The sequence below is a fragment of the Nicotiana sylvestris genome, chromosome 3, assembly GCF_000393655.2.
Source record: "Nicotiana sylvestris chromosome 3, ASM39365v2, whole genome shotgun sequence".
In the NCBI taxonomy this organism is placed as follows: Eukaryota; Viridiplantae; Streptophyta; class Magnoliopsida; order Solanales; family Solanaceae; genus Nicotiana; species Nicotiana sylvestris.
In genome coordinates, this window is record NC_091059.1 from 194,479,183 (window position 1) to 194,551,271 (window position 72,089).

A 72,089-nucleotide genomic window follows, 5' to 3' on the forward strand; every position below is an offset into this window, starting at 1 on the left:
ATAGTTTCATGTTAGCCTTTGGCATGGGGTAGTATTTTTATCTTACTTTAAAATGAGTCAATTAAGGTGTTGGATCATAATTTTATGAGTTTTAGAACCCAATTCTTGGCCCAATTCGGATTAGTCTATTAAGTCTAGGGACCCATCTAGACTCTTCTTTGGAATAATAAAACAAATAAAGAGGACCCTAAGGACTTAACACAAAAGACCTAGGGACTAATGGACAAAATACACAAAAATACACCTACACCTAGACTCTACCTATAAATAAGTGCTTAAAAAATCAAAAAGAAAAAAAAAACAAAAAGCTAAAAAAAGTTGCACAAGGAATGATTCCCCCGCTCTCCTCGGATCGTCTTCTCCAAACGACTCTAGCCCTACAAAAATGACCCCATCCCCCCGACATCGTCTTCTTCAACTCCCCTCCCCGTTGGCCTTCTCCGACACTAACATCCATGTGACCTTCATGACCTTCAACCAAGAGACGACCCCAGTCACATCTCTAACCAACGACCCCTATCGACCTTCCTTTTCAGAAGAAAATGAAGCAGCCTTCGATTGCTTCTTTCAGAACAAACAACATACTCGTTTCCTCCACCCAAAAGCAGCACGCTCGAACCCAACAACCTTACTTCAGTCGCGAAACCACTCGTCGGAACTCATACGGACATACCCAAAATCCAGCGCCCAGCCTTTCACCAGTCGTTGTCCGTCGCCAGTAACAGAAACATCACGCCAAATGACCACCCTCCATAGCCACCCATGAAATAGAACAACTAGTAAGTTTTATCAACTCAAGCTCGTTTCTCTTTTCGACGAGCTTCGAGTTCGTCGGAGGTCGTTGTCCGAGTTTCTGTTTCAGTCGTTCGTCGAGGTAATATCATTGGTTTCCGGTTCGAGTTCCGTCTGAAGGTCGTCGGATTTGAGTTCGCAACAGGTGGACGAAGGTTTTGGTATTTGTTTGTAATGCAATTTCGAGAGAGTTCATCATTGATGTCGTGAAAGTGAGGTTGTCGATTCAAGGTTTGTTGAAGTCGAGCGTTAGTTCGTGTTCCTGCCTCTTTGCTGCTAAATCTCGTTGAGATTTTAGGGTCGATACAGCTTACTTGTTGTTTCTACAATTGCTACTTAAGGAAAAGGTTCATCCTTCTACTCTCGTTTAAATTTTTGAGTTCTATATATATGAATATATCATTTGAAGCATAAAACTTGTGGAAATTATTCATTGTGATGTAGATTTTTGTCATTTGATCATCTTTTAGTTGGATTTATCGATTATTTTGATTCTATTGTAATGGTGTAGTTCCTGAATATGTGATCATGGTTAGTTGTTTTACTTGTAGTTAAAACTCGAAAATTGCTTGTTAGTTGGACAATGTGGGTTAATATTTTTAAGGCAAGAGTTTCTGGATCATGTACTGAGTAGCTATATTAGACATGCTTGGCTGCGTTTTGGTTTGAAGTTTTGGGCCGCAATAATTTATGCCAGACCCAATTTGATAAGAACAAAAAGCTGACCCATTTTCCTTAATTGTTCCATAATTCCTTGCCTTACAATACACCTCAAATATAGTTAGGAAATGATTCATAAAGTGCGTAGTTGCTTTAGGTGCGCTATTTAAAAATTACTTCCCTAAACTCGGGTGCGCATTTATGTGACCCGAATCCAAATCTCAACAATGTTATATGAAATGTGTTGCGAACTACGGGTGCATTTATGTGACGTGGTTCAAGACATATTTTAAATGACGTTGCAACCTTCCTAAAAATGAATAAAAGTGGTTATAAAGTTAAAATTGCACCATAGGCTAAAACATGAATTAAAATCAAGAAAATAGGCCAAATATAACAGTTGAGCGACCGTGCTAGAACCACGGAATTCGGGAATGCCTAACACCTTCCCGGGTTAACAGAATTCCTTACCCGGATTTCTGGTTCGCGGACTGTAATACAGAGTCAATCTTTCTTTGATTCGGAATTTGAACCGATGACTTGGGACACCATAAATTATTCCAAGTGGTGACTCTGAAATTTTAAATAAAAATAATCCCGTTTCGATTGTCACTTTAAGTTGGAAAAAACTCCCTTATACACTCCCTTTCGGGGGTAGAGTAAAAAGGAGGTGTGACAATTACTCACCTCGAACCGGCTAAATCTCTAGCTCGCAACGCCTTTGCCCTTGAATCGGCCTCCACTCGCGTTGAATCTATCCAAAATCAGAACGAGGACGTCAGAATATGCTAAGGGAGCGAAGCCCAAGCGAAAACAATTAAAAAGGCACAAATCCCGAAATTACCAAAACCCTACCCCGGGCCTACGTCTCGGAATTAAATAATTTTTACATTAATAAGTTCCTTATCTCCCCATGAGTTCATACATAACAAAAGTTCTCAAATCCGACTCCAAATGGTCCTTCAAATCCTCAATTAAAGGCCTAAGTTCCCAAGCCCTAGTTTCCCCAAATTTCACCCTTGATTTCCTTAATTTCTAGCTCTAATCCATGGAATAATCGCATAGGAATGAGTTTTAAGTCCAAATCCCTTACCTCAATGAAGTTCCCTTGAAATCTCTCTTTCAAATCGCCCAAAAAGCTCCAAAGTCGAAGTCAAAAATGGTGAAATAACTCAAATTCGCGAAGAAGGCAATTTATATGTTCTGCCCAGACCTATTCGCATCTGCGACACAATAGCCGCTTCTGCAGTACTGCATTTGTGGTTATTACTCCGCTTCTGCGTAAATCACTAAACCGGCCACATCCGCATCTGCAATCATCCTTCCGAATCTGCGATTCCGCAGATACGGTCCTCTTAGCCACTTCTGCAGTCACTAACAAAACCCCATAAACCGCTTCTGCAGCCACTGTTTCGCATATGCGGCGGCGCACCTGCGGTCCCCAATTCGCAGGTGTGAAAATACCAGAAGCAACAAATTCAACTGCTGCAACAAAAATCCAACTTCTCCGTTAGCCATCCGAAATCACCCCGAGGCCCCCGGGACCTCAACCAAAAGTACAAACATTACCCAATACTTTATTCAAACTTGTTCCAATCATCAAAGCACCTCAAATAATATCAAATCACCCAAAACACATCGGATTCAGTCCAAGCTTTTTAAAATCTTCTGAATTCCTCTTTTGATAAAAAAACCCAACCAAATCACGTCCGAATGACCTAAAATTTTGTAAACACATCCCAAATCACACAACAGAACTACTTCAACTCTCGAAATTCTATTCCGACCCCTATATCAAAATCTCGCATACCAACCGAAAATCGCCAAAATATCAACTTCGCCAAATCAAGCCTAAATCTACTACGAACCTCCAAAATTCCTTCCGATCACGCTCATAAGTCGCAAATCACCTCTCGAAGCTAACCAAATCATCGGAACTCACATCTGAACCCTCTAACACATAAGTCAACATCCGGTTGACTTTTCCAACTTAAGCTTTCTTAAAAGAGACTTAAGTGTCTCAAACCCTACCAAAATCATTCCGGATTCGATCCGACCAATCCAATACCACATAACACAGATAAACAAAGCATAAAGAAGCAGAAATGGGGAAAACGGAGCGGTAACTCATGAGACGACTGTCCAGATCGTCACAAAGGTTAAAAAAAACTCAAATCGATGGTGTTTATTGTATTTTGTGGCAAGAAGCCGGGATTATACGAATATTGGTCTGAGTGTATTAATATGATTGTTGGAGTCGAGGATAGCTGCATTCAAGCTTTCCAATGTTATGATAAAGCCTTAGAAGCCTTCAACAAATTTCAAACAATAAGTTGTTCTCAGGAAGAGTCATCTTCAACCTCGGCTGTTGAAGAAAGTATAGAAGTGGTAACAAGTGAAAATGCAACAAGTGCTATTTCATCTGTTATGTTAGCGGTAATATTTATTGGGATGAAGTTATCAGAAAATGTTGCAAACTGATTATGTCAATTTTATTTCTTATTTTCTCATATATTAGAGAAGTGTTTGCTATAAGTTTTGGTGTACAAGAGATGTAGACTTTATTTTGCATTTTGAATATCAAGTTTTGTATGAAGTTGACCATGATTATTTCAAGTTTACTTTGTTCATTATTTATAAAGTTTGAAGTTTGTGACTTCTTTAGCATTTCGGTCCAGTTTTAGGCAAATTATTCCAAGGAAAAAATCTATATTTTGTACTTAATATATTTGTATTTCGCGAGTGTTGTACATGCATTGTATTTCAAATAGGGTACAATGCAGTATTTCTTAACTTTTTATTCAATTAGCACTATTGTTTTATCGAATCTCCTATTTTATTATATATTGTAGTACTCATTTACTAATACGAAAATAACTATCCATCTAAGGTTAAAACTAGTTTCATTTGTCATAAGGTTAACTACAACATCTCATACCAACAAAATCTTCAAAAAAAAGATCACAAATAATACTAGTTTCTTTTGTCATAAATGTCAGATGGGACATTGGAAAGGTTCATATTAAATGATTCGAGAAGGAGAGAGGGGGAGGGGAGAAAAAGTAAAAGAACTTCACTATATTTATACATAAAAATGTGTATTGCTTTTGGCTCGATAATATTTGGAACTGATAGATAAAGGAAGCAAAAATATTTTTGAACATGTAGCAAAAAATAAAAATCAAAAGTAAAGGAAGAAGTGGGTAAAGAAATACAAAATAAGCATAATTTTCGTTGATTAATTGATAATTTAACAGATTCCAAATAATATTTAAAAGTGTCACGATCCAAAATTCAACTAGTCGTGATGGTACCTAACCCAACTTGCTAGGTAAGCCAATTACAATAAACTAATTCCAATGAAATTTAATCAGATAAATAAATAAAAAAATATCTGAATCTAATACATTTTCCAAGGACTAGTAGTACAAATCATGAGCTTCTAAGATTTGGAGTTTACAAAGCTAGTATGTAATAAATACGTCATCTGTTTGAAATGTACATAATAGATTTTTATAAATTTAAGGCTACCATGAACAAGAGGTAGCTACAATCGGAACGTAGCTACATCTTCAAACCCAGCTCCCGTCGATCACAACAACATCAACATCCAACATCTGCACGCAATGTGCAAAAATGTAGTATGAGTACAACCGACTCCACATACTCAATAAGTAACAAAACTTAACCTTAGGTTGAAAGTAGTGATGAGCTGGGGCATAGGTCGGAGTCCGATACCAATAACCAACAGTTCACAAAAACATAAGTTTCATAAATCGTTAAACAACAAAGTTTATGCAAAACAAGCAAAATTTCTTTAAAAACAAAAAGTCCTAGACCAAATAAAATAATAATGCATTTAGGCCCATTGAGAAATCCAAGTTTTAACAATATTCTTCACAAATATTATAGTTCCAAGTCTGGTTCGACATTGAGATCAAACAAGCTTGAATGTGATTGTGTAGTGTAAATTTGCTGCAATTAAAATCAAACAAACACTATAAGAAAAAATGATATGTTTAAATAATAAATCAAATGTAATTGCAAAATTATACCTCATTCCCACCTAGAGAACCATCATGCTCAATGTTTGTACCTTTGCATTTTGTACATTTTATATTAATTTGTATTTCGCAAGTGTTGTACATGCATTGTATTTCAAATAGGGTACAATGCAATATTTCTTAACTTTTTATTCAATTAGCACTACTATTTTATCGAATCTCCTGTTTTATTATATATTGTAGTACTCATTTACTAATACGAAAATAATTATTCATTTAAGGTTAAAATTAGTTTCATTTGTCATAAGGTTAACTACAACATCCTGTGCCAACAAAATCTTCAAAGGAAAGATCACAAATAATACTAGTTTCTTTGTGATAAATGTCATATGTGATATTGGAAAGGTTCCTATTAAATGATTCGAGAAGGAGAGACAAAGAGGGTGAAAAAGTAAAAGAACTTCACTATATTTATGCATAAAAATATGTGTATTGCTTTTGGCTCGATAATATTTGGAATTGATGAATAAAGGAAGCAAAAATATTTTTGAACATGTAGCAAAAAATAAAAATCAAAAGTAAAGGAGGCAGTGGGTAAAGAAATACGAAATAAGCATAATTTTCATTGATTAATTGATAATTTAATATATTCCAAATAATATTTGAAAGTGTCATGACCCAAAATCCAACTAGTCGTGATGACACCTAACCTTACCCGCTAGGTAAGCCAATTGACAATAAACTAATTCCAATGAAATTTAATCAGATAAATAAATAAAAAAATATCTGAATCTTATACATTTTTCAAGGACTAGTAGTACAAATCATGAGCTTCTAAGATTTGGAGTTTACAAAGCTAGTATGAAATAAATACGTCATTTGTTCGAAATGTACATAACATATTTTTGTAAATCTAAGGCTACCATGAACACGAGACAGCTACAACCGGAACACAGGTACATCTTCAAACCCAGCTCCCGTCGATCACAACAACATCAGCATCCAACATCTGCACGTAATGTGTAGAAGTGTAGTATGAGTACAACCAACCCCACGTACTTAATAAGTAACAAACTTAACCTTAGGTTGAAAGTTGTGACAAGCTGGGACATAGGTCGGAGTTCGATACCAATAACCAACAATTCACAACAATATAAATTTCATAAATTATTAAACAACAAAGTTTATGCAAAACAAGCAAAATTTCTTTAAAAATAATAAGTCCTGGACCAAATAAAACAATAATGCAATTAGGCCTATTGAGAACTCCAAGTTTCAACAATATTCTTCACAAATATTATAATTCCAAGTCTGGTTCGACATTGGGATCAAACAAGCTTGATTGCGATTGTGTAATATCAATTTGCTGCAATTAAAATCAAACAAACACTATAAGAAAAATGATATGTTTAAGTAATAAATTAAATGTAGTTGCAAAATTATACCTCATTCCCACCTAGAAAACCATCATGCTCAATGTTTGTACCTCTGCCTTGTTCATTACCCCTACCCTTGCATCCACCACTTTTACCACCACCTGTACTACCATGATTGCCACTATCACTGCCACCACCCCTGCCACCCCCTCCAACACCAATTCTTCCGCCATTACTAGCTCCAAATACACCACACGGCTGTGAACTTGTAAAGTAGTATTCAATTCTTCCTCTATATCGATTCAAGTGCGGCCTACCACGTGAACGAGTGTACTGGGGATCTCGTAGAGTTGTGCCTTCAGTTTCATCTGAGTCATCCTGTTCGGGGTTTGGCACGATCATTTCGTCGTTCCAATTTTGAAGATCATGCACCATCATCTTCAAATTATGCTTAACATATTGAACCTTCATGTTGGTGACCAGTGCTATATCATATTCCATGTCAAAATACTTCAACATGCTCCTGTATGTCTTGTACTTAGGAATCATGTTTGGTTAGCCGACTTGATGGAATCGATTCAAGTGTGTCCGAATAACATCGCTTCTCCACCTTGTCAGTATATACCTTTCATCAATTTTATCAATCTTCTTGTGTGACAAGATCTTGAGTATATGACAATAAAGTATCCCTCTAGACTCGAACCATTTGCATCTGCAACTAAAATAATCGCTGATAGGTGTATATTCAACAGTGTACTCTACTATATTTCCACCATTTTTTTACAACTGAATAATTACTAACGATGAATTTCTCAATACTAGGGAAAACTTGATGATCAACGAGGTTGCTGACTTCACAATAATACAATTTCCTTGGTTGTGTCTTGAAAAATTCATACACTGTACGCGTATAACACTTAATTACCTGCTCTTCCCACTTGAATAATGACCCACACACAGTTTGAAAGCCCTTTTGATCTATATCTTGCTTCCAACTCTTTATCATGCTTAGCTCTTATAACTAACTCATACTGGTGAACAAGCATTCTAAGAGTGCTTTAATGGGTAATATATCCATCAAAGAATGCATGCATCCCCTCGCTTCTTTGCGTAGACAGCATACCAACCCAAAAATACACATCAAGGTACACAGGAACCCAACTTTCCTTCTTAGAGTAAAGCTTGTTGAACCAATTCCTTGTATGCAAATTATACTTTGCAATATATTTTGTCCATTTTGTCTCAAAAACTTCAATAGTAATGCTATCAAGGACCATGGATTTAAATTCTCCACTTGCAGTTTTAGTAGGACGAACACTACTTAAGTAAATAGGCAACTTTAAAAATATATGTCAAATACAATACCTATGTATTGTATGTGGCATCACTTCAGCAATGGCTAGACGAACATTTCTCATGGCCTCATGCCTCATGCCAAGTTCTAAAAATCAATTTGTAATTGTCGATATCTTCATGAGACATGAGAGCACATCCAAGTAAGATAGACTGTCTATGGTGATTGATGCTAACAAATGTAGCACATGACATATTATATCGATTCACAAGGTACATCGTATCAAAGCATATCGCATCATGGAATCGCTCATACTCCGCCTTACAATGTACTATATTTCGCAGCCTACTAATATTATCAACGACTATTGAATAGAAAAACTCCCTATCCTTTACCTGCATTTCACGAAAAAAGTTGAGCAACGACTGTGCGTCCCCTTCTTGCATTTCAAAATTCCTACTCTTTAAAATAAAATTTCTACAATCTTTTGGAGTGCAACCCAAATTTTGCGGTCCACCACTTTGAACCTCAGCAAGTCTAATATTCTTGGAGGGCCTAATGCCAGATCGATCATGAGCTACAAGATCCCTCTTCAAAGAATCACAAACGGACCTATATCCAGCCACCAGGCGCGACATGGAAGGGAGCAAATCATGATTGTGATCGTGAACGACCTTAGAGACACGCCAACAACCATAATCATCCAAAACAACAGTGAGCCTAAATTTACAATTGTTACTCTTGGTGGTAAACTTAGTTTTGTGAATCCTAGCCATAGTACAACAGTAAGTTATGTACTTGGCAGTGTCACCATCCTTCTTGTTGGAATTTCTTTTGACGACGGAGAATTATTTCAATTGGGCATATTCTTTATAGAATGCAAACGAAGAAACTTTATCTCTATATCGCATTCTGGAGATTGGACCTACAACCATATCATCTTCAGTGAAATTATTCTCCATTTTTCGATCAACATCATATAACTCTAACTCATTTCTTAAAAACTGCTCATTCTCTTCATCAACTTCTCCATAATATTCTCCATCGGGTTCATCATCATCTAAGTGCACAACATTATTGAAATTGCCGTGAGAATCAACATCGACCCATTCGTATTCATTCAACAAACTGTCGTCTGATGCCATCCCTAAAGATCTGTACAACTCGTCCCTAACTCGATCAAACCTATTATCTTGGTTCATATTCATGGTTGTTGTATTTGTGTTATATTCATTCGCAGGGGCGGAGCTAGAGTGCCATTAGCGGGTTCGGCCAAACCCAGTAGCTTTGATTCAAATCCTGTAATTATCTTAAAAAATCCATTGAATATGTATAAATTATTAATTTAGAACCCAGTAACTTACAACGATTAGAATCCCGGACCCATAAGCTTAAATTTTTTGCTCCGCCTCTATTCATTTGGATTCATATTTTCTTGCACCGCCAAATTTCTTGGTTTGAATTCATTTTTAAATTAGAAAAGAAAAAAGGGAAGGATGCTAACTGTTAATGTGATCGTATACTTTTTTTTTAAATATAATAATTTACTATACAAATAAAATACAATGAATGTGAAGACTTTTTAGCTTTCTCCATATGTGAACATGGATGATTTTACGTTGCTCAATGTTTGGGAATAAGAAGAAGCTCTCCATATTTATGCCCCGTTTGGCCATATATTTTGGCAACGTTTTTTCAAATCTTTTTTGAAAATATTATTTGTTCATAGATTAATGATCTATTTTTGAAAAATTTCTGAAATTATTTTTCAAGTTCCCAAAATCTAGTTTAGGGTAGATTTTGGGTGAAACTTGTTCTCCCACTCATAAAACTTCAATTTTTTTTCAATAAAATACATGTCCAAACATAATTTCAACTTCCAAAAATTATTTTTCAAAATTACTTCAATTTTTTTTTTTTTAAGTTTCAACTAAATCTATATGCAAATGCTAGCTTAATATTCCGTTTTGGAGGGAAAATTGTAGGGCCAAATAGGAAAGAGGTCGTTGATGTAATTTCACTACTGTGGCCACAGTCGGGCCACATTAGTGTGGTCGTTTAGCAGCATCCTATACGTATAAAAGTGCGCGTATCTTGGCTTTTTCTACTCCAACAGTTTACTCCAACGCTCAGTCTTCATTTACTTTGATACTATTTCATAAACCCTCGCCGGACCTTAAACCCTCCGATTAACTTTGTCCTAAAATCATCTCTCTCTTGCCATGGCAGCGACTCCTACAATTGAGTATGTCAATCACATTGAGTCTTACGTTAGCTCTTCCAGCTCTCCGGCACAGCAGGTCCCTTTCTCCTTTCTTTCTTTCTCTCAACTTTCAATTCACGCAATAATAAGAAGTCATTGAATTCTTGTCTGCTCAATCATTTAATTGCGTTTTGTAGGCGGCAAGCATTGATGCAATTGCTCTTCTTCTGAAAAATGACCTGTTAACTTTAGAAGTCTTGGTGAGTTACTATTCAAGTTTTTTATTTCTTCTGCTATTTGTTAAACTTACTGTTTTGCCTTGCTAAAATTTGGTGGGTATGATACACATAGGTTAGAGAAATGGAGATGTATTTGACCACTACAGATAATATCATTCGTTCAAGAGGTATCTTTTTCTTTTTGTCTTGATAGTATTCATCTTTTGGTTATTGTTATCTTAAGTTTTACAATTGAAGTATTTGTTGAAGGGGAAAAAAAACAAGTGTCTCTTAGAAGTGCAAATGTTGGTACAGGGGTTGATTTGGCTATTTTAGGATTTTTGCTGGAATATCTGAAAAATTTATGAATTGAAATTTTTCTTTTGAGAAGGGGTGAATTATTCATTGACAAAGAATAGTTGTATTTTTATTATAAAAACCATTTTTTTTTTGGATGAGATAAATGATTTTATTAACATTTCAATCAATTTAGAGTTCGATATATCATTTAGTTGCTTTACAGTTCTTGCTGCCTTGTGCCATTGTTCTTTGAATGTGGGGCAGCACTGAGACACCAAAGAGGTAGAAGGGGGATTTCAGAGTGCATTGAGTTTGAACATTTTGATAGTACGACTAGTTGTTAATCTTTAGACATTATTCTGCATATTTTGATGTCGGTGTTTGGATAGGGATTCTTAAGAGTGCTGCATGTATAATATACTGCTTTTAATATGTAGAGAAAATTTTATTAGAAAGAGCAACTGAGGGAAGATGTACCATCCTCTTGCTCAGAAGAGTTTATATTGACCAGTGGAGATGAGATACCTGCAAAACCCCATAAACCATGCCGACCACTCCGTCAATACGAAAAAGAGTTGGGGGAACTGGTCCTGCGGCACTCATCTCGTGGAGGTGTTGGACCTTAGCATTTTTTTCCATATAATATTGCTGGTGTTATAACTCTTCTATAGAACTTATCTTTCACTTTGGTAGGATGATGACTAAAGCACCAAACAATAACTTTTTCACTTTGTTATAGTTTATAAAATCATTTTTCCATGTGATTGTTATTTGTCTTTATGGTTAGTACTCTTGAAGTCCTTTTCACTGTTTTTGAGCCGAGGGTCTATCGGAAACATCCTCTCTTCTTTCATAAGGTAGGGGTAAGATCTGCGTACACATTACCCTCCCCAGACCCCACGTGTGGGTTGCACTGGGTTTGTTGTTGTAGTTAGTACTCTTGAAATTCATATGTTTTTTTTCTTTCATTTGCGCCTTTTTCATTAAAGTCCGTTGCTTATTTGCAAAAGGAAAAAAAGGCCAGATTTGTCCCTATACTTTAATTAATTAGCCACATTTATCCCTAGTTATACTATCCGTCCAAATTCATCCCCACCATTAAGATCGTAGACAAAATTGTCCCTAACCTTAACAGAAGTCCATCATGGCATCGACACCCTTCTCTTAAACTGCCAACTAGGCAAATCTTGAACCCAATTTTAAAAGATCCGCTATGACCCTCCTATCCATGACTCGATTTAAATTGGATCTGAAAAAAAACTGATACTTGGGGTGGTTATGAAATGAAAATGGTTATGGAATCATATTAAACTGCCTTTATAACTGAATAGTGCCAATTTACCAGATAAAGGGTGCTAATTAACATTGTGGTGTTTACAAATTTTAAGTGCTTAATAGATGAATCGAGATCAATTCAAAATTACAGACCTTTAAGCCGCGTAATTATTTTTAATTTTGTGAAGAGTTGAAGATCAGAAAAATAAATAAATAACAACCACCACCCAATATAATCCCACAAGTGGGGTCTGGGGAGGGTAGGATGTACGCAACTTTACCCCTACCCTGGAAGGGTAGAAAGACTGTTTCCGATAGACCCTCGGCTAAAGAAGGTGAAAAAAGCCTGATAGCAAGTAATAGCAAGACAAATAACTAGAAAACTAAATCGAAGAAGTAACAGAGAATATGAAAGAGGTATCGATAACAAGTAATAGCAAGACAATATATTTTGAAAACTAAATCCAAGGCAGCAAACGAGAATATGAACAAAGTACTGCTAGCAAGCTACGGAATTACCGATGGCAAGTAATAACGGAACAAGACATGCGAATATAGCAAATTAAAGAAAAAAGGGTACCGTACTAGCACTAATACTATCGAACTAGAGAAGACAGAGGGAAACACACGACTATCTACTAACCTTCTATCCTAATCTTCAACCTCCACACCCTTCTATCTAGGGTCATGTCCTCGGTTAGCTCAAACTGCGCCATGTCCCGCATGATCACCTCTCCCCAAGACTTTTTTGGCCTACCTCTACCCCTCCTCTCACCTCCCAAGGCCAACCTCTCACATCTCCTGACTGAGGCATCTGTGCTTCTCCTCTTAACATGCCCGAACTATCTCAACCTCGCCTCACGCATCTTTGCCTCCATAGGGGCCACTCCCACCTTGTCCCAAATAACTTCATTCCTAATTCTATCCAACCTAGTATGCCCACACATCCATCTCAACGTCCTCATTTCCGCTACTTTCATCTGCCGGACATGGAAGTTTTTGACTGGCCAACACTCTGCCCCATACAACATAGTCGGTCTAACCACTACCTTGTAGAACCTACCCTTAAATCTCAACGGCACATTTTTATCACACAAGACACCGGAAGCGAGCCTCCACTTCATCCACCCTGCTCCGATACGGTGTGTGACATCCCCATCTATCTCCCCATCCTTCTGAATTATAGACCCCAGATACTTGAAACTCTCTCCTGGGAATGATTTGCGTATAGAGCTCACATCCCCGTCCGCCTCGTGGGTAACACCGCTGAACTTGCACTCCAAGTGTTCTGTCTTGGTCCTGCTCAACATGAAACCCTTAGACTCCAGAGTATGTCTCCAGACCTCTAGCCTTTCATTAACGCCACCTCGCGCCTCATCAATCAGGACTATGTCGTCCGCAAATAACAAGCACCAAGGCACCTCCCCTTGAATGTGTCGCGTCAAAGAATCCATCGCCAGAGAAAACAAAAACGGGCTAAGTGCTGATCCGTGATGCAACCCATCTCAACTGGAAAGTAGTCAGAGTCTCCTCCTGCTGTCCTAACCCGTGTCTTAGCTCCATTATACATGTCATGAATCACTCTAATATATGCTACAAACACTCCTCTAGCCTCCAAACATCTCCGTAAAATATCTTTCGGGACTTTGTCATAGGCTTTCTCCTGGTCAATGAACACCATATGCAAATCCTTCTTCACTGCCCTATACTGCTCCACCAATCTCCTCACAATGTGAATAGCCTCAGTAGTCGACCGTCCCGGCATGAAACCAAACTGGTCGGAAATGGACACCCTCCTGCTCAACCTCCCTTCAATCACCCCCTCCCACACTTTCATCGTGTGACTTAACAACTTGATACCCCTATAGTTGTTGCAGTTTTGGACATCCCCCTTTTCTTGTACAACGGGATCATCATACCCCGCCTCCAATCTTCGGGCATCTTCTTTGTCCTAAAAATGATGTTAAACAACCTAGCAAGCCATTCCAAGCCCTCCTTACCCACGCTCTTCTAGAATTCCACCGGGATCTCGTCCGGCCCAGTCACTCTACCCCTACTCATCCTACGTATAGCCCCTACAACCTCCCCCACTCGTATGCGTCTACAGTACCTAAAATCTCGCTCCCGTCTCTAACTCCCCCAGCACAATGCTCTTATCTCCCTCTTCATTCAATAGTTTATGGAAGTAAGACTACCATCTCTGCCTAATTTGTGCCCCCTCTAATAAAACTCTACCCTCCTCGTCTTTTATGCACCTCACTTGGTCCAGATCCTGGACCTTCCGCTCCCTCACCTTCGGCAGCCTGTACAACTTCTTGTTCCCGCCTTTATCCCCAATTTCTTCGTATAAACGACTAAATGCCGCGGTCTTAGCCGCAGCAACCGCCAACTTCACCTCCTTCCTAGCCTTCTTATACCCCTCCCTGTTAGCACTCTTCTGCCCCTCGTCTATACTCTCTACTAGCTTCAAATATGCTGCTTTCTTGGCTTCCACTTTCCCTTGAACCTCTTTGTTCCACCACCAGTCCCCTTTATGGCCACCAGAAAAACCCTTTGAGACTCCTAACACCTCTCTCGTCGCCTCTCTAATACAATTTGCTGTTATAGACCACATACAACTCGCGTCCCCGCTACTCCTCCAGGCCCCCATAACCAGCAACTTCTCCCCTAACTCCTGGGCCTTGTCCTTAGTCAATGCACCCCACCTGACCCACTAGGTATACCAGACATAGCCCTCTTCTTCCTCGTCCACCGTATCTCTAAGTCCGTAATCAAAAGCATATGCTGGGTCGTAAGATTCTCACTCGGGATGACCTTGCAATCCGTGCATAAACCTCTATCACATTTCCGGAGAAGTAGATAATCAATCTGGATCTTGGCCACCGTACTCCGAAAAGTTATCAGGTGCTCCGCCTTCTTTGGGTAACACGAGTTAGCGATCACCAACTCAAAAGCTTTAGCGTACTCCAACTAAGGTACCTTAATCTGGAAGTATCTCAGATCTGCAAACATGAACATAAAGAACTTGAAGATTTATATATCTAATGATGAAAAACCATATAAAAAGTTGTAGTCACCAACGCCTACCCCCCACACTTCCTTCACCTTCGTCAAAACAGGTGCTGCTTCACCAGTCCACCAAGTTCTTTTACCCAAGCCACCACAATTGCAGATAGATTTCCAATAGATGCCACTATGATTCACCATGAACAAACTTCTCGTTAACAAATTTGGCAACAACCAAATGAAAAGGGGTTAATTTATTTTTCTTTATCATTGTATCTACGGGTTTATGTCTGATTGGGTGGCAAATTTTTTAGAAATTTGGTTTTGTAAGTGTTATTTAAGTTATTCTGCTATTAATTTTGTTTATGGTGGGTTCTCGGGTGATGGGTATGGAGTCTCGTTCTATTGCAGATTGCATCACCATAAATTTCATTAAGATCTCTTCCCAAAGCCAGAAGGTCCCCCAATAAGATCTGTGGAAGGGTTCAAATAGGGTCATGGATAGTAGGGTCGGGCGGGTCTTTTAAAGTTAGGTTCAAAATTTGCCTAGTTGGCAGTTGAAGAGAAGGGTCCCGGTGCTACGGTGGACTTCTGTTAGGGGTAGGGACAATTTTGTCTACCATCTTAACGGTGGGGACGAATTTGTACGGATAGTAGAACAAGGGATAAACGTGACTAATTAACTAAAGTAGAGGTATAAATTTGGCCCTTTTCCCTTTGCAAAACTATGTTGAAAGCTCCAACAGGTCTAAACACTCTTTCTCCTTTTTGTCTTTGATAATATTAATATTTTCTCCCTATTTTATTTTACCCCTCTTTCTCTCCCTATGTTTTCTCTATGCTAGATAACCTGTTATCTTGCAGGTATCCTCTTACTTGGAGAACTATTGATGCGACTAATATCGAAGCCCTTGGGTGATACTGCAATAAGCAGCTTAGTGGAATTCTTCACAGAGAGGCTGGTGAGCAAACATTTTAGGATCAGGAATTTGTCATAGAAAGACAAGGTGCTTTGTGCACAGCTATTTTGCTTTTTGGAACTCAATGCGGTCAATTAAATTGTTTTTCTTCTGCATACTTTTACACCTCTACGATGTTTGTTTGAGTTACTTTTCATCTTTTCTGTTTTTGCCTAGTTAGTTGTGTTTGCCACTGTGTATTGTCTTTCTCAATGCATGCAAAATTTATGACTCCATTTTTCTCCAAATTATCCTTTAGTATTAAGTTCATGTGTTGCTTTGTAATTGACGGACACAACTCTCATAGGGAACATGCTTTCAATCATCTGTTGTAGATTTGACTAATTACTAGAAGATAAATCAGCTTGCTGCTCCCATGTAACAATCCTATCAGCTCTAAGTCTTCCTACTTTACTACCATAGAGATTCTTCAGCAGATTGGAAATTGCTTTTGTTTCCCAATGATGTTACAATCTCCTAACAATACTGCTAATACAACTTTCTCATTCCTCTTTAACTTACACCGGAAGCGTTAATACTCTCCTGAACATCAGTCTGTGTGCAACATATTAATTGCATAATTTAATGGATCCACATACTAAAAGTACTCCTACTTGCCCATTTGAAAGTGGATGCATTACTGAATTTTTTCTGATCCTTCTTGATGCTTGTCCTTATCGACTTGAACTTCCAGCAGAATATCTGCTTGTTTAATCCAGTCCAACATTTTGTAAAAATTTAACAGCTATATGCACCATGTAAGACCTCTGTTCTTTTAATTGGTTATCATCTAATGTTCTCTGACTAGATGATACTGTACTTGTATCAGGCAGACTGGAAAGCGTTGCATGGTGCCCTTGTTGGTTGTTTGGCTCTTCTAAGGAGGAAAAGTGATGCTGGCATGATCAATAAAAGTCAAGCAAAGGCCGTTGCGCAGTCTTATCTGCAAAACCTGCAGGTGCAGTTATTGGGACTGCAAGACAGGAAGGTAAAATGATTGTACACGGACAAATAAACTGTTGTTTCTGCGTCTGTTGATAGTATCTTCGTCCCTGCGGAGAAATCCGATAAAATTGGAATGACACAGATATTCTGTTGATAGTATCTTCAGCTAGTAGGTGAATTTACTGTCTTATTCTTGCAGCTTTGTCTTCAACTATTGGAATGCCTATTGGATTGTTATCCGGATGCCCTTTTGTCACTGGTAATAGCTTTTAATTCTTTTCAGTTAATTATGTTTCATCTATGTGATAATTTCAGCATGGTTTACTGTTTGATAGTATCTTCATTGATTTGTCCTGGGGCAAGCAACAAAACATTATAAGTAACTACTAGCTCTCGGTGTACCTCTTTTTTTGTTGTTTTTTTTAAAAACCGTGATGTCTGGGCCAGCTTGTGGTCAGCTCGTCTAATTCTACGAGGTACTTGCTACCTCTCACCAGCACAGCTGCACAGGTACCGGGTAATTCTGTCCATCAAGGCTTGGACGGCTGAGAAGAAATCACCTAGTGTTTTTGCATCCGCTAGGATTTAAACCCGAGACCTTTGGTTCTCATTTCTCAACCTACTTCATTAACCACTAGACCACACCCTTGGATGCTTGTTATTTTTTATTTGGATAAATCGAAAAAGTTCACTAATAACTAATCCAAGATGGTGTTATTTTTTCTTGTAACAATAACTAACACTCCCTCCGTTCCAGTTTATGTGAACCTATTTCCTTTTTGGTTCGTTCCAAAAAGAATGACTCATTTCTAAATTTGGAAACAATTTAGTTTAAACTTACAATTCTATCCTTAATAAGAACGTGTCACGGGCCGACCTTATTCCGGACGTAAGCGGTACCAAATTGCCCGTGCGGCGCCTGTAGTCACCCTGCACTAAAGGCAAGCCTTTGCTTTTCCCAGGTTTTCTAGCACGATCCTGTGCCTGTGGTGGAGCTTGCTTAAGAGGCTTACTCCAACTGTGCCGCCCGTATGATGTCTAGGCTCATAGCCTTGACTGGCTGTGGCGCTTCTCATCTGCTGGATCTTATCCTTGCGCACACCCGGGGTTGGCTAAGGACATTTACGTCCCTCGCCTAGCACTGAGCATTGCTTTTGCGTGCAGTGTAATCCTCAAGCTTGACACTCGCCTCGTGCATCCGCACTTGGCTTGTGCTTCGCCGAGTAGGGCAGCCTTTAGTCCTTAGCCTTTGTCATGTGCGTCTTTAGTGGCTTGCCTATCTTTGTCTTATGGCATCGCCAAACATAGCCCTCGCGACATACTTCCATCCCGCATAGTGCAGTGTCGCCCCACAACTGCACGCCTAGGCCAACGAACCCTTGCTCTCCTAGCTGATCCCAAGCTAAGCTCACAAGTCCACACATGAGGCCCCTCTGCCTGATGTTCCTTCACAATTCTTTGTCAGCGTAATGATGGAAGTCACTTAGTACTAGCAGAAAGCTGTGCCACACAGCTGGACGGGTCCACTGCCAGCAATACCCATCAATGGACATTTTTGTGTATAAATAGATATGCTTAGGCCTTGTTAGAAGGCAGATCTTACATACTTAGCTTATACTTACTTTTGTATATCAAGTAAATCCGAAAATTGGCCTTGTCCTCCAAACTCTTGTGTGTCTTTTGCTTCATTATCTTCCCAGCCTTGTGTATTGTGCGCTTGCCATTCCTTAAGCACGAATTTGTGCTTATTTCTTGGTTAGGACTGAAGCTAGGAGCAGCATAAAGGCAGTCTAGTTGTCCGCACATAGCTTACTGGAGTTAAGCCCGTGACAAATTTATAACCACACAAATACTCCGGGCCCCCCTTTTGACTTGTTTAGGACCACAAATTTCAAAAATCTTTATTTTTTCTTACACTCCGTGTCCAGTCAAACAAGTTCACATAAATTGGAACAGAGGGAGTAGCATGTTTGGCCAAGCTGGAAAAATCGGCTTATTTTGAGAAGTGCTTTTTTCAAAAGTGCTTTTCAAAAAGTACTTTTGGAGAAAAACAATTTGTGTTTGGCTAATCAATTTGAAAAGCACTTTTGAACAATAATTTGTATTTGGCCAAGCTTTTCAAAAAATGCTAAGTGTCAAATTACAAATAAGGACATGAAGAGATTTGCTTAAAAATTAATATTATATAAGTATATAAATAATTACAAATATTTATTATTAAAGATAATAATTAAGTTTTTTATTTTATTTAAGTAAAGTATAAAATAAAATTGAAAAGTACTTTATTCTTTCAAGATAATTTAAATATATCAAAAAATCATTCAATAAATATGAAAGTTCATCCCAAAAGTCATTTTATATTACTTAATAGTTTAATCTAAGTAAGGTTATTTTGGTATATATAATATTTTGCAAAGGGTATTTTTGGTAGGAAGAAAAGTCAAAAATGTTTCTGGAGAGAAGCTACTTTTTTCTGTTTCTTGAAAACTGCTTCTGCTTCTAGCCAAAAATACTTTTTTCCCAAAAAAAAAAAGGTTGGCCAAACACCTCAAATTGTGGAAAAAAACGCTTTTTTGAAAAAAAAAAGAATTACTTTTGGCATGGTGAGAAGCTTGGCCAAACAGGCTATAAGCCTCCTAGGAGCTGGACTAGCTATGTAGACAAGTTGGTGTTTCATCTTTACACCAAAATACTAAAGAAACAAAAGAAAATTTTGGCGTTCAATGTCTTATGCATCTTTGTTTCTAGCTCTAGCTACTTTAATTTTATGTCACCCTTATAAAGCTAGTTTCTTGAATTCTTGCAATTAGGCCGAGTGGCTTTATAATGGTATACTTTGCAAAGATTGCAATTCTTCACTTGAGAGACATGCAGCCATGTAGATATGTGGTGCCAATATGTTATACTCCCTCTGTCCCATTTTATGTGACACACTTGCCCTCTGAATCTTGTTCCTAAAAGAATGATATCTTTCTCTTTTTGAAACTATTTAATCTTAGCATTCCCATTTTACCCGTAATGTCATGACTTGTTGGGGCCCAATTCATATAAAAGTTCATTTTTTTATAAGGAGAGAAAATGAAAAGACACGTGTAACCCTCAGCACCACTCATCTAAAAGGATAATTTCGTACTTCGCATATATGGCTCACATATGAAAAGTCTTATTTAATTTCTTAAATTCGGTGCGCAGTTAAACTGAAACACCACCTTCACATGGAGTACCAGTGTCACACTATAACACTTACCAAATACCAATAAAAAAAATATGTTATACCCTTCTTATATAGAGGTCTCCGACACCCCATTTGTCATTATTTTGACTACAATATCTAGTTTCTTTTTCAGAAGCCTATTACTTCCTTTTCCTATGTATTTGGTTGCTTTTTAGTCCTCTACTTGTTTAATTTTAATCTTGGATTGTGGCTTCCTAGGGTGATGATCTTGTATATGGAATCTGTGAAGCTATTGATGGTGAAAAGGACCCACAATGCTTGATGCTCATATTTCGTGTAGTTGAAGTTCTGGCACAATTATTTCCCGAATCTTCTGGCCCATTGGCGAATTTTGCAGGGGATCTGTTCGATATTTTGGGATGTTACTTTCCTATCCATTTTACCCATGTGAGATCATTGAATTATACTGTATCTCTGCTCTTTACTTGTGTTTTTTTTCTTCTTCTGAATTTAGGAAATATGTATCTGACTATGCTGGTCGCTTCAAGATTCAATGAAGATATTTTTAATAGATTCCCTTGGAAAGCTCTAATCCTTGTTATGAATTGATAATTAAGTAAACATGTGATACTGCTATCTCGTCCGACATCAATGAGAAAATGATCTGCAACCATGAAGGGCTGAAGGCAACATTTGATATATCATCTCTAACTGAATTGCTATGAAAGAAACGGAAAGAGAAGCGATGGACTAGCTTTTAACCTCGCTATATATGTTGTGGGACAAGAAAGTATGGGTTGGGTTGATAATGAACTTTAGAATTGCACAACGTCCTATATTGCTTGTATACCTTATTTATTCTCTTCGGGTTTGGTGATACCATTCAAGAATAATTTTCCTACCCTTCTAGGGAAAGTATAAGCAATGATTTCATGATTAATAGCCTTAGACTTATGCGAAGGTAGCTAATTTAGCAGGTTCTAATAAACTACAGTCTTTTATTCTTTTGATAAGTAATTCCAAGTCATTATTGTTCTCTCTCCTTTACTTGACAATTTATTTTTGTCTTGCTCTTTGGAATACCCAGCCTAAAGGTGATGAAATTGATGTAAAGAGGGAGGAACTCTCAAGAGCCCTAATGGTATGCCAATTTCTTTTAATGCATTTATACCTTTTCTAAAGCTTCTTTTATAGAGAATATTATGATTTTTATCTTCATGATAAAAATAACTAACAAGTTAATCCATTAATGGAGCAGAAGCCACATAGGATCCTCCGAGATCCCAAAAGATTGACTGTTCGTGATTTTGTGAATTTCAAGAAAATGTAGATATTATATGCTGAGTTGAGTTTGCATCACTTTGGTTAACATGTTAATTCTTTATTTATGGTTTGGTTAGAAAAAGCTGGTATTTTTATCTCTAGTCGAGAATAGACGTCTCTTCTTCCAACTTTTCTATAAGAGGTTAGCAACATTAGAGTTTGCAGCTTAATTCTGGGGAAGGCTCATTCTGGTCCACAACATATGTAACGTATAGTTTTCTGATATGCCTTTATTGCTGAAGTAGCATGTATAAAGTTATGCATATGCAAATGAGTAGCTTTGCTCCACCTAATCAGAAAACAAAATAAATTCTTACGGACTTACTAAGCAGTTGTACCTATCGGAAAAAGAGGAATTTAACTGAACAATGTATGCATTGTTTGAAGCTTATAACTTTTCTAGACCTTAAAAAAACGTACTTTCTATGGGTCTTTTTAAAAAAGTAATGTGACTTGGCATAGGAGAAAGCCATAAGACTTTCTGATTCAATCTCTATGCTCATTGTGAATTGATTGTAGGTGCTTATGTATTATCTCGCTTCCCTAGGATGCTTCCACGGGAGGTGTATTCTTTAGTGCCTGGATGATAAATATTCTCTTTCTTTCAGTGTAAGAAGTTTGATACTAAAATTATTACTTTATCCCAAAAAAGAAGGAAGCTGGTTTGAAGCTTGAGATGGTCTCCATTAAAAAAATTAATATGTAATGAATTGATCAGCTTAGTCTTAACATTTATAATTTTGGCATCTTCTTCTAACTGTCCGGATGGACAACCTGGTCCATCAACAGTTTCCTTGTTATGGGGAGGCATTTCATGCCAGTCCTAGACTCTCCAGTTATCAAGTGGTTGAGAGGATTTTAGTTGGGTTGATTGTTGAAACCTGGATCTTTTAACCTTTAGTTGGGTTGATTGTTGAAACCCGAATCTTTTGGCCTTTAGATTTTAGGTGCGAAGTTCTTGAATTTGAACAGATGATACATGCTTTCCAAATGTTAAACTTAAGAGCCTATTCCCATACATAAGGAAGTCTTATCAACTAATTATGTTGGGGGTGCAATAGTTTGCTCTGGTGTCTTCGTTCAAAGAGTCAATAAGAATATCTTGCTATTCATTTTCACATTCTTATCGTTTTTCATATTCCTATTATATTCCATATTCCTCTTATTGGTTTTTAATTAGATTCTAACATACTTTGCTGTCTTCTAGCTGGCGTTTGCTTCCACGCCACTTTTTGAACCCTCAGCCATTCCATTACTTCTTGAAAAAATATCTTCTTCTCTGCCATCAGCAAAGGTAAGTTCCAACTATTTCTATTAGTTTTACCATATTAGCATTTGGATTGAATGTATTATATTTTCATTGATTCTTGTGCTACAGGTGGAATCTTTTAAGTACCTTAGCTACTGCACATTGAAATATGGAGGAGATAGAATGGAAAAATACACCGAATCCCTTTGGTCTGCATTGAAAAATGCAATATTTACTTGTCCGCACTCCATTTTGTCAGTGGATTCCTATACAATAGATGGAATAGGTTTTCATGAGAGTGAAATTATGGCGCAGGCCCATGAACTTCTCCAGGTGCTTGTTCAGCAGCATAATGCGTCATTCTTAAATTTGATTCTGGGTGATGGGGACATAAGCACATTTCTAAAGTCCTTTTCCCAGTTCAACGATTTCAATAGTCTTTCTTCTGAATACAAGCAGAGATTACATGCAGTTGCTCGTATTCTTTCTGTTTGTGTTAAATCTTCTGGGTCTTCCTGCAATAAAGTTTTTGAAAGTTTCTTTCCTCGGTTGGTGGATGCTTTAAGGTTCTCGGTTGAAAATTCCCCCGAGGCTATTCATTCAGCTTTGGATGCAAAATTTAACTTCGGAGCCTTGTATCTTTGTGTCGAACTCCTTGCTGCATGCAGACAGCTGGTAGTCAGCTCCGATAAAGTCGCTTCAGCTCCGGATCTATCACATGACACTTGGTGCCAGATACTTCATAGTTTCTCCACATCATTATGCAATGTTTTCTTTTGTCTCATTCGAGCAAGTTGTGCTGAAATCACTTGGAATGCTTATGTTTATGCAGCAGGTAAATACTTCTCCTTGACAAATGAATTTGTTCTGGAACTAAGCTGTCTTCTTTAGTCTTAGTACTATAGGTAATATGGTCGTACTTTTCCTGTCAAGTTTCCCATAGCTCCAATCTGCATTCTCCCAAAAAAGGTTTTATGATGGTAGGCCACGAGCTATTCATAGTTTAAAATTGCCCACGCTTTGTCTTAGGATCGTTTGGATCCTGTTAACGTCATAGGGAATGCGAGTGTCTTCTGTGCTCATCGTGTTTTGTAAAGTGTAATTTACTTGCTTTTGACTGAAACATTCTTTTTTTTTTGTGCGCAATTTATAGTTAAAGGTTTGGAGATCTTGGCTACATTTCCTGGAAGCTTTATTTCAGCGTCAAAGTTCATGTATGAGAAAATCCTGCTGACTTTGATGTCAATCATTGAATCTGATTTCAACAAGACATTTCTATGGAAGGCAGCGTTGAAAGTTTTAGTGGAAATCAGCTTGTTTGTCAATAAGTATGACGAGGATGTAAAGGCAGCTAGCTTTAACAGTATTGTCATGCAAAAGATTGTTTCTCTAATTTCTTCGGGTGACTTAAATATGCCGCTATCACTCAAGATACAGGCCATTTTTGACATTGGAATGACCAGGAAGAGTTTCATGCTTGCTGCTGCAAGCCAATTGGAGAAGACTATATCTGCCAACTTATCTGAGATTTTTGTACGTGTACTATTTGAAACCTCTAGGCCATTATTAATTCACCGCATGCTTCACCTGTTTAATTCTGGGCATTCTGAAGCCACATTACAGGAAATATCATGTGCATCCTTGTGTTATACTTAAGTCAAGTTTGTAGCGCCGTCATTCTTCTCGTCATGTGCTTCCTAGTCTCTTTTTACTTTAATACTTTGACTTGTTTAGCTCATATCTAGGTGTATGCTTCCATGAACTCTTGCTGCAACTGCCTAAACTAGAGTCGAGCATTGTTCTCTCTTTGGCATTTTTAGTACACATCTAGGAGGTGTTTGCTCCCATTAACTCCTGCTGCAAATGACTAAACTAGAAATGGAAGAACCTCTCTCTTGAGCGCCCCCCCCCCCCCAACCAACTGTCTGTTTAACTCTCTTTTTCCCTTTCCTAACTTCTTGACCTTAACAAAAGTACTTTATCTTATTGCAGGTCCATGGAAATCTGCAGTTAGCTGAACTGACAGCTGTGCTTTTGGAATGTTATTCCATTAAGGTACTTCCATGGTACGTACACGATCTTAATTTATCTTGTTTATTAGATTTCCATTCTATTCCATCTCTGTTCTGGGTATTTCTCCCTACTGCATTCTCTATTGTGATGCATCCTCATATGGATGGCCAGTAGTCTCTGTTGATTTTTCTTATGTGTGATATTTGATGCAACTCAGTTTTTTGCTGGTTCACTAACTTCTGCTTTGAAAAAGGAAGCCACACAGTGTCATTTCCTGCTTATGGTGAAGCAAAAAATGTAATTTCGCTTGCTTTTTTCACTTATGCTCCCACAAACGAGAATATTAAGAAGGAACTAAGAAATAAAAGAGGAAAGGAAGGAAGGGCAAAGAACAAAGGGAAAAAAGGAGATCTAAAAAGTATACAGTATTTAGTTGTTCTTTTCTGACCTTTATTTCTGTTGTCACTGTTTCCTGTAGCATGGAAATGGTTAAGTCTCACATCCTAACAAAACAATCTGCTATATGATCCATTTGGCAGGTGGAGTCGGCCTATGTAGGCTGGAAGATGATCGGATTTTTTGGCTAGCAGTTGTAATTAAATGAGTTAAATAGCTTAACAGTCCTACGTCATCAAAGAATAACTGAACATTCTCAATATTTTCAATGTTTTTACCAAAGATCTGACATGTAGTTTTTGGTTGCCTCTCAGGTTCCATTGCAATGGAGGTGCAGACGAGGTCTCTTTGAATTTTGCAGTTAATATTTTTGCTAAAATGGAAAATATCACATCTTTGAGTCTAGGAGTAAAGGGAAATGTAAGCATAGCGTATTTTCTTTTCCTCCTCTTCACATGTCTTGTTTTATTTGAAGAAATATTTGATTTCCATCTTATTTTCCCACAAGTTCGACTAGAAATGTTAACATACCATACTTACCTCAGGAGTTTCTGGACGCAACAATGGCTGCAATGAAGCAAGCTGTGGCAGGCTGTTCAATGGAAAGCCAGGAAAAGGTTCTTCGGAAAGCTTTTGATGTGATGGCAACATGCTCCTTATTCCTATCCAAGGATTTGATTCTAGGAACCAATCGCTTTAACGAGAAAAGTCAACTTTGTCAGACTTTTGATGGTTTGTCTTGTCGAGACGAATGGATTACTTCACTCTTCGCATCAGTTGTAATTGCGTTGCGTCCTCAAACTCGAATACCAAATATAAGACTGTTATTACAGTTGTTGACAACGACTCTCCTTGAAGGTCATTTACCGTCAGCTCAGGCCCTGGGGTCTTTGGTTAACAAACTTCCTGTAAATATATCAGAAAACTGTAGTCTCGAAGAAGTTATTGATACGTTATTCAAGAATGAGATGTGGTGCAACATTATTATTGGGAAAGAGTGCAATGATGGTGGTGCTGTTAATATGGGTAACCCGAGAATAAGCAGTATGAATAGTCATGCTGTTATTGGATTAGCATGGATAGGGAAAGGTCTGCTTATGCGGGGTCATGAGAAGCTAAAAGATGTGACTATGACTTTCTTGAGTTACTTAGTTTCAAGCGGACATAATAGAAATTTGCTGCCTTTCAAGGATCAAATAAAAGATGGCGCAGAGCATGAAGTGCTTTGTCTCAGAAAATCAGCTGCGGATGCATTTCATATTCTTATGAGCGACTCTGATGCTTGTTTGAACAGGAATTATCATGCAATCATTCGCCCACTCTATAAGCAACGGTTTTTCAACATTATGTTGCCTATGTTCTTATCTGCAATAGTAAAATGTGACTCATCCACTACACGGTACGTATCAATCTAGTTGATTTCATTTGTTTAATTTTTCTTATTGGAGCCACGGTAAATTTGTCTCCGTGTGACTTATAGGTCACGGATTTGAGCGTGGAATCAGCCACTAACGCTTACCCTAGGCTGCCTACGTGGCCTGGATGCTTCATGCACTGGGCTTCCCTTTTTTAAAATTTTTGTGTATCCCGCGCTTCATACTCTCATTTTGTATCTGGTTGATGATGGAGACTGTAATCTTCTGGTTCATGGTTTGTTGAAGAAAGTCAAGAAACATTTAGAAGCCTAAGAACGCCAATAGATGCTTTTGTGGTCTTTGTATTAAGTTAGTTTGTTGAGTAATTTTTATTAGCTTGCTTAAAGAAGTCATTTTTATTTAATTTCAATAACTCTGAAGACTATCTGTGTGAGCCCTGGGGTGCTAGTTATCAGTTAAAAATAGCATATGTTCTTTCTAAAACAAAGTTAATAGTGTATGTTCTGAAGCAGCTTATCAAAGGCGGAAAGGGTAATGTGGTTCTAGCATAATTTGGGTGGGTGGGGTACTTTATCGGGAAAAAAAGAAAAATTGGGGGAGGGGGTTTTCTTCTCATTTATTAAATTCCAATACTCATCTGGAAAAAAAACAAACAGAATCAATATTCAAGCTTGCCCATCTTGTATGTCTCAATTTGTTACCTATGTTATGTGCGATCTTCATGTGCCTAAATACTTGTGTTCTACTCGCATATGGGTTGTTTCATGTGCTTTCTGTAGATTCTCTATTTTGGCATACCTCTTGTATCATGTGCCTAATTCCAATACTCATCTGGAAAAAAAATAAACAGAATCAATATTCAAGCTTGCCCATCTTGTATGTCTCAATTTGTTACCTATGTTATGTGCGATCTTCATGTGCCTAAATACTTGTGTTCTACTCACATATGGGTTGTTTCATGTGCTTTCTGTAGATTCTCTATTTTTTTTGGCATACCTCTTGTATGCGGGAGTTGTCCCAATTATTCAATTAAATTATATTTTACTTGATATAAAAAGTATGGGTTGTTTCATGTGGATTTTCGAAGTGCACTAACAACAACAACAACAACAACAACAACCCAGTATAATCCCACAAGTGGGGTCTGGGGAGGGTAGCATGTACGCAAACCTTACCCCTACCCCGAGGGGCAGAGAGGCTGTTTCCAGGAGACCCTCAACTCAAGAAAGCACCAAGTGACGATATATTAGTACCATCGATAGACTCACAATAAAATAACATAAAATACATAACATAACATAAAGGAACCTAAAATAGCAAAATAACAACAATATAAGAGAATATAGTAAATACGAGCGAGATGGAAGGTAAACTAATACCCAGCACATAAAGCCCTGCATCAGTAGCTGACCAATAGCATCCTAAGCCTAACTCCTAACTGGCTAGGCTCACTCTAGTACGCTGTAGAAATATTCACAACTTCCCCCTAACCTTCAACCTTAATGTTCGACCTCCACAATTCCCTGTCTAGGGCCATGTCCTCAGTAATCCTAAGTCGCGCCATGTCCCGCTTGATCACCTCTCCCCAATCCTAAGTAATCCTAAGTGCACTAAAGCCTTGTTAAATGTTGAACATATCCATGTCAGAGCACACATGAATCCCCGTAAAATATGTTTTCCAAAGCTCTGTTGCATTCACTAAAATAAAACTAGTAACTTCTTTTTTTTTTTTTGAAGTTTCAGTAGCTACATCATTTTCCCTGATTAAAGATTGAATAATAGGACTTCTATCTTAAAAGAGCTTACTGTAATGAGTTGAATTAAACTTTTGTAGATCTGATCAAATTTAAAGATGGTTTGCCTTAGTTAATCCTCCCGTGATTTCAGGTGTTTTCTTTATCAAGCTTTCGCACACCTGATATCAGAAACTCCTCTTGCTGCTATTGTTGGTGATGCCAAAAAGGTGAGCAAGTAGCAATGACCAACTATTTGTACTCATATTGTTGATAGTCAGGTCCAAGGTTAATTGCTTATGATATTTATCTTTGTATGCAGGTCCTTCCTGTACTTTTAGATTGCTTTCTTATGTTAAGCAAGGATGTCTCTCATAAGGAGATAATTTACAGTGTCATAATAGTTCTCTCTGGAATAATAACAGATAAAAATGGTAAGACCATTTGCTTATCTCTGTGAGAGTTTCTTTTAGCTCTGAAAAGTTTATCAGATCGGCTATCATAATTTGCTTATGGACCATCATCCGCTAAGGATTTGCATATTAATTGTACCTTGCATATTTGCACATGTTCATCTTCAAGGTTGCGTGAAGAAGTTAATAGACATAAGCAATTAGCTTGCAGAAAAATTCGCTTGAATAATCTAGAAAGGCTTCATTAGCTGCCAATTTTATACTTACGGAAGATTCTTTTTTTTGTATGCGCTAATGACCAATTGTAAGTGGCATATTTGAATATTTCCCGGGAACCTCATATGAGTTTCCTTTCAGAGATCTGGAGAACCCCTAGTCTAAGCTTTCGAAATTGCGAGCGAAAAGCTCTTTACTAAATCTTACCAAATTAAACCTGTCTTTCTCCAACTTGAGGTTAATCAGGTTATTGTTTCATGCTTTGATGTTAAATTTGGGATTCAATGGTTTCATCATTCATTTTCCAGCTTCTTTTTTTGCTGATGCAGGACAAGAAGCTATTGTAGAAAATGCGCCCACAGTTATCTGCCGACTTACTGAGCTCACATCCTATCCCCATATGATGGTAAAAGTTTCTTTCAAGTTTGGGATTTTGTGATGTGGTAAAATAATTTTGTTGAGATGGCAGGCGATAACTCTCATATAGCAGTATGCCAAAAAGTAGAGAACCTACAAGGAAGTTTGATTCTCTTCCAATCTTCCATATAAATATAAAACTCGTGGGTGCACCAAAAAGAAACAAGGAACAAGTGGCATTCCTCAAAAATGTACAAAATTACTCGTCCCTGCAAAATATTTCCTATTTCTCTCTTTCAGCACAATGCATATAGTGCTAGTGGAACAACAATTTACGCCCTTCATCTTGTCCTCCATCTTCTAAAAGTCCAGCTGAAGCGTGCTTGCATCACAGTGCTTGGTATCACTCATTGTAGCCTAAACCATCTAAAGTTTTCCCACAAGTTAGACACTACCTGACAATGTAAAGGAAATGTGTCCGCATCTTTGTCCGGATTTTGGCAGATAAACTACCAACTGATATATGGAATTCTACTCTTTCACAAGTTGTCAGCTCTCAGAATTGCTCCACTCGTTGCTAACCAAGTGAAGAAACTCCCCATTGTGGTGACCTAGGAATCAAATAGATAGATGTGGGAAGCCTGATTCCTCTTTGATCAAGAGCCTGTTATAATAGGACTTTAATGAAAATAATCCACTACTCTCCTTCACTTCCGACTATAGGCTGGGACCTTTCTTAAATTTGAGAAATTTCTTAAATTATCAGGTGATTCGAGAGACTGCAATTCAGTGCCTTGCTGCCATGTCAGAGTTTCCGTATGCAAGGATATACCCCATGAGAACACAGGTTGGTGTTTTGTAGTGCGAGCAATCAGAATATCCACCAACATTTTATCAGAAGATCCTGAAACATCAACTAAATGCCTAACAATGGATGCCGCTTATTTATCAGGAGTGTAAGAGGTTCTTCTTGTCTTTCTCATGAAGCCTGGATTTTCATAATGTGTCTCTTCATATGTAGGTGTTGCAAGCATTATCCAAAGCTCTTGATGATACAAAGAGGGTTGTTCGTCAAGAGGCAGTGAAATGTCGGCAAGCTTGGTAAGACATTATAGATCCATTGTATCTTTACTTTAATTATACATATTTACCGAGTTGAACTCATTTACATTTTTTGGGCCTTTTTTAATTCTTAGGGCTTCAATTGCATCAAGGAGTTTGCACTTCTGAAAGCATGCAGAAGACTTCCTTGAAAACCCGGTTGGGTGAGATACTGAGATCTTTATCCCTTTTGTCATCGATATTCCTCAACACATCAATGTAAAACTACTGTGCACATATTATTTCATGAATTTTCCATGTGGGAAATTCAATAAATCAGAGATTGAGATTTTGAGCGTGATCTTCTATACAGTCATTACCTTTGTAATCTACATCCTCCTACCAATAGTTTGCTGTATGTGCACTACCATGCTGGCAATCTCACCTCAACAGTCCAGCTTTTGAACAGGTTCCATATTGAGTTTTGCTTACCATGCCTGGATGTTATGTTGACAGGATCGTATAGCCAAGCAGGCTTCAGACTACATTCATGTGTTGCATCCTTGCAGATGGTACACCCTCTTGCTTCTGCTTGTATAGCAGCTTACTTATAGGTCCACAGTCTTGATGTAAGCTTTTTTTTTTTTTTTTTTTTTTGGGGGTGGGGGGGGGGGGTATAGGGTTTCAGAGTTGTTGTCAAGGACTGTGGTATTTATTGATTTATGACGAAGTGTACTCTGGAGGGGTGTGGCAGAGGGGAAGGCTTGGGCGTTTGGCAGCTCCTGTTCTATCAAATCGCAATGTACAATGATCCAACATAGCAAGGAGCAGCAGTCTTATCTCCACCCCAGTGAGAATGATTATCAGGTGATGGATCAATGCTACAATGGTGTCCCACCTCCCTTCAGTTGGATTCAGAGAGATCAAACTGTAAATTAAAGTTGTACTGACTTCTGTAAAGTTTGGAGCTTGTGGCTAGTGTGAATTTCATACTAGGGAAAACTGTCTGAACAAAAGATAGTAGTATTCATTCAATGCAATTTTCCTTCATAAATTGTCTACTTTGTGGTGTTATCAACTTATCATCCATTGATTTGGTGCTTATGGTGGCACCTCACTTTTCAAGAACAAAGCTCGGAAAATTAATTTCTGCCAGGAATATGGTTGTGGGATCTTTCATTAGCTTTAAGTTCTCGATAAGAGCAGTCTGGATATATTCTGGATGTTGTATAATGATGTTCGTCCAAACCTGCACTTATTACCCCTAAGATCTTTCTTCTGCAACCAACCTTCTGGACAATTAAATGCAGAATGCAACATCATCGAACGTCTTGATGTCCATCTTTATATTGCAGTCTCGTCCAACTTTTGTACCAAACTATGATTTGTGTTATTAACTTCAAACAGTAACATGTTGGACAGAGAAAATATGAGTACTAGGTTTCAGCTACCATAGTCTTTCTCCGTAACAGAAATTAGAAATAGCACTATTTGCCTTGACCATTTATTTTTTCAAGTAAATGAAACCTGAGTTTGCTTATCACTTATCCCTAGACAACCATTACAGCACAAATGAGAATTAGCGAGCAGCTGCAATGTGTACTTTCCTGTGATTTCCAGTTTTGCGAGAAGCACAAAGCGTCAGCCTGAAGCACAAGACATATCTCCTCTTGAACCAGAATACATCTCCGAGCTCATTTCTAAGCACTGCCACAACATGCAAAAGAGCAGAAAGAATTTTTTTGAAAAAGCTGACACCGAAAATTAAACCACAAGTCGCTACACCTAATGCAACATCTGTGCAGAGGGTACAAGACTGGAGGAGAGGGAACAAGAATAACTGTAGGGCCAAACACTCATTGGAGCACTGGTAAAACATTACTTGAAAGTTCAATCTTTTCAAAGAACAAAATTCCTATATGGTACAGAGCATTGTTTATTTGTGCAACTTCTCCCATATATCTACTCTCATGTTTTTTTCTTCCTGTTCTCTAATTCTTTGCTGTAAATTAACCGATCAGCTGAAAAGAATGTGAACTAATCAGTCAGACATATCATACTCAGCTCCACTAGATTGATCCTGATCACCATCATGCATATCGTTCTGTTGTTCACCAACAGCATCTTCGTCATTGGTTCTTGCTCTCCTTGAACTTGAGACACCCCCCTTCGAAGCTGTTGTATAACCCTGCAAGGATCCACCGATGTCATAATCAGTTGCAAAAGGAAAGGCAATGTAGAAAGAAAAAGAAGGAAGAGTAGACTTGTGGCTTCATTACCCCTTCTTCTTTCAGTTCAATGGCAGCTACTGTTTTTCTCCTCCTTACTGTAACTCTTGAAGGTACTGGAAAATGTTCAACTTCATCATTTGATTTTCCCTCTCTAGCTCTCTTTTTTCTCAAAACAAGCTTCGTTGGAAGAGGCTGCATCACGCACACATCCACGTTGTAGTCAAGTTCCAGTGTTAAACCACATAAAATTTACAAGTTAAAACCCAGTTTTTTACCATGTAATGGGCCTCTGTTTCACCAAAGGCCACAAGGTATGTAGTAGGATCATCTGCATCATCACCTCTTACCTGCCAATGGGCAAATGCGAGCAATATTAATAAAACTAAGTATACTAAATATAAAAATGTAACTAGGTCAAGTTCAGCACTCGGAAAAGGTACATACGTCCCAGTGATACTCCCGAACCCAACTGTATGAAATATCCTCATTTTCATCATACATATCCTTCGTTAGCTGTCAAAATCAACGAAAAGCAACAGAATATCATTAAATGAGATTTATGCTCATGAACTTTTCCGTTTTAAATAGATGTAATTTCACCTCATTTGGTGCTGGAACCATATATGCCAGAAATTTATCAGGTTTATCTGCGTCTGAGCTTGTAGCCACGAAGCTTTTCATAATGGCCTGCAAGATGTATTGCAAACCATAATTCATGTTCGTTAAGATTGCATTCAAACATCATAGTGTTGTGGGGTCCGAGGGAAAATAGAAGATCATGCTGACACAGACACATTATATATCAACACTCTGGCAAAGGCCTTCAAACTTTTCCAACTCAATATAAGTTTGGATTGAACATTCTCGCGTTGGTCAATTGATGTTGGACAAGGAGCTGATAGCAAAATGATTAGACATAAGTTCGGAGAAGATGAATATATGGGGTCTCAATTTCATATGAAAAAGCTAACTTTGCCAATCTTGCTTTCACTCAGCAATTGCTCCTTCACATTTATTGACCAAAGGAGTCTTTACTTTAGCTTACTAACCTGGAGAAAGCACTACAAACTTGGAGAAAGGCATCAATTAATTTCACCTGTGATTCATATGCATCACGAACAGTTTTATCCAACTTGTTGTAGGTCTCTGAGTCAGCAGTTGGAGCACTATCGAAATTCGCGAGCACAAACGGGTCTTGGTACCTGGAAAAATAGCATTATCAGTTCATGTTATCTCCATCACCAAGATATTGCCATGATCCAATGACTCGATGAGTTTCATAGGAAAAAGGGGAAAAGTTTTGCAGGCAATTATTACTTTAATTCTTCTGCATATTGGCAAATACATCCAGCTTCTGCTATTTTCTTTTGACAAGCAAATGTTATTTTATTGACAAAAATGATAGCAGAAGAATTCTAGTACACGCGATGCGTAAGAAAACATAGCAATCTGGTGATCTCCTGTAAAAATGCCATCCAATTATCTATACAAGTGGGATGTCTTAGGTACTTCAAGAATATAAAAAAGGCATACCAGACTCATTTGCCTACCTACAATAATTGTACAACAATTTTTCAGGAATTTTATGGGCTGCATCTATAAATGCCATAAATTGTAGAAAAATAGCAGTGAAAACGAAGGATATGGTGACAAATAGAGAAAAGGTCCACCACAGAAGTGGGTACAATAAATAGCAAGGGCCAAACTCACACATATCAAACATACAAAAGCCCAAAACTTAAAAGTCCCAAAGTCCTGTATAACCTTAATAGTTAATAGCATTTCTTCTCACTCAAGTTTCCCTTAACCTTCAATTACCTAGTACCGCCAATTACCATTACCTACTCTGCTTGTTGCTCAACAAAGCAAACAAACGAGTACGTTTTTTGATAAAGAGCAAGCAAAGGAGTACTTACTACACAAGGTGAGCGGGGACAAAAGAGGATTACACAAAATTGGGGTATGTGCTTTCAGACAGCAGAACACAGAGAGATCAAACATAAGATAAATTAAAAGCTCATCATTCTGAGAAGTTTGCCCATCAGACCGTGAGCAGACCTCTGTTAGTGAACTGAGAAATAATCGACATATGTGCCAGTATTGCTGCTACCAAACAACGATTAGGAGGAAGCACAGAGAACTTTGAAAAAATAATTAGCTCAAGGCACTAAGGCATTAAAGTACCACGCATAGAGGGGTTGCACAAATATTGCAATAAAAATGGAGAATGTTGTTCTCATAAAAAGTATAGCTTTTTATTATTCCACTTAACATGAAATCCCCTTCCAACTCACAAATTACAGTCCAACTATGGTGATCTTTTTTTGGCACTGAGAAATGAGATAAACTTTTCCCCATCCGGATAATCAAAGGGAAAAAAAGGACTGAAAGCTGCAATTATCACAAGAAGATAAATCAAAAATAAAAGGAGAAACTAGGAAATATGCGAGCCCTTTATGCATGCATGTTAAAAGACAACGCCACATTCTTATGGATGAAGTGAAAGTACCTCATTCTTTGAGGGAGACTGCACCAATTATACTGAAACATAATCTTCTTAAATCTTTTTTTTTCTTTGATAAGATAAAGTTTTAATCTTCTTAAATCTTTCATCCCTCTTCTTCAACATTCAGGCCAACATACAGATATTTAACATGAAAACAGAAGAAAAAGAGAGGAAGACTTACCGATCAAAGTCAGGAAAAAGTGGCTGGACTTTGACAGGCTGCAATCTGCGATTGGTCGCATGAATGGGCCGTGACTTGCATGCCTCAAAAGAAGCCTCGATCTCCTGGAGTTGTCTATCTCTGAAAACAGGGTTTGAGGAATACAACATTCAGGCCTCAACTATGTCTCACTATCTTAGACATGGATAGCATGGACACTGAAAGTAGAAGTAACCTATTGTTAAGATTCTCCAAGATGTTGCGGCCACCTCTATTTTCTCGCAATTCTTTAGCTTGCTTTTCAGTCAGAGACTGCAAATGGCATAAACAATTAATTAAATAAGGTTTTTCTACTCTTTGAAGAAGAATATTCCTTTAAAACGCTATTATCAGCAGGAACCTGTTTTGCTGACTCCGTGCTAAGAGGAGAGATGTATTGTGTTTTGACCAGCCAAGAAACACCTTTGTCCGTTGGCCTTTCTTTCTTTTTTATGCCATCTTTCTTGATGGGGGTGATAGGATTGTCGTCACGCAACAATTCTTCATCTTCCGGTGCAAGTGGTAGCCTTTCACCCTTGGGAGGACTAAGCAAGCCAGCAGTAAGGTCAAAATAATAGATAATATTCAACTAATAGCTGCTGCATGAAGAAAAGGAGAGAGAGCATGTAACATACTTGTATACGCTGAGATCAAGAAGGTCAAGAGGTATTCCAAGGTCTGGTTCAACATATAGTTCAGGCTTGTGCATTTTCTCCAGTGAGGTGATTGAGTATTTAGTAAATCTGCACACTTAAATGATTTGTCCTTAAAAAAAATGACAACGGTAGTAGTACAGTGATGACAACCTGGAGTTTCATGTATCAAAAGCTACACGAAGTGCTGAAGAAAGGTGGAAAAGATATCAAAGATACCATCAATTTCAAGCAACGCTCTGCACTCCAGTATATATATATATATATATATATGGGGTTTTGCTAACCTACTACATAGTTGTAGTAGGTTAGCATTGTATACATATTTGAGTTCTCCAAAATGTCCTTATTATTTCATGTCATCACATTAAATATATGGACATTTTTGTCTTTCACCAAAATATATCATTTTTTTCTTGCAATTCACACTCGACAAACCCAATTCTTTGATGCAATGTCCACTACATTTTAGAAGAACAATTTGTCCTCATAGTATGTTCTCATTCTAGGCATTGACACAAATTAATAATTAGGCATTGAAACAACAAGTCTTTCAGAGAAATCGACTTAACCGACAGAGGGGAAGAGTATTGCTAGTGCATAGAGCGAGGAACGTCCCAGAACAGATGGAGTTGACTGTGTTTTCTCAATTTCTCAATTGCAGGCACCTTTATGTTTTCTTCTCATTTACTTTTTTAATTGGGGTTCATCTTTTTCTTGCATTTTTTCAATTTGCTCTCACCCAACACTTCTTATCTGACCTTGATTTCAATGGAAAAGGCTAAACATTAATAAATTATAGGATCTGTTAAGAACGTAGATCTAGAGATTAAAAAAGAAGGGATTGCTGAAAAGGACAGGTTTAGAGCTTGACGAAGAGGAGGGGAGATTGCTGGATTGGGGGGCCTCTTTTGTGAATGTCAAAAATGTCCCCATTATTAATGAAAAGGTGGTGGCATATAATAAGGGTATTTTGGAGAACTCAAATATGTATACAATGCTAACCTACTACAATTATGTAGTAGGTTAGCAAAACCCATAAAACCCATATATATATATATATATGTGTGTGTGTGTGTGTGTGTGTAAATCTTCCCAAAAGCACTTCCATATGCTCCATTTGAAATGCTTATGGAGAAAAATGGAGGTGCAGTCTATCAGTCCAAGGAGAAATAGAAAACAGAAGAAATAGAAAACAGAAGAAATAGAAAATCAAATTCAAGTAGCACTCAGAATTGAAATCAAGATGAACATACAAACATATAAGCAAACCTCAGATAAGCTTTCTCAATCTATTAAGTAGGACCTGCCTCAAACAAGCTTGGCTTCACAAAAAAGACGACATGGAAAGGGATGAGGAGCCCAGGATGAGCTAAACTCTTGCCTATACAACCTCAGATTAAGCTCATAAGCAATACCCAAACTTCAAATGCTTAGCAATGAAACTCAACTAACGGCAGGAATTAACATATAAAATGAGAAATGCAAAAATAAGAATTAAAGCAATTGCCTATCAATAAGATGAAAACATTATTATCCTTCACAGATTAAAGGCCCAAATTCTAGGAAAAACCATGCATAATGTGAATTATAGTGGCAATGCTAATTACAGATGAAAGTGGTGAAAACTGAAGTTTTAAAAAACAGAAAAGAAATAGCAGTGACCATGTCCATTCTCACACCAATAGAGATAGCCTGACGACTTGTGGATCAGACTAATCACAGTAACCAGAGGTGATGGTTTGGGAAAGAAGATTGAGCTAACTCTGGTAACCTCAAAAATAGCGGCACACTCTAGATGGGACAATTCATCTACATATAAAGAGCATGCCTTGTTTAGTTTGTTCTATCTCTGTTAGAACGTGCATTGGTGGTTGAATTGATTATCATAAATACAGGTTCTTTTTATACGTAAGATAAAAGTATCATAAATACAAGAGAGAGGACCAGCACAAAGAAAAGCAGGATCACATACCGATCTTTTTTTTTTTTTTGATGAAGTAAGGGAATTTCATTAAAGGATCACATACCGATCTTTGTCTCTGGGTATTTGCAAAAGCTTTGGTTGTGCTACTGGATCTGGTAATTCATTTCTGAATCTGCAGAGTACACATAAATTAAGGAACGTTCAACACTCTCTCATATGTAAGACGTGTTTTTCCCAAGTGATAAGCATACCATGTAGTCTTTTCACAAATAATCTTGATACGGAAGGGAATAACTTCAAAGAAACGACATAATAGAATATAAGTGATTCAGCAAATAGCTAAATACGCCCACCATCTAAATGATGCTCATCAAGTTTATCACCAACCTACCCTATGAAATGGCCATCTTGCATCATGCAAAGGCAAATCGGTTATTTGAATTTTATGCGTTCGAGTTTGGGATTCTACCAAAGTTCATTTGATTGACTGGGTTCATAATCTATTATTCGCACTTATTTAATGGATTTTTAAGCACATACATGGTTTGAGTCAAAGGCTATAGGGTTTGAACCCATAATATGTGCTTTACATCTGCCCCTGATATCACGTGTAAATTTCACCCTTACCATGACACTATTGAAATTTATTATGATCAAACAGTCAATTGGGCTGGAAAATAAATCAAGAATTAATGTCTTACTTTAACTTGCAAAGAAAAGTGGTCGGCTTCTTCAAACGGTTCTCAGTCCTCTCACTACTAAGCAAAGGGGTGGTCCTTCTATCAGCCATATGTGATGCACTAATAGAACCATGACCTTTCATCCCAGAGGCTAACATTTGGGTTTTCTGCAGAACCCTATTCTGTGATTCTTTTAGTTGCTGCTGCCTATGCTTTTCTTCATGCCTTTGCTTTTCTAATTCCCTCTTCTTCCTAATCCTCCTCTCTTCTTCAGTCTCAACCCGAGCATTGGCTGCTTTCTTCACAGGCAATGGAGGCACAGAACGCCCTCCTGGCTGTTTAGACCGACCAGCAGCCTGATGATTACCATGTCCCGGTTCGCGCCAACCAGAATCTCGCCTTTTCTCGCCTCCACTGGGCCTACTCGATGAAGGAGGTGGCGGAGGGGACGGGGGCTGAGAAGGTGGAGGAGGAGGAGGGATTGAAGAACTTGGAGGAGGAGAGGAAGGAGGTGGGGGCTGGTTTTGGGTATACTGGGAGTAATACAGTGGAGGAGGTGGTGGCGGAGGCTGTGCTGAAGGTGGTGGCGGTGGAGGTGGATACGAAGAAGGAGGAGGAGGAGGAACATAAGCAGGGTGTTGATAATTTTGCTGCTGCTGAGTATAGGAGGAGGAAGATCCACCGTAGCCCCAATTCTGAGAGAACTGAGACGGCGGTGGCGGAGGAGGAGGGTTCTGATTCTGCGGTGGCGGTGGCGGAGGAACGAAACTCGACTGAGACGGTGGTGGGAATGGCCTATACGAAGCCATGGTACACACACTTGTGGTGAACCCTACGTCACTCAACGGCAAAACAGAACTCTGAAATCTGAATGCAAACTAAAACCCTAGAACCACCCAATCAACCAACAAATCACAACCCTCCCCAAGTAAAAACAATCAAAAGAACCCTAAAGCAAACAAATTTCGACTGAAAAGATTTCTTATTTCACCTTTCAACAAACGGGACAAAACTGGCCGAAAAAATCAAATAAAAGATCTATCTTTCTCTCTCGCTCAAACAAAACAAAAGATTGAAAAAACAATGAGGACTGAATTTGAACAAAAAAAGGGAATGAGAAATTCAAGAACAATTTTCAACCAAAACAGAACAGCTTTCAGAAGAAAGCAACTAGAAACATGAAATTTGAGTTGAAACCAGAAGGGTAAAAAGGAATTGGTGACATTGACAAAGGAGAGGATTTTTCCTAGTTTAGTACGGGGAAGCAGAGTGAGCAGACAAATGATTGTGTTTTAGCTGAGTTTTGCCAGTTATGTAAGCATCGGGGAATGGGATCCCACGGTTTATATAGTCGCCGCTTTATGTTTTTCGCAAATTTCCCCCAAAAATGACTCAGTCGTACCTTTGACCAAATATTTTGACAATACAATAGCAAACAACAAATTCCAACTCTTCCTCCAAATGAAGATTAAAACGTAATATACTACTCTTTTGATTGTTTTTTTTTTTTTTTATGTTTAATCGTCGAGCAAAAGAGCTTTTCTTTTCTCGTCGACGAGATCAGTCGATGTATCTGTAAATAAGTCATTTCTCCAAAGAGATCGAGTAGTTCCGATCTCATTCATAGTTGACTTGTGTGTTATGACTAATAACGGTGAATCTTACCTAGTATGGAAATTAGGTTTTATATTTTTTTGATTTCTGAAAAGAGTTTTAATGGCGATATGACTTTTCCTTCTCTGAAAGTCTAATGGTCGGATGAACTTCAATTTCATAAAATCAAGCATTAACGCAATAAGTGTTCCTCTTTATGTTATATGTGTTCTCGTTCCCATCCTCTGCTTTATTTGGCGTTGAGAAGGCAGGGAGAACACCAATCTATCAATAATAAGAAATCGATATCGGATACTTACATTAGGCGAGGACATGACTCCATTTCACCTTCTGAAGATGCAAGTTTGCTCGGGAACTGGAGAAAGAGCGTAGAAGAAGCGACTCGAAATGGTTTTAAGAGTCTGTGTGCATTGTCGTCTTATAAAGTATTGACTTAAAATATTCTTTTTATTTATTTATAATTTTTAAGTAGTTATAACTTAAATTATTAACTCCTCAATAAGATTACTCTAATTTTGAATTTCCAAAATAAGATATTTTACTTTTAATTTATAACCATTTTTTTCCAAAATAAAAGAGCATGAAATTGGGGTATTTGTTGACATTCATCTATTACAATTGTTCCCTTGCAATGCTTTAATTTATGTGTGTAATAATAACATAGAAAAAGTGACTATGGGTGACATCCTCCCTGTTTTAGTCTTTGCCTTTCATAACTCTTCTTATTTTCCACATAGGTATGTTTTATTTCTTTATAATTTGGTAGAACGGAAAAAATTTCAATGCAAGTTTATTGCTGTAATACTTTTTAAATATTTTTATTTTATTTATTGAAATTGAAAATTCTACCTGCATTGTAATTGATGACTCATCTTACGTAATTTGTGATGGATTGCACTTGGACTTCAGGATTTAGTTAGATAGCATTTGAATTTTTAAAGTGTAAACACATTAATTGTTTTGCATAAAAAGGAATAATCAATTTGAATTTTTAAAGTGTAAACACATTAATTGTTTTGCATAAAAAGGAATAATCAATTTGAATTTTTAAAGTGTAACACATTAATTGTTTTGCATAAAAAGGAATAATCTCATAAACCTCCCTCTATATTTGCATTCGTAGCACTTACAATCGATTACGTTAAAACAAAAAACTATAACAGAAACATAAAGTGTGGCTTTTGTTAACAGTAAATTATTACAAGTGTTCCATTGCAAATTTGCAATGAGTTACGTGCTAATTTGCATGTAGATTTGTTTTTTTTGTATGTAATAATGACACATAAATAAAACGTGAATAAGGTTGAAGTTCTCTCTCGCTTTTTGGTAGTTGAAAACTCTACTTATGCAATTGATTTACTCCCTTCTACCCATTTTAATTGTTGCTTAAGCTAAAAAATTTATCCAAAAAAATTATCACCATATGAATTCAATATTAAATTTGATAATTATTTTCAACTATACCCTTATTATTAAGGGAATAGTAGTTCTTTTTGTTAGTAAACTGTATTTGTAAAATAATTTTGGAAATATAAATGAACATAAACAGGAATGAACAACTAAATAACAGAAAACCAATTCGAGCCCACTAAATTCACAGTGTTTCCTTAAGGAATTTAATCCCCTCCTAGTACCCAAGGTTATGGATTATTTCCTCCCAGGATAGAGCGAATTACACACTGGTGTAGTGGTACTTCAAACCCCAGTGTTTTAGCAAACACAAAGTTCGTTAGCAAATCACACTTACTGTTGCTTTGTTTGATGCTAAAAGTATGCAGAAGAAGGAGGAGAAAGCCGAGCCGAGCGAATGATGACGACGACGGCGTGAGGCTTGCCTTCTTCTCAACTCTTTAAGAGCTAGAAGAAGAGCAATTGCTTATATACCTATAAAAAACCTCTTCCTCTTCCAATATGGGACAATGTCCCTTTGCCAGGGGGGGAAACTTAAAATTTCACTCAAAAATTTCATTTCCCTCCATTTCCCATTCACTCTCTTTTAAGTATTTAATATAATTAAATACATAAAACCCAACAATCCCCCACATGAATGGGGAATGACTATATCATGGAAACATGCATGAAAAACTATGTGATTTGCAAGCAAGGATTAATTGCATCTGGATAAGTGGGTTTCCTTGGAACTTTCCGTAGTGAACTTATGTCGAATATACTCGATCAATCGGTAGATTTGATATCTTTGAACCGTCGAACTTTGGTGTATACCTAGACAACCACAAGTCACACAACCAACCCTTAACCGTCTTTGGTTCTCATTGTTGTGTTCGTTTCAGCCATGAACACCGCCTGGTTTCATAAGTGCGTAGAGAACTAGCCTTACAAAGTTCTCCTTGAAGAGGCTAACACTTCACACTTACATAGGTGATTCCTAAACGTGTCATCCCGTAGATACACTATTTGATATATCCTGTATCAAATTTAGAAATCATTAAAAAGCTTTAATGCTTTATCCTTGGTACTGAACATTGTCTCATCACGAGAATGGACCAAAAGTTTAGTTGACAACGTTGAACCGTCATTAATCACTTTGTTTGATCTCCTTGAACCTAGATCTTGGGATCTCCAGTTTTCTAGGTAGAGTTACTGCCACTATGACTTGTTCTCGGCCATAGTCTCATTCCCCTTGATGACTTCTCAACTACCTCTCTAGTTAGGCCTTTTGTAAGTGGATCCGCCATATTATCACTTGACTTTACATAATCGATCGTGATAATTCCTCTAGAGAGTAATTGCCTAACGGTTTTATGTCTTCGTTGTATATGACGAGATTTACCGTTATACATAATACTCTTAGCCCTTCCAATTGCCGCTTGACTATCGCAATGTATTCATATTGGTGCCAACGGTTTGGGCCAAAATGAAATATCTTCCAAGAAATTCCGTAGCCATTCAGCTTCTTCACCAGCTTTATCCAAGGCTATGAACTCAGCCTCCATTGTAGAGCGGGCAATACAAGTTTGTTTGGATGACTTCTAAGATACCGCTCCTCCACCAATAGTAAATACATAACCACTTGTGGACTTAGAATCAATTGAACCAGTGATCCAATTTGCATCATAGTATCCCTCTATCACTGCAGGATATTTACTGTAGTGCAAAGCAAAGCCCTGGGTATGTTCTAAATATTCCAAAACTCGTTTCATTGCCATCCAATAAGATTGACCTAGATTGCTCGTATATCGACTCAATTTACTTATAGCACAAGCTATATCTAGCCATGTACAATTCATGATGTATATTAAGCAACCCAACACACTAGCATAATCCAATTGTGATATGCTTTAGCCTTTGTTCTTTGCTAATGCAAGATTCACATCAATTGGAGTCTTTGCAACTTTAAACCCTAAGTGCTTGAACTTTTCAAGCACTGTCTTAATATAATGAGATTGTGACATTGCCAGACCTGGAGGAGTCTTATGGATCTTCATCCCCAGAATTAAATCAGCAACTCCTAAGTCTTTCATATCAAACTTGCTAGTTAGCATACGCTTAGTAGCATTTATGTTGGCAATGTCATTACTCATTATGAGCATATCATCCACATATAAGCAAACACTGACTATGTGATTTGGAATATTTTTAATGTACACACATTTATTACATTCATTTATCTTAAACCCATTTGACAACATTGTTGGTCAAATTTCGCATGCCATTGTTTGGGTGCTTGTTTTAGTCCGTAAAGGGACTTAACAAGTCTACAGACCTTCTTTTCTTTACCTGAAACCACAAACCCTTCGGGTTGTTCCATGTAGATTTCTTCCTCCAACTCTCCATTTAAGAAGGCCGTCTTAACATCCATTTGATGAATTTCAAGACCATAAACTGCAGCTAACGCTACTAACGTTCATATGGATGTAATTCTTGTAACTGGAGAATATGTATCAAAATAGTCAAGATCTTCTCGTTGTCTATACCCTTTGACCACAAGACTTGCCTTATATTTGTCAATAGTGCCATCATCTTTCATTTTCCTCTTAAAGATCCATTTAGAACCCAATGGTTTATTTCCATGAGGAAGATCAACCAATTCTCATGTATGGTTGTTCAATATGGATTCTATTTCACTATTGACTGCCTCTTTCCATAATAATGATTCCGAAGAAGACATAGCTTCTTTAAATGTTGAGGCTCATTTTCCAATAAGAAAGTCACAAAATTTGGTCCAAATGAAGTAGACGTTCTGTGACGTTTACTACGTCTTGGATCATCCTGGTTAAGTGTACTTTCTTTTATTTCTTCCCGAGGTCGTTTAGATCCTTCACTAATCTACTCACATTACTTTTTATACAGATATATATTTTCAAAGAACTCATCATTATCTAATTCTATAACCGTATTGTTATGAATGTCGGGATTTTCTGATTTATGAACCAGAAATCGATATGCTTTACTATTAGTTGCATATCCTATAAAAACACAATCAACGGTTTTCGGTCCTGTTTTTAGTTTTGGGTTTAGGAACTTGCACTTTTGCTAAACACCCCTACACTTTTAAATAATTCAAGTTGGGCTTCCTTCCTTTACATTTTTCATATGGAATGGATTGTGTTTTGCTATGTGGTACTCGATTTAGTATTCAGCTAGCCGTAAGAATGGCTTGTCTCCACGAGTTCTGTGGCAAATCAAAACTTATCAATAATGTGTTCATCATCTCCTTTAATGAACGAATCTTTCTTTCTGCAATCTCATTGGATTGGGGCATGTAAGGGGCCATTGTTTGATGAATAATTCCATATTCTAAACATATTTGTTCAAAAGGAGATTCATATTCACCACCCCGATCACTTCTTAACATTTTGATTTTCTTGTTAAGTTGCGTTTCAACTTCATTTTTGTATTGCTTGAATGCGTCTATTGCTTCATCTTTACTATTAAGTAAGTAAACATAGCAATAACGAGTACTATCGTCAATAGAAGTTATGAAATACTTCTTTCCACCGTGAGATGGTATTGACTTCATGTCACAAATATCTGTGTGAATTAAGTCTAAAGGATTTGAATTCCTTTCAACTGACTTATAAGGATGTTTAACATACTTAGATTCCACACATACTTGACATTTTGATTTGTCACATTCAAACTTAGGCAATACTTCTAAATTAATCATTTTCCGCAAGGTTTTATAATTGACATGACCCAAACGTATATGTCATAATTCATTTGACTCAAGTAAGTAAGACGAAGCTGAAATTTAGTATTATTTTCAACAACCATTACATTCAGCTTGAAAAGGCCCTCAGTGAGGTAACCTTTTCCTACACATATCTCGTTCTTACTTATTACAACCTTATCGGATACAAATACACATTTAAAACCATTCTTAACCAGAAGTCCATAGAGACTAAATTCTTCCTAATCTCGGTAACATGAAGGACGTTGTTCAAAGTCACCACTTTGGCGGAAGTCATTTTGAGAAATATCTTCCCACATCCTTCAATCTTGGCCTTTGCAACATTTACCACAGAAATCGTCTCATCGGGTCCAACAGGAGCATAAGTAGAAAAAGCTTCTCTAGCAGCACAAACATATCAATCCACCACTCTTTAGGATTGCCCACCAAGTTGCACTCGAAAAGCATGGCACATAAGTCATCAACATCATCATGCTTTTCAACCATGTTTGCTTGACCCTTCTTCTTGTATTTCTTCGGAGCACAACACTCCGTAGATTTATGTCCGATTTTTCCACAATTGTAGCAATTTCCACTGAACTGCTTCTTGCTTGGGTTGTATTTCGGTCCAGAAGCCTTTTTCCTCTTTTTGTTCTCTTCAACAATATTTGCTCCCATTATTGTTGAATTTCCACGGCCTCTCTTTTCAGCAGCTTTGTTGTCCTCTCAATTCTCAATCGAACAATGAGATCTTCAAGGAACATCTCCTTGCGTTTGTGTTTCAAATAGTTTTTGAAGTCCTTCCACAAAGGAGGCAACTTCTCAATCATCGCTGCTACTTGGAATGCTTCATTGATGACAAGACCTTCAATGAAATTTCTGTTAGTAAAAATACTAAGATTACTACTTTCAACATCAATATTAATTTGATTTATACCTTCAACAAGGAGATCGTGAATAATCACTTACAATTCCTCGACTTGGGTAATAACAGACTTGCTATCTACCATTTTGTAGTCCAAAAACTTTGCAGTAACGAACTTCTTCAACCCGACATCTTTGGTTTTGTGTTTCTTTTCAAGCGCAGTCCATAGTTCTTTTGACATTTTCACGCCACTGTAGACGTTATACAAAGCATCCTCCAAACCGCTTAGAATATAATTCTTGCACAAAAAATCTGAATGTTTCCAGGCCTCAATCACGAGAAAATATTCAGTTTTTGGAGTTTCATCGGACAACACAGGAACATCTTCCTTGATGAACTTCTGGAGACTTAGAGTAGTCAAATAGAAGAACATCTTTTGCTGCCAGCGCTTGAAATCAATCCCAGAAAACTTTTCGAATTTCTCCGCCGGTGCCAATGTTGTCGGTGTTGTTTGGCTTGTTGAGGCATTGGCAGTCACCATTGGAACATCTTGGTTCACATTATCATTAGTCATTTCTGTAAAAAAAAATGACATAAACGTTAAAATCACGTAGATTTTAATAGAGTACAAAACCACAAAAGTTTTACTCTCCAGAAATAGTGAGTACAAATACAGAAAATATATTAAATTCCTTAAGCTTGTTAGTAAACTGTATTTGTAAAATAATTCTAGAAATATAAATGAACATAAACAGGAATGAACAACTAAATAAAAGAAAACCAATTCGAGCCCACTGAATTCACAGTATTTCCGTAAGGAATTTAATCCCCTCCTAGTACCCAAGGTTGTTGATTATTTCCTCCCAGGATAGAACGAATTACACACTGGTGTAGTGGTACTTCAAACCCTAGTGCTTCAGCGAACATAAAGTTCGATAGCAAATCACACTTACAGTTGCTTTGTTTGATGCTAAAAGTATGCAGAAGAAGGAGGAGAAACTCAGAAGTGAAACTCTTCAGAATAGTTGTTTATGCAAAATGGCCACAACATAAATGTCATTACATAAATGGCTATTTACTCAACAATAAAGAGGGAAAATAAAGAGAAAAAATTGAAGAGGGTAGTTAATTTTCTGTTACCAAAATAGAAAAACGGATTGGAGGATTTAATATTAATATTTATTTTAATATTAATATTCTGTTATTAAAACAAATATTTAATAACATTTCTGTTAATATTTTACTATTAACAAATAAATTTGGTACAAAAAATTAATCAATCAATCGATCATTATCCGAATCTGAAGCCGAAGCCGAAGCCGAATCTGAATTCGAAGCCGAAGCCGAGCCGAGTGAGCGACGACGACGATAGCGCGAGGCTTGCCTTCTTCTTAACTCTTTAAGAGCTTTAAACCAGGAGGTGTTCATGGCTGAAACGAACACATCAATGAGAACCAAAGACGTTAAGGGTTGATTGTGTGACTTATGGTTGTCTAGGTATACACTAAAGTTCGACGGTTCAAAGATATCAAATCTACCGATTGGCCGAGTATATCCGACATAAGTTCACTATGAAAAGTTCAAAGGGAAACCTACTTATCCAGATGCAATTAATCCTTGCTTGCAAATCACACAAGTTTTTCATGCATACTTCTGTGATATAGCCACTCCCTATTTATGTGGGGGATTGTTGAGTTTCTTTTTAAGATGAAAAAGTCTTAAAAAGAGGGTGAATGAGAAATGGAGGAAAAATGAAATTTTTGAGTAAAATTTAAGTTTCCCTCTCTTGACAATGAGACATTGTCCCATATTGGAAGAGGAAAAGGCTTTTGGTGGGTATATATACAATTGCTCTTCTTGTAGCTCTTAAAGAGTTAAGAAGAAGGCAAGCCTCGCACCGTTGTCGTTGTCGCTCGCTCGGCTTCAGATTTGGATTTGGATTTAGATTTGGTCAAATGATCGATTGATTGATTATTTTTTTGGACCAAATTTATTTGTTAATAGTGAATATTAACATAATATTATCCGTGTTTGTAACAGATGTTCTCCAATCCGTAGATAGAATCCAAGTGTCCCACCAGTTCGGCCAAGTTTATGCTCCATTATCCATTGGCAGCCTAGTGGTCCTCCCACCATGGCCAAGTGCTTGCTCCATAACAGCCTAGTGCATGTTCCACCATGGGTAAATGAGTGGTGGCTGGTCATTCTCTTAATAGCTGACTGCACTATAAATATGTGCAGTAGCTGTTAGAGCAAAGACACCGAAAAATAAACATAAGCAGCTGTTAGGAGAAGGCTCGGGCAGAAATGGAATTGAGAGCTTCACTGTTGTTGATCTCCTCTTCAGTTAAAACTCAACGTTGGCTATAAATTGCAGTCCTTCCTCTCAAATTTTCCATTCGACTTCTGAGTTCTCCTCCTTTGTTCTACATTGTTTTAAACTACAAACAAAGCAACCGTAAGTGTGATTTGCTGCCAAACTTTGTGTTCACTAAAATGTTGGAGTTTGAAGTGCCGCTACACCAGTGTGTAATTCGTTCTATCCTGGGAATAAATAATCCATAACCATGGGTACTAAGAGGGGATTAAATTCCTTAAGGAAACAATGTGAATTCAGTGAGCTCGAATTAATTATTGTTTCGTTTATATTTACGTTTATACGCTAACTTTCTTTTCTCCAGAATTATTATTTACAAATACAACAAGTAAGAAGATACAACCAACAAGCTTAAGGAATTTAATCTTTATTTCTGTATTTGTGGTATATGTACTGCTCTAGAGTCTAAAACCTTTGTGGTTTTGTCTACTTCCGTTTTTGGAGATTAAAGCCTTCATGGCGTTTTGTTGGAGAACTTACAATTCTGAAGACTAAAACCTTTGTGGTTTCGTCTACTCCCGTTTTGGAGATTAAAGCCTTCGTGGCGTTTTGTTGGAGATTAAAATCTACGTGATTTTTTACTCCAGTTTTGAAGCCTTCGTGGCGGTTTATTGGAGATTAAAATCTACGTGATTTTTTACTCCAGTTTTAAAACCTTCGTGGCGGTTTGTTGGAGATTAAAATCTATGTGATTTTTTTACTCCAAGTTTAAACGTTTGTTTGTGTCATTCTTTTACAGAAAAAATGATGAATGACAACGAAAACCAAACTGTCTGATGGTGACTACCAATGCATCGACATGGTTTCTGAAGAAGGGTCAAGCAAACATGATTGAAAAGCACGAAGATATTGATGACTTGTGTACTATGGAGTGGTGGATTGATTCTGGAGCCACTCGCACCATGTTTGTGCTGTGAGGGAAGCATTTTCTACATATGCTTCTACTGGACCCAAAGAGACGCTTTCTATGGGAAATTCTGCAACAGCAAAAATTGAAGGATATGGGAAGATATTTCTCAAAATGACTTCTGGCAAGGTCATGACTTTGAACAACGTCCTTTATGTTCCCGAAATTAGGAAGAACTTAGTCTCTACTGGACTTCTTGTAAAGCACGGTTTCAAGTGCATTTTTGTATCCGACAAGGTGGTGATAAGTAAGAACGAAGTGTTTGTAGGAAAAAGTTACCTTACTGAGAGCCTTTTCAAGCCGAATGTAATAGTTGTCGAAAATAATAATAAAACTTCAGCTTCTTCTTACTTACTGGAGTCAAATGATTTATGGCATGTACGTTTGGGTCATGTCAATTATAAAACCTTGCGGAAAATGATTAACTTGAAAATATTGCCTAAGTTTGAATGCGAAAAATCAAAATGTCAAATATGTGTGGAATCTAAATATGTTAAACATCCTTATAAGTCGGTTGAAAGGAATTCAGATCCTTTAGACTTAATTCACACAGATATTTGTGACATGAAGTCAATACCATCTCGCAATGGAAAGAAGTATTTCATAACTTTTATTGACAACAATACTCGATATTGCTATGTTTACTTACTTAATAGTAAAGATGAAGCAATAGACGCATTCAGGCAATATAAAAATGAAGTTGAAACACAACTTAACAAGAAAGTAAAAATGATAAGAAGTGATACGGGTGGTGAATATGAATCTCCTTTTGAAGAAATATGTCTAGAATATGGAATTATTCATCAAACAATAGCCCCTTACACGCCCCAATCCAATGGGATTGCGGAAAGAAAGAATCGTTCATTAAAGGAGATGATGAACACATTGTTGATAAGTTCTGGTTTGCCATCGAACTTGGGGGGGAAGCCGTTCTTACGGCTAACCGGATATTAAATCGAGTACCCCATAGCAAAACACAATCTATTCTATATGAAAAATAGAAAGGAAGGAAGGCCAACTTGAATTATTTGAAAGTATGGGCGTGTTTGGCAAAAGTGCAAGTTCCTAAACCCATAAGGGTAAAAAAAGGACTGAAAACAGTTAATTGTGTTTTTATAGGATATGCGACCAATAGTAAAGCATATCTATTTCTGATTCATAAATCAGAAAATCCCTATATTCACAATAATACGGTTATAGAATCATATAATGTTGAGTTCTTTGAAAATATATACCCGTATAAAAAGGAATGTGAGTCGTTTGGTGAAGGATCTAAATGACCTCGGGAAGAAACAAACGAAATTACATTTAATTAGGAGGATCCAAGATGTTGGCCCAAAAACAGGTAAAGTTTTGAAGAATGACAAATGAACTCAGTCATGGACCAGGTCTATCTTGTGAAGCACTGTCAAGATCAACCTACACATGTGAGATGCACGTGAAGGAGATAAGTCCTACTGATCAAGCAACAATATCTCCTGATCTGATCGAAAAGGTTGCATATTGGATAAGGGGAGAAAGTCTCCTTATATGAAGAGAACATAATCCGGTTAAAGAGAGTGTTAGAGTTTGATATCTTCAAGGACTCAACTACGAAAGAAGATTAGAAATTTAGTCCCAATCAAACTCTGATTTCTAACCTATTAAATGATAGTGATTGTTCTCTTTTACAGGTATTGCACCAATGCAGAAGTTAAATTAAATTGAAAGCAAAAGAGCAAGGCGATTTTGCAAGCAATTTATGTGAGATTTGAGTGTGCACTCCTGAAGCTACTTGAACGAGATAGAAGAACCAGTTCCATTGTGTTTTTTCTTATTCTAGTTCAATTGTAGTAGGTGATTTAAAGTTGTACCTTTCAGCTTTCATAGAAGCAATTATATTAGGTACTTTGAGTGTTCAAGTTATAAGCTAACTTGAAGTTGTCGCAACAGTTGAGGCTGTGTGCTACAAAGGATTAGAGTTAATCCTTAGGTTTACAAAGAGTTTTTGTAAATGCGGTTTTGGTTCAGTGATTTTAGTGAAACTTTGGGAAAATCCTACTGAGTAGTAGGTCGTGGTTTTTTTTACCTTTTGAGCCAGGTGTTTTCCACATAAAAATCTCTGTGTTCTTTATTTTATGTACTTTTTATTCCGCAAACAGTAGTAGTTAGAACACTTAGAATAACCAGGTTCTTCTAGAGCGAAAATTAGGTACCACACAAATCACCTCCCTCTTGTGTGGTATTGACGTTTATAACATCAATTGGTATCAGAGCGGGTTATCCTTGAAGAGACTAACACCTTAGGAAAAGATTAACATGAGTGCACCACCTGGGAACTGGGAAGGGCAATCCACTGCTAGGCCTCCACTTTTCAATGGTCAGTACTATTCTTGGTGGAAGAACAGGATGAAGGATCACATCATAGGAGAAGACTATGAACTCTGGGACATAGTCACTGATGGTCCTCTATCAACTACTAAGAAGAATGCTGAAGGAGTGGATATGCCAAAGACAAGAGCTGACTGCATTGCTGAAGACCTGAAGAAGTGGGAGAAGAATGCCAAGGCCAAGAAATGGTTTGTGTGTGGACTAGGTCTAGATGAGTACAGTAGAATTCAAAGTTGTACCACTGCTAAGGAAATCTGGGACACTTTGCAAGTGGCTCGTGAAGGAACACCTCAAGTGAAGAGGTCCAGAGGAACACTGCTATATTCTCAGTATGAGAATTTCACCATGAAGGAAGGAGAAACCATCCAAGAGATGTATACAAGGTTCACCACACTAACAAATGAACTTAAGTCTCTTGGAAGGATTATTCTTGAAGAAGACAAAGTTGAGAAGATTTTGACAAGGGTTCTGCCAGTCTCTTGGGAAAGTAAAATCACTGCTATTCAGGAATCAAAGAACATTGCTACCCTCAATCTGGATGAACTAATTGAAAACCTTACTGCCTATGAACTGAGAAGGAAACCCATGAAAATGGATGCACCAAAGAAGGAAAGAAGTCTGGCTCTTAGAATTGCTGAAGGTTTAAATCTGGAGGATGATGAAATGGTTATGATCACAAGAGATTTAAAAAAGTACTTGATGAGAGGAAAGGGTTCTTCAAGAGGTACAACCTTCAACAAATCAAGGGCTCCTGAGAAACAGACCAATGAGGGTTGCTACAAGTGTGGTAAGACTGATCACATGATCAAGAATTGCCCTCAATGGGGAATTGAGGCTGAACGAAGGAACATGAAGAAGGAACAAGTTCAACCAAAAAAGAACAAAGGATCAACAAAAGCTATGGTTGCTGCCAAGGGAGAAACATCAGATGAGGACTCAGAAGACGAATCTGGAGATGAACAAGCACTTATGGCCATCGGAGAATCAGATGATGAACAAGAGGTCCAAGTGAAGGGAAGCAGCCAAATATGGTACATGGATAGTGGCTGCTCAAAACATATGACTGGAAGCAAGAACTAGTTCCTTTCACTTGAGGACTTCAGGGGAGGCAATGTCTCCTTTGGAAATAGGAAGAAAGATGAGATCATTGGGGTTGGAAAGGTAGGTAAGACAGAGTCTCACTCTATTGAGAATGTATACTTGATAAATGGCTTGAAATACAACCTGATCAGTGTGTCACAACTATGTGACAGAGGTAACCTTGTAGCATTCACCTCTAATAAATGCTTTGTGATTAACCTTACCACTAACAAGATTGTTTTGCAGGGAAAAAGAGTTAACAATATTTACATTGTAGATTTGTCTACCCTCTCAGAAAATGAACTAACCTGCCTAAGTGTGCTGGATAATGATCTCCTTCTGTGGCAAAAAAGACTTAGTCATGCCAGTCTGAATCAACTAAACAAATTGGTTTCTAAGGACTTGGTGATAGGGTTACCCAACATCAAGTTCAAAGAAGACAAAGTTTGTGAGGCTTGTGTAAGGGGGAAGCATGTAAGATCATCTTTCAAAAGCAAGAAAATGGTAAGCACAACCAAGTCATTAGAACTGGTCCATATGGATCTCTGTGGTCCAATGAGAACCATGAGCAGAGGAGGAAAGAAATACGTAATGGTACTTGTTGATGATTATTCTAGATTTACCTAGGTACTATTTCTAACATCTAAATATGAAGCATTTGACATGTTCACTGCCTTTGTTAGAAAAACTCAGAAAAAATTAGGAAATCAACTTGCATCAATTAGGTCTGATCATGGAATTAAATTTGAAAATGCTAAGTTTGCTGAATTTTGTGATGAAAATGGTATAGTTCATAACTTCTCTGCTCCTAGGACCCCTCAACAAAATGGAGTAGTTGAAATAAAGAACAGGACTCTTGAAGACATGGCTAGGACTATGCTTCTTTCTAGTAAACTGCCCCATAGCTTCTGGGCAGAGGTTGTAAACACTGCATGTTACATTATCAATAGATGCATGACTAGACATCTTGTAGAAAAGACTCCATATGAGTTACTTAAAGGGAGAAAACCAAATATATCCCATCTTAAGGCATTTGGATGCAAGTGCTTTGTGCACAATAATGGAAAAGACTCCCTAGGTAAGTTTGATCCCAGAAGTGATGAGGGAGTATTCTTGGGATATTCTTCACATAGCAAAGCATATAAAGTGTTCAATAAAGAACTTTGTGTGTAGAAGAAAGTGTACATGTAGTATTTGATGAAACTTACATTCTTTCTGAGAGACATGAACATGAAGATGAAGCCATTGGATTGGTAAAGGATTTGACTGAAACCTTAGCACAAGTCAAAGTGGCACCAAAAGAAGGAACAAGTGATGGAACATGTTCTTCCATCCAGGGCAACCTAACAGGGGGAACTGATCAAAAAGGAATTGAAATAAATCCCCTAAAAGAACCTGTTCATGACCCTGTTCCTCAGCAAAAGAACATGGGAGAAACATCTAGCAGAAACCAGTTGGTTGTAAAACCTCACAAGTATCAAAGTTCTCATCCTATTGAGAACATTATCACTGATCCAACATCTGGAGTCAAAACTAGATCACAATTAAAGAATCTGTGTGCTTTTGATGCATTTTTATCTCTTATTGAACCTAAAAATGTTGTTTAGGCTTTGCAGGATGCAGATTGGGTGAATGCAATGCAAGATGAACTCAATCAGTTTGAGAGAAGTCAAGTTTGGCATCTAGTTCTAAGACCCAAGGACAGATCAATTATTGGTACAAAATGGGTCTTCAAAAACAAACTTGATGAAGATGGAACAGTTACAAGAAACAAGGCAAGACTGGTGGTCCAAGGTTATAGTCAAGAGGAAGGCATAGATTATGATGAGACTTTTGCTCCAGTTGCAAGACTTGAGGCAATCAGACTCCCCATAGCCTTTGCAGCACACATGGAATTCACTCTTCATCAGATGGATGTCAAAAGTGCCTTCCTGAATGGCTACCTGAAAGAAGAAGTGTTTGTAAAACAACCTCCAGGGTTTGAGAGCAAAGAATGTCCTGAACATGTGTACAAGTTAGACAAGGCTCTCTATGGACTCAAGCAAACCCCAAGAGCATGGTATGAACGACTGTCCAAATTCCTACTAGAGCATGGTTACAAAAGAGGTAAAATTGACAGTACCTTATTCTTAAGGGAAAAAGGTAAGGATCTCCTTGTGGTACAAATATATGTTGATGACATAATCTTTGGGGCCACCACTGATAAGCTAAGTAAGGACTTTGAAAAATTAATGGGGAGTGGATTTGAAATGAGTATGATGGGTGAGCTTAACTTCTTCTCAGGCTTACAGAACAAACAAAGTCCTAATGGAACCATGATCCATCAGCAGAAGTATGCAAAAGAGCTTATCAAGAAGTTTAAAATGGAAGAATCAAAAGAAATAAACACACCCATTGCAATTGCCACTAAATTAAATATTGATGAACCTGGTTCATCAGTTGATCAAAAGTTGTATAGGGGTATGATTGGTTCACTCTTGTATCTTACTGCCAGCAGACCTGACATTGTTTTCAGTGTAGGGCTTTGTGCTCATTTTCAAGCAAATCCAAAAGAGTCTCACTTGACTGTTGTCAAGAGGATACTAAGATATCTGAAAGGCACCACCGATCTGTGTCTTTGGTACCCCAAAGGTAGTAATTTCAATCTAGTAGGATATGCTGATACTGATTATGCAGGTTTCCTAGTAGATAGGAAGATCACCTCAAGTATGGCACACTTCCTTGGTTCATGTCTAGTGTCGTGGGCTACTAAAAAGCAAAATTCAGTGGCCTTATCTACTGCTGAAGTTGATTATGTTGCTACTGCCTCTTATTGTGCTCAATTGCTATGGATCAAACAACAGCTAGTAGACTTTGACATTGAAGTTGGTTGCATTCCTATATTCTGTAATAACACTAGTGCTATAAGTATGACAAAGAACCCTATTTATCATAAGAGGACTAAGCACATAGATGTTAGGCACCATTTCTTAAGAGACAACTATGAGAAACGTTTGATCTCCATAGAATTCTGTGCTACTGATAAGCAAATTGCTGACATCTTCACTAAAGCACTGAGTAGAGAAAACTTTAAGAGGAATAGGTTAGAATTAGGGATGATTAATATCACCTAATAAATCCATCTCAGAATGCACAAAAAAATGAAATTTTTTTTGGCTAGGAATTCTAACCTTGTGTAAATATCTAGATTAATTCGTACTCAGTTTCATACTTTAATTAGTATACTACCGTGACATGTGTATATATGACTCACTGATCTCTTACAACATTTTCTCTATCATGTCATTTGAAGCATGTTCAAGAGAGTTCTATATGAAGAACCTAGTTCATCAGTATGGGTTTATATGAAAGCTCAGGTATGTTTTCTATACTCTGCACAATTAGAAAGATTAATAATTCAATCATAAGAAGAAGTCCTATACTTGTCAAATTCCTAGAAAATTTTATCCGTTGAGCATTGAACCAGTTCCGTCCATCTAGAACTCTAAACCGTGATTTTTGCCTAATATCTAGGGAAGCCAAATCTATCATTAAAATTCTAGAATTTAAGTTTGATTAGACTTTTATTTGACCCCTGAAAAAGCTGTCGTTACTTATTTAATGTCTAATTCGCTTTAAATACACACCACATCTCCAGTCTTCTTCATAATTCTAAAACCGTAAAAAATTTCTCTTCAATTCTAATTGCCCTCTTCTTTAAAATTCCCAAATTCTCTCAAGAAACGAAGAATCATGTCTAACCCACAAGATCATCCTAGCACTCCACCACCACCATCTCCCTCAAATTCATCCTCATCTACTCCACCCAGTGTATCTCCAAAATCTAGGTTTCGAAGGCAAAAAATGCTTGCTTGAAAAACTGTAGCATCTGGGGCTTTGAGGAAGGTTTTAAATGAAAGGTTGAAAGCTAGCCAAGTGAAAGAAAGCCCAGCTCCAAAGTCTGATTCTATCTTTGAGTTTGAATCCTTTCAATCCGCGTCTGAGGGAGATGGACATGGGTCTTCTGACTCTGAAAAGACTTAAGGATCTCCTTCTGAGGTAAGTTCTTCTGTGATTGAAAACTTAGAAACTAGGTTTGTTCTGGTTGGACCCATTAGGGATGTTGAGTTGCCTGAGATGAGTAGGAGTGGAGGTAAAAAGAAGTTTAAAAAAGAAAAAGAGAGAGAGAGTGCATGTGGTGAAGAGAAGGGGAAAGGGAAGGGACCAGTTCTTGCTATATGTGGGGTTGCACAAGATAGGTTAGATGAGAGTGACATGAAGTCAGGGGGAAGTGGTTCTGGGGAAGCAGTTGGGGGATTGGTTCATCTAATCAAACAAAGAGATGAACATGTTTCTTCTACTGAAGAAACCTTGGCTGACCTACCGAAAAAGGTTGGGGCAAGTTATGCTCCAAAGAAACGCAAAGCTACTACACCAAAAGCCCCAAATGTTCCCAAGCCATCCAAGAAAAGAAAGCCTCATCCCCAACACCTACTGCCTCTTCAGTCCCTTGGGGTAGAGCCACAAGAAGTAGGGTAAAACAGAGTGAAGTTGATCTATAAAAGGCTTTAAAAGAAAGCAAGAAAAAGAAAAACGATAAGGGAAAGGGAAAGGTTGCAGAATCCTCAGAGGCTGTTGAGGAAGAAAATATGGAACTGATCCATCAAGAGAGGGGTACAATAGTGGAGGTTCTTACACGCAAGCCTAAGAAACCCAAGACTTCCTCCAAGAAGTCCTCCTCTGTGCCTGTATCTGCTGAACCTACACTAGCCAAGAGGACAAGATCTGCAGTGAAAGCTAAGCAAACCAAAGTTTTTGATGATGATAATTGGAGTGGAGAAGAAGAAGAAGAAGAAGAAGAAGATGAATCTGAGAAGAAACAGGATAAGCTTGCCATTTTTGGCAAAAGAAAAATCTTAAAAGGTAGATTGTTGAAGGACATGGTGGAACTAGGGATGATGAGATTGGTAGACTCTTTGGCTTCTCAGGGAAGGAAGGACATGGTCCTTCAGATGGAAGGTAGGCTAGCTAGAAATGAATTGATTGAATTTATGGCAAATGCTGCTGTTAAGGATGGGGTTGTCAGTAGCCAGGTGAAGGGAGTTCAAGTGCAGTTTGATGCTGTGAAACTGGGAGAGATTCTGGACATAACCTCTGAAGGGTTTGATGACTATACTAGGCAAAGGTGGCCATGCCTAGACTCCCTCCCCACTACCCTTGAAATCACCAAATGGTTCTGTGATTTAGAGAATGTAAATGAAGCCAGAGCTGTGCAGAAAAGTGAGATGACGCCTCAGCACAAGGTGGTGTTTGAGTTTGTCAACAAGTGCTTATTGCCAAGACAGGAGAGAAAGCACACTGCCAACTACATGGATCTGGTTCTTATGGAATGCCTGGAGAGAGGAAAGCAAATCAACTGGCCTGCCCTCATAGTCAAACTGCTAGACAGGGTTATAAATGGTTCCAAGGCTCATGCTACCCCATATGGCTTTATACTAACCACAATTTCTGGACAGGCTCAATGTGTCTTTGAAGAGATGGGAAATGGCCTCGAGCAAAGAACACTTTAGAATCAAAACTCTTCTTGCTTGTGACTATCCAGTCAATGCTATCCCAGTTGAACCTGGTTCATCCTTGAGGATACCCATCAACAACAATGTTAGGACTTTGGTTTAGGAATGTGCAGCTAAGGATGCGGAAATTGCTAGGCTCAAGGCTCATGTGGTTGAAGTGGAAGCTGAGAGGGATGGTCTCAAAATTGAGCTTGCAAAAGAAAAGGAGAAGAATGATGGAATTCTTCAGAACACGCTGAATCTTCTCCAAACTCAACCCTCCAGTTCCTCCAAGCCTTAGGACTCTTAGTTTCTGTCTCCTGAACTAGTTCTAGTACCCCCCCAGTGATCTAGATTAGGGATTTTTCTATTTTTTGCTCATGGTTTGGATGTTTTTCTTTCTGTTTGTGGATTGTTAGTGGCAACATATCTCTCTCAATGACAACTGTTATTTTCTCTTGTTCAATGATTATTCTAACCTTGATAGTTTAAATATATTTGTTTGATTAGTGATGATTGCACTTGCAGTTGCCCCAGTGGCCATGAGTACTTATTAAAATCGGGAATTCACACTGTGTATGTAACTTTTCGATGATGCCAAAAGGGGGAAGATATATTGTACTTTACACATTATTCTGAAATAAGTGATATTTATAACCTAATTAACCTGGTCCTTGATGAAAAGAAAATTTTCTAAGTTTAGTGTTGATGGTTAAGCTGAGTCCTTATAGGTTTTTTGATCAGTAAAAAGCACAAAGTTTGTCATCATAAAAAGGGGGAATTTGTTGGCCCAAGAACAGGTGAAGTTTTGAAGAATGACAAATGAACTCAGTCATGGACCAGGTCCATCTTGTGAAGCACTGTCATGATCAACCTGTACATGTGAGATGCACGTAAAGGAGATAAGTCCTACTGATCAAGCAGCAATATCTCCTGATCTGATCGAAAAGGTTGCATATTGGATAAAGGGAAAAAGTCTCCTTATATGAAGAGAATACAATCTGGATAAAGAGAGTGTTAGAGTTTGATATCTTCAAGGACTCAACTACGATAGAAGATCAGAAATTGAGTCACAATCAAACTCTGATTTCTAACCTATTAAATGATAGTGATTGTTCTCTTTTACAGGTATTGCACCAACGCAGAAGTTAAACTAAATTGAAAGCAAAAGAGCAAGGCGATTTTGCAAGCAATTTATGTGAGATTTGAGTGTGCACTCCTGAAGCTACTTGAATGAGATAGAAGAACCAGTTCCATTGTGTTTTTTTCTTATTCTAGTTCAATTGTAGTAGGTGGTTTAAAGTTGTACCTTTCAGCTTTCATAGAAGCAATTGTATTAGGTACTTTGCGTGTTCAAGTTATAAGCTAACTTGAAGTTGTCGCAACAGTTGAGGCTGTGTGCTACAAGTAATTAGAGTTAATCCTTAGGTTTACAAAGAGTTTTTGTAAATGCGGTTTTGGCTAAGTGGTTTTAGTGAAAGTTTGGGAAAATCCTACTGAGTAGTAGGTCGTGGTTTTTTCACCTTTTGAGCTAGGTGTTTTTCACGTAAAAATCTCTGTGTTCTTTATTTTATTTACTTTTTATTCCGCAAACAGTAGTAGTTAGAACACCTAGAAGAACTAGGTTCTTCTAGAGCGAAAATTGGGTACCATACAAATCATCACCCTCTTGTGTGGTATTGACTTTTAGAACATCACAAGACGTAGTAAACGTCAAAGAACGTCTACTTCGTTTGGACCAGATTTTGTGACTTTTTATTGAAAAATGAGCCTCTAACATTTAAAGAAGTTATGTCTTCTTCGGAATCATTATTCTGGAAAGAGGAAGTCAATAGTGAAATAGAATCCATATTGAACAACCATACATGAGAATTGGTTGGTCTTCCTCCCGGAAATAAACCTTTGGGTTCTAAATGGATTTTTAAAACAAAAATGAAAGATGATGGCACTATTGATAAATTTAAGGCAAGACTTGTTGTCAAAGGGTATAGACAATGAGAAGGTCTTGATTACTTTGATACATATTCTCCAGTGACGAGAATTACGTCCATACGAATGCTAGCAGCTTTAGCTGCAGTTTATGATCTTGAAATTCATCAAATGAACGTAAAGACAGCCTTCTTAAATGGAGATTTGGAGGACGAAATCTATATGGAACAACTTGTAGGGTTTGTGGTTCCAGGTAAAGAAAAGAAGGTATGTAGACTTGTTAAGTCCCTATACGGACTAAAATAAGCACCCAAACAATGGCATGCGAAATTTGACCAAACAATGTTGTTTGGTTTTAAGATAAATGAATGTGATAAATGTGTGTACATTAAAAATGTTCCAAATCACAGTCATTGTTTGCCTATATGTGGATGATATGCTCATAATGAGTAATGACATTGCCAACATAAATGCGACTAAGCGTATGCTAACTAGCAAGTTTGATATAAAGGACTTGGGAGTTGCGGATCTAATTCTGGGATTAACATCCAAAAGGCTCCTCAAGGTCTGGCATTGTCACAATCTCATTATATTAAGACAGTACTTAAAAAATTCAAGCACTTAGGGTTTAAAGTTGCAAAGACTCCATTTGACGTGAATTTTGCATTAGCAAAGAATAAAGGCCAAATCATATCACAAATGGATTATGCTCGTGTGTTGGGATGATTAATGTACATCATAAATTGTACACGACCAAATATAGCTTGTGCTATAAGTAAACTGAGTCGATACACGAGCAATCCAGGTCAATCTCATTGGATGACAATGAAACGAGTTTTGGGATATTTAAAACATACCCAAAACTTTGATTTGCACTACAATAAATATCCTGCGGTAATTGAAGGATATTGTGATGCAAATTGGATCACCGGTCAACTGATTCGAAGTCCACAAGTGGATATGTATTCACTAATGGTGGAGGAGCGGTATCTTGGAAGTCGTCTAAACAAACTTGTATTGCCCGCTCTACAATGGAGGCTGAGTTCATAGCCTTAGATTAAGCCGGTGAAGAAGCTGAATGGCTCCGGAATTTCTTGGAAGACATTCCATTTTGGCCGAAACCGTTGGCACCAATATGCATACATTGCGATAGCCAAATGGCAATTGGAAGGGCTGGGAGCGTTATGTATAACGGTAAATCTCGTCATATACGATGAAGACATAAAACCGTTAGGCAACTACTCTCTAGAGGAATTATCACGATTGACTATGTAAAGTCAAGTGATAATGTCTCGGATCCACTTACAAAAGTCCTAACTAGAGAGGTAGTTGAGAAATCATCGAGGGGAATGAGACTATGGTCGAGAACAAGTCATTGTGGCGGTAACTCTACCTAGAAGACTGGAGATCCCAAGATCTAGGTTCAAGGAGATCAAACAAAGTCATTAATGACGGTTCAACATTATCAACAAATATTTTGGTTCATTCTCGTGATGAGACAATGTTCAGTACCAAGGATAAGCATTAAGGCTTTTTAATGATTTCTAAATTTGATACGGGGTATATCAAATAGTGTATCTACGAGATGACACGTTTAGGAATCACCTATGTAAGTGTGAAGTGTTAGCCGCTTCAAGGAGAATTTTGCAAGGCCAATTCTCTACGCACTTATGAAACCAGGCGGTGTTCATGGCTGAAACGAACATAACAATGAGAACCAAAGACGGTTAAGGGTTGATTGTGTGACTTATGATTGTCTAGATATACACTAAAGTTAGACGGTTCAAAGATATCAAATCTACCGATTGACCAAGTATATCCGACATAAGTTCACTACGAAAAGTTCAAAGGGAAACCTACTTATCCAGATGCAATTAATCCTTGCTTGTAAATTACACAAGTTTTTCATGCATACTTCCGTGATATAGCCATTCCCCATTCATGCAGGGGATTGTTGAGTTTCTTTTTAAGATGAAAAAATCTTAAAAGAGGGTGAATGGGAAATGGAGGAAAAATAAAATTTTTGAGTAAAATTTAAGTATGAGACATTGTCCCCTATTGGAAGAGGAAAAGGCTTTTGGTGAGTATATCTACAATTGTTCTTCTTGTAGCTCTTAAAGAGTTAAGAAGAAGGCAAGCCTCGCACCGTCGTTGTCGTCGTCGCTCGGCTTCGGCTTCGGCTTCGGCTTCGGATTTGGATTTGGATTTGGTCAAATGATCGATTGTTTGATTAATTTTTTGGACCAAATTTATTTGTTAATAGTGAATATTAACGTAATATTATCTGTGTTTGTAACGGATGTTTTCCAATCCGTGGATAGAATCCAAGTGTCCCACCAGTTCGGCCAAGTGCATGCTCCATTGTCCATTGGCAGCCTAGTGCTCCTCCCACCATGGCCAAGTGCTTGCTCCATAACAGCCTAGTGCATGTTCCACCATGGGTAAATGAGTGGTGGCTGGTCATTCTCTTAATAGCTGACTGCACTATAAATATGTGCAACAGTTGTTAGAGCAACGACACGGAAAAATAAACATAAGCAGTTGTTAGGAGAAGGCTTGGGCAGAAACGGAATTGAGAGCTTCACTGTTGTTGATCTCCTCTTTAGTTAAAACTCAACGTTGGCTATAAATTGCAGTCATTTCTCTCAGAATTTTCATTCGACTTCTGAGTTCTCCTCCTCTGTTCTGCATTGTTTTAAACTACAAACAAAGCAATCGTAAGTGTGATTTGCTGCCGAACTTTGTGTTCGCTGAAACACTGGGGTTTGAAGTACCGCTACACCAGTGTGTACTTCGTTCTATCCTGGGAGAAAATAATCCATAACCTTGGGTACTAGGAGGGGATTAAATTCCTTAAGGAAACACTGTGAATTCAGTGGGCTCGAATTAATTACTATTTCGTTTATATTTACATTTATACGCTAACTTTCTTTTTTCCAAAATTATAATTTACAAATATAGCAAGTAAGAAGATACAACCAACACCATCAAAGTATCCTTAAAAACAAAACAAGAGAATGAAATTGATAATCTATCAATCCAATAACATTTGCTTAAGTTTTCAAATGAAGAAAACAATTGTTTAAATGAATGAAAATTGCTCTTTTTTCTGTTGTCGTATTACTTCTTGTTCTCCTTCTCTGTTTTATTTGACGTAGAAGAAAAAATTACTCTATCGTTAATAGTAGGTAGGTGTTTGATGCTTATAATAGCTGATTAAACACTTCCATTTCAAAGCACAAGAAAATGCAAATTTGACCGAAATTTGTAGGTGATATGTAAAAAAATAACTTAGGATGAATATAAGAGTTTTTGTGCATGATCATTTTTATTAAGTATCTAAAATATAAACATTATATTTTTTTTTAATGTTTAAAGATGGTGTAACTTTATTAAGTTCATCCGCTTTGTTTTTGTTTGAATTCATAAATAAGATGGGGTCAAATTTGAATTCCTAAAATAGGAGAATTTTCTTACAACTGATTACCTCAAAACAAAAAACTATAACAGAAACATAAAATGTGGCTTTTGTTAACATTCAACTATTACAAGTGTTCCATTGCAATGAGTTACGTGCTATTTTGCATGTAAATTTGTTTTTTGTGTGTAATAATGACACATAAATAAAACGTGAATAAGGTTGAATCCTTCCACTGTTTTATCTTTGTCTTTTTTATTTTCTTTCTAGGTGAATAAGTTTGAATCCTTCCACTGTTTTTTCTTTGTCTTTTTTATTTTCTTTCTTCCACTAGAGTGGGTATATTTGATTATTTTTACTACTCCTTAAATACATATATGATAATTTGGTAAAATGGAAAAATGTTTCTATGCGAATATAATGCCGTTATTTTTTTTCTCGCTTTTCGTTAGTTGAAGACTCTGCTCATGCAATTAATTTATTCCCTCCAACCCATTTTAATTGTTGCTTTATCTAAACAAATAATTATCCAAAAATAATTGTCACCATGTGAATTCAAGATTAAATTTGATAATTGTGTTCAATTGTACCCTTATTATTAAGGAAATAGTAGTTTTTTTAATACTACTCAATTCTCAAAAAGTATTTAATAAGGATAACTTAGTAATACCTTGTATATATCATTTTTCTTAATGGAAGTAAAAAAAAAAAAGAAGCTAAAGTGATAACTAAAATGGGACGAAAGGAGTACATAATAGTGACTCTTGGATTTTAGGTATTTTAGTTAGATTGCCTTTGGATTTTCAAAATAGCAACACTTTAATTGCTACAATTAAATTAGTAATTATCTCATAAATGTCACTCCATGTTTGTGTACATAGCACTTATCTCTCGTGGAATTTGAACTGTTACACTTACTTCCCTTATTTTATTTTTCCTTTACAAAATTACTTATAAACAAAAAAGATATTATATATTACAAGTTTACCCTTCAATTTAAAGCATTTTGTAGTTCTTCTTATTTTCTTTCTTCCACGAGAGAGAGTCCATTTGATTCCCCCCCCCCCCCTTTTCACTTCTTTTATAATGGGTACAAGGATTTTCGGAAACAACTTTCTTATTTTCATAAAGTAGGGGTAATGTTTGTGTACATTTTATCCTTTCTATACTCCACAAATATGGAATTATACTGAGTATGTTGTTGTTGTTTTTGCGTATTAGATAATTTGATTAAATGAAAAAATGTTTATATGCGGATATTGCAATAATATTTTTTTTCTTAGTTGACAATTATGATTGTACAGTAATGACCAAGATTACGTAGTTATTAACATTGGATTGCACTTGATTTCACAAATCTCAAAATTTTGACTCATTTGATTTAATTAGACTGCACTTGGATTTTTGATATCTCTACACTTTGACTCCTAAAAGTTGACTAAACATATGGCTTTCAGACCGTTATCACTTGTATTTTTGCGTGTTTAATAATATCACATAAACGTGAATGGGGTGATTTTCTTATTTCGTCATTTTGAAGTTTTTCTTGATTTTCTTTCTTAAATGACAGTGGATCCATTTGTTTTTTTCACCCTTCCTTTTATGCTTGTATCAAATAATTTGGTAAAAAATAAAATAAAAATTAAATTCAAATATTCTACAGAAATGTTTTCTCGTAATTGACAATTATGACCAAGTTTGTGTTATATGTAGTTATTAACGATGAATTGTACTTGGATTTCCAGGATCTCAAATTTATGTTTCTTTTTATTTGAATAGCTTACATTTAGATTTTAGAAATCTCAAAACTTTGACTCTTAAGAGTTGACTAAATATGTAACGATCCGATCGGCCGTTTTGAGAATTAGCATCCCGTAAGGTGGCTCAAAGTCTCTAGTAACTTCGTATCATGTATTATAACTTGCGTGTATGGTTGAGTTCGGTTTTCGGATGATTCAGGATTGATTTGGAAGGATGATTTGGGAGCTTATACGGTAAGAGTTGACCAGAGTTTGACTTTTGTGTAGACGACTCCGGAATGATGTTTTGATGATTCCAATAGCTCCATATGGTGATTTTGAACTTAGGTGTGTGTCCGGATTTGGATTTGGAAGATTGAAGGTTTGAAAGGTTGAGAGGTTTGACCGGGAGTTTACTTTGTTGATATCGGGTTCAAATTTCGATTTCGGGAGTTGTTGTAGCTCCGTTGTATCATTTGGAATGTGCATGAAAAATTTAACGTCATTCTGAGTTGATATGATATGATTCGGCGCGAGTTATAGAAGTTGAAAGTTCATAAGTTCATTAAGTTCGATTTGAAGCGCGATTTGTAGTTTTGATATTTTTGATGTGATTTGAAGCCTCAAAAAGGTCCGCATAATATTATGGAACTTGTTGGTATATTTCGTCGGGGTTCCGAGGGCCTCGGGTGTGTTTCGGATGGTTTACGGTTCAATTCTCCTTGTTTTGGAGTTGCTGATAGCTGGTGTTTGATAACCTTCTTCGCGATCGCGAAGTGTTAGCCGCGATCGCGTAGTGTATTTGGTGACTTGCCACATTTTCTTCTTTGCGTTCGCATGGATAGGTCCACGATCGCGGATCAGTGGTTGTTGACTCATCGCGTCCGCGACAGTGCGTTCACGGTTGCGTAGTGGGCGACCATGTTGGGAAGGACAAGCTCTTATTCATCACGTTCGCGTGGCCCTTTGGCGATCGCGTAGGCTAGAAGTTTAGGTGCATCGCATTTGCACCCCTGGTTTCACGATCGCATAGTGTTTTTGTGGGAGCAATGCCATTTTCTCTTTGGATCACATACTTTTTTCTGCGATCGCGATGTGTAAATGCCTGGGCATAATATAAGTACTCTATTTCGAGGGCTTTTGATATTTTGTCACTTTTTGAGTTAGAGAGCTTGGATTTGGGGGATTTTGGAGGGTATTTTCACGTGTTGGATTAGGGAAAGTGTTGTTTTTCCGGATTTCATTATATTTCGTGATTCCATTTTTGTTTTTAACATTAAATTAGTAATTTGAATGGGAGAAAATGAGAATTTTGTATAAACTTTCAAAATAAAATAAGAATTTGAAGGCCGACTTGATGTCCGAATTTGATAATTTTGGTATGGTTGGACTCGTATCGAAATGGGTGTTCAAATTTTATAATTTTTGTCGGATTTCGAGGTGCGAGACCGGTTAGTTTTCTTTAAAGATCGAAACTTTATTATCCGAAATTGTTTCCTATGGTTTTTATTTATGATATTAAGTTATTTTGGTTAGATTTTAGCCGCCCGGAGGGTGTTTCCACGAGAGGGTCATTTTAGAGTATTGATTTGGCTTCTTTGAGGTAAATATCTTGTCTAACTTTGTGAGGGGGAGGGGGGAGGAACTACCCCTTGGGATTCGGGTTGATTGTGTTATTTGTGTATTGTGAAAGACGTATACGCAAGGTCACAAGTGAGTACACATGCTATATGTGGTATTTGACCAGTTTAGGTTATCTAGACTCTTGCGTTGACCCTTTCCTGAACCAGAACCGGGGAGGATGAGAGGAAAAGGGGATCAAAATGTCCCATCAATAAAGTGAGGGCTTTCCATTCCCCCCCCCCTCACTCTCCCTTTTTCAATAAATAAGCCCTGCGGGCCTTTTTCATGCCTTTAATTGATTTGTCATGACATGCTATATCTCTCATTGTTATTATACTCTTACATGCTCTATTTGACGTTGTTAGCACTTGTTCTATCTCTTACTTGTTATTTTGCCTCCATATGTTTTAGTTGAAGTTATTGGCTTCCTTATGGTCTTGTTACCTCTTAATTGTTGAGTTTCTTCCATGACTCCATACTTATTTGCTACTTGCGTTAACTGTTTTATTTGCACATCTTATTTGTCACGTGCTTTACCTGTTCTGTTACTTTTCTTGTTATATTTGTTGCATTCCTTTGATTATTACATGGTTCTTTTAGTGTCGTGCACACTCTCTGATTGTAGAGATTCTTATAAATTGAGTTATTTGATTGTTATTGTTATTGTTAATTAAAATTGCTTGTGGATCGGGTTGTATGTTTTGCAACGGGTGGAATAAGGGAGGATTATGATATTGACAAATGATGGTATGGTGGGATCAGGTTACACGCTGCAATGTATAAAATAAGGGAGGATTGTGATATTGATAAAATAATAGAAATGTGGGATTGGGTTGCACATTGCAATGGGTGAAATAAGGGAGGATAGTAATATTGATAAATGATGACATGGTGGGATCAGGTTGCGCGCCGCAATGATTTGTATACGTGATACTTGATATTGCTTATTGATACTATGGTGGAATAAGGGAGGATTATGATATTGATAAATGATGATACGATCGGATCGTGTTGCGCGCCACAACGGACTGTATGTGTTGTACTTGTTGTTGTTGTTATGTCTTGTATGAGTCATGCATCCTACGTGAACTGTTGTATTACTTCAATGTGTTAATATTTGCTTCCGTAATTACTTGGTGAATTGATTTCAAGATGAATTTACTGTGCAGAGTCATTATTTCATATCCTGCTGAGTTGTTGGTAATGTAACAGTTTTAAATAAAAGAATTATTAACATGCTTACCTTATGTGACTCTTAAGTTAAAACTCGTCGTTTCATTCAGTACTTTACTATTCTTAATAATTGTCATATTTCACTTTAATTAATTTCTCAACTTAAACTCCTTATCCTATCTGATGTTTTTACTTTACTTAAAATTTGTTATTATGTTTTAATTCAACATATTCTATATTTAATTCAGTAGCTTATCCGATGCTTTATTTTATTTGAAAATATTATTTTCTTCACCCAAATAATTTTTAAAATAAACTCATTTTCTCATTTGAGTCCCTACTTTATTCAAGGTTGTTAATATGGCTTATCGTATATAATAAATCTCTTGAACATTTTAATTAACATTTGACACAAATACAATGTACATGGCGACACATGAATTTTGTCGGGTGAATGTGATTTGAAAAAAGATGGGCACAAGGTGCCATACGTGTACGAATTGAAAGTTGTGACTCATGATTTGAGATTACAAGGAGTGGTACCTCGGGTAATTTTTGTCTTAAATTGTGCATTAGGAACGATTGCATTGACTGAGTTGTCATCCGTTTCTTTATTACTCATTTATTTTTGGTGTTATTCGTGCTTATATTATTTTTACTGTTGATTGTAAATTTGTGATCCTTCTACAGTTTGTCTTACATTGATGTTCTTTTCATTGTTAGCTTTAAGTTATGTCCTACATAGGTTTACATATCTGGTAGGTGTCTTGACCTGGCCTCGTCACTACTCTACCGATGTTAGGCTTGATACTTACTGGTTACCGTTATGGTGTACTCATGCTACGCTTTTGCACATTTTTGTGCAAATCCAGGTATTTATTGTCACACCCCTTTTCCTACCCGCAAAATAAATTACGTGGATTAAAGGATTTTTCCAATTGAATTCACAAAATTGAGTAGGGATTATTTTATTTATAGAGTCGCCACTTGGAATTAATTTTGTTGGTGTTCCAAGTCACCTTTTATTTGAATCCCTAGTCAAAGGAAAGTTTGATGACTCTATTTTTATTGGTCGGCAAAAATAAAGTCCGGGTAAGAAATTTTGTTGACCGTAGAGAAGGTGTAAAGCATTCCACGAGTCCCGTGGTTCTAACACGGTTGGCCTTATTGACTAAAATTGGCTTGAATTAATTTGGATAAACTATTATTTACATTAAATTATTCTTTTCCATTGTTGCTTAATAATTAACTAAATTTTATTATCTTTGGTCTCAGAGCGTATAATCAACATAAGGTCTTTATTTAATTACATGTACTAAACCAGGGAACGTGTCGGTACACATGGTCTAAATACAATTAATTACTAAAAAGCATAATTTATTAATCGAAGGTCAAGGAGCGAGAATGCACACACAACCATTTTATTAATTAATTATTGACCAAGGATCGTATGTTAACACATGGTCTACATTTGAAGGCGCCTCTAGGAATTGCCTAGCGTTTAATTATCGTTCAAGAAGACTACATTGTCAAGTTAATTAAAAAAAAACTCATTTCTCTTTGAATTAATTGGACTTGATTAGTGTATAAAGATTGAGCCTACTTAGCACCTGACAATGGACCAGCTAGCTTTATTGTTATATGGAACTACTTATAGCCTTATTAAATTTGGCTTGACAGAAATAAATCATATGACTCATTTTTATTTCTTATTAAACAAAACGAAATTAACTTGCCTACAATAATTGATGAAAAAGCCTAAACATGAATATAATAAGACTCAAATTATAATCAACTTTTAACTAACATTCATGGAAATATTGAATAATTAAATGCATGACACAAAGGAAAAGTCAAACAAAAGGTAATAGCGGAGAACTAATAGAACTGAAATCATATTTACCCCCTTTTTACTCAAATCACAGCACATGTTTATCAAGGAGCATTTCACGTTATTTTAACTCAACTCGTGGGCTTGAGCCAACTAGTTATGGAACTTCCTGGAAGTATTCTCAACACAAATTTATACTATTTTTTATTTTTAAGCCTTAAATTAAATATATCATTTGCACAGAAGGCCTCCTTATATAGTAAAAAAATTTAACTCTCACACTCAGGAGCTTGTGACATGAACTGCGTTGGAGGAGAAATAATTTCTTTGCCAAATGAAAAATAGCACTTTAAGCTATAACACAATTAGATCAAAATGAACTAGTACCTTGGATTTGGAACAGTGATACACAACCTTCTCAACGAGTTTATTGCTTTGTCTTTATTAACGTAAAGCTTTAAAATGCTTATGAAATAAAAATAAAACACTTTTACACACTTACTAGCAGAGAATGAAATCTTAAATTAGTCCAACAATTAAACATATACTCAAGACATACCATTTTCAATCAAAGATTTACATTACGAAAGCTTTGGAGGTTACCTTATATTGCAGCGAAACATAGGAAAAAAAACAACAACGCCAAACTCAGAAAAATGGTTGAACCGAATGCAGAAGATGACAATAAACAACAGCAGTAATTTAACCCGAGTTGAACCAAAAACTTAACCCAGAAATTCAGCAACTTAAGGAAGAGAGAAACCAAGGCTATCTTCAAGAACTTTTAGTGATTTTTTTTGTAAGGTTTTGCTCTCCAGTGGTGGTTTTTTCAGTGAGTAAGGATTTGTCTTTTTTTTAGAGTGAAAGAAATGTAGAACATCTGAAGATGTGAGCTTGCACACGCCCAAGATAGGAGTTTGGATACGTCTAAGGATGTGGGCTTGGACATGTCCGAAGATAGGAGCTTGGATGTGTTCGAAGATAAGTGCTTGGATGTGTCCAAGATAGGAGCTTGAATACGTCGAAACTTCAATTATAGGCTTCCATTTGTCATTTCAATTCTTCTGCTTGTCATAGCAGATTTTTATCGAGCATTTCCTTATGTTATTTATAATCTTTTTTTTCTTGGCAAGCTATTCGTTCGACCCGGGTCAAACGATTTGGGCTGCTGATTTTACACCATTTTGAGCCCAATTCGGCTAATTAAAGCTTAACTCAATCCCTTTTCTCTCTAACGAAATTATAATCTAATAAAATCCTAAAAATGTAAAAATAGAAAGAAATTTTTTTGGTATATAATTTAAAGATGTAAACTAAAATATACAAATAAAAAGTAAAAAATATTTTTGTTACTTTTTAATTAAGGAAATTACATAAAAATTACCAATTAAGTTCAAAGAAATACAACTAAAATAGCTAAAACCATCCAAAAGTTAGTTTTTGTTGGAGACTTAAAAGCGTGCAAAAATTAGGTATTCACAGCTACCCCTCTTTGCTCGAGAACATAAAGAGTTTTTGCGCCAAGAAAAGTGAATGTCGTGGCTAATTTTTGCTCACATATCACTCCAATGAAAGCATTTTTTAAAAAGGTGACCGAAGCTTGCTTTCGAGGTTGCCTACATATCCTTGGCTAGAAAGGAATCAGGTGTGTGTAGTTCTGAAAATTTGGTAGCTGGGACTACCAGACACTGGAGTTAGGACTATTGTTGTTGATAATGTACAACAACTTGCTGCTCGCTTATTACATCAAAGGGAAAAAGGAAGAGAGCTATATATGTTTGCAAACTAAGAGTATGAAATTCCTATCTATGTGTTTTCTGGAGTCAAATCTTTATTCTTGACCTACTCGCTTGTGTTGACCTTAGATTGGACCTTGATGGTCTTTGAAAAAAAGATTATGACTCAAACTTAGTCACTGTCTTTCCTGATTCGAAATTGAGAAGGCGACTCTTGAAAAGTTGGGTTGCTGACATATAATCAA

At 37.2% G+C, this 72,089-nt stretch overlaps 2 protein-coding genes across 4 annotated transcripts; one reads left to right on the forward strand and one right to left on the reverse strand.

The window, feature by feature from the left end:
- The first annotated feature begins 10,247 nt into the window (after positions 1–10,247).
- Positions 10,248–31,385, forward strand: LOC104234835 (MMS19 nucleotide excision repair protein homolog). Of its 3 annotated transcripts, XR_011406305.1 has the most exons (22): positions 10,248–10,426; positions 10,527–10,589; positions 10,681–10,735; positions 15,993–16,090; positions 16,917–17,075; positions 17,232–17,291; positions 20,466–20,654; positions 21,295–21,348; positions 22,738–22,824; positions 22,909–23,614; positions 23,933–24,312; positions 24,772–24,845; positions 25,503–25,608; positions 25,734–26,587; positions 28,452–28,527; positions 28,620–28,731; positions 29,256–29,332; positions 30,050–30,130; positions 30,305–30,384; positions 30,480–30,548; positions 30,841–30,896; positions 31,005–31,385. XR_011406305.1 is itself a non-coding variant. In XM_009788472.2 (21 exons), exons 1-20 carry the CDS (start codon positions 10,349–10,351, stop codon positions 30,511–30,513), a joined length of 3,423 nt encoding a protein of 1,140 aa, XP_009786774.1. In that variant the 5' UTR covers positions 10,248–10,348; the 3' UTR covers positions 30,514–30,548; positions 30,841–30,961. The 3 variants fall into 3 exon arrangements, 1 of the variants encoding a protein (XP_009786774.1); XM_009788472.2 differs by lacking the exon at positions 31,005–31,385 and having other exon boundaries at positions 30,841–30,961; XR_011406306.1 differs by lacking the exons at positions 10,248–10,426; positions 10,527–10,589 and having other exon boundaries at positions 10,724–10,735; positions 16,921–17,075.
- Positions 31,386–32,183: 798 nt separating this feature from the next.
- LOC104234834 (protein PAF1 homolog) lies at positions 32,184–39,976 on the reverse strand. The gene is made up of 12 exons (XM_009788471.2): positions 38,542–39,976; positions 37,944–38,012; positions 35,896–36,003; positions 35,622–35,805; positions 35,457–35,533; positions 35,243–35,362; positions 33,652–33,757; positions 33,156–33,242; positions 33,000–33,068; positions 32,831–32,902; positions 32,604–32,747; positions 32,184–32,512 (listed from the first exon to the last, which is right to left on the reverse strand). The coding sequence occupies exons 1-12, from the start codon at positions 39,327–39,329 to the stop codon at positions 32,366–32,368; spliced, it is 1,971 nt and encodes a 656-aa protein (XP_009786773.1). The 5' UTR covers positions 39,330–39,976; the 3' UTR covers positions 32,184–32,365.
- Positions 39,977–72,089: the final 32,113 nt, after the last annotated feature.

Bases quoted from the DNA above. Each gene is read 5' to 3' on its own strand.
- LOC104234835 (XM_009788472.2), top strand. From the start codon at position 10,349: ATGGCAGCGACTCCTACAATTGAGTATGTCAATCACATTGAGTCTTAC. The intron at 10,590-10,680 runs GTGAGTTACTAT...TGATACACATAG, and splicing joins TGTTAACTTTAGAAGTCTTG to GTTAGAGAAATGGAGATGTA. The intron at 30,131-30,304 runs GTTGGTGTTTTG...CTTCATATGTAG, and splicing joins TATACCCCATGAGAACACAG to GTGTTGCAAGCATTATCCAA.
- LOC104234834 (XM_009788471.2), bottom strand. From the start codon at position 39,329: ATGGCTTCGTATAGGCCATTCCCACCACCGTCTCAGTCGAGTTTCGTT. The intron at 35,806-35,895 runs GTATGTTACATG...TGGCTTGCTTAG, and splicing joins CTTGATCTCAGCGTATACAA to TCCTCCCAAGGGTGAAAGGC. The intron at 33,243-33,651 runs GTGAAATTAATT...TACATCTTGCAG, and splicing joins GTGATGCATATGAATCACAG to GCCATTATGAAAAGCTTCGT.